Source organism: Natrix helvetica, assembly GCF_964273705.1.
Source record: "Natrix helvetica genome assembly, chromosome: 13".
Lineage (NCBI taxonomy): Eukaryota > Metazoa > Chordata > Lepidosauria > Squamata > Natricidae > Natrix > Natrix helvetica.
The window spans coordinates 4,359,924-4,431,028 of NC_138557.1; the positions used below are offsets into that span (position 1 = coordinate 4,359,924).

At 46.3% G+C, this 71,105-nt stretch overlaps 1 protein-coding gene across 1 annotated transcript; it reads left to right on the forward strand.

Annotated features, from left to right (window-relative positions):
• The first annotated feature begins 4,214 nt into the window (after nt 1-4,214).
• On the forward strand, nt 4,215-53,552 carry PDGFA (platelet derived growth factor subunit A). Its single transcript, XM_081965684.1, has 6 exons — nt 4,215-4,998; nt 8,413-8,509; nt 36,151-36,255; nt 39,158-39,345; nt 49,366-49,492; nt 52,564-53,552. Exons 1-6 carry the CDS (start codon nt 4,942-4,944, stop codon nt 52,572-52,574), a joined length of 585 nt encoding a protein of 194 aa, XP_081821810.1. The 5' UTR covers nt 4,215-4,941; the 3' UTR covers nt 52,575-53,552.
• Nucleotides 53,553-71,105: the final 17,553 nt, after the last annotated feature.

A 71,105-nucleotide genomic window follows, 5' to 3' on the forward strand; every position in this document is an offset into this window, starting at 1 on the left:
GGAAGTTTCAACCAGGATTCCATCACTCACCTGTGCAAACTAAAGAGAGGTTAAATTTAAACTTAGCCAATCAATTGCGTTTGTGCAAGGGAAAAACAAAAAAAAGAACGGCATCCTGAAACCAAGATGCCGTGGATATTGGAGAAAGTATCCCAAAATTAATTTTTAACAAGGACCGCGGTAAGTTTTTGGCTCCCTGAGACGGGGAAGGAGAGGCCGAATCAATAGGAGGCGGGATTAATATGTAACCGAAGAATAAGGCAATTGACATTGAATTTTGTTGGCCCACAGCCAATCGCCCCTAAGATAGACCGAAATCCTAGCAGCTCCACTTGACGTCAGATCCAAAATCGAGAGGCTTCAAGTGGGAGAGACACATTTCTCCTTTCCTCTCCTACAAATGGGGTCCATTGCACGGATTTGACTGGTAGACCCCCCCACTGACAACGCTTCGTTTAGTGACAGTTCAAAAGTTACTACGGCCTTAGAAAAAAGGTGACTTAGGACAGTTTCCCCCACTTATGACCATTCCGGCATCCCTGTGGTTCCATGAACAAAATCCAACTGGCTCGCATTTACGACGGCTGCATCATGCACAGGTCACGTGATCCTTTTTGGCGACCTTCTGTTTGCATGGTAAGGAAAACCCGCCCAGTTGCAATGAGAGGGAGCTGAAAAGAGGCCAGGTGACCTTTCCCCTTCAAAGACCTCAAAGGCTGAGAAGCAGTGAAGGTGGCGTTCTCTCCTAGGAGAAAAAGCAGATGAATGCTCCATCACTGGATGTTTTTAAGGAGAAATTGGACAACCATTTGTCTGGAATGGCATAGGGTTTCCTGCCTGAGCAGGGGGTTGGACTAGAAGACCTCCAAGGTCCCTCCCAACTCTGTTCTTCTGTATTCTCCGAGGCTTTAAAATTAAAAGTTAATTGTTGTTAGTTGCAAAGTTTTGTCTGACCCATCGCGACCCCATGGACAACGTTCCTCCAGGCCTTCCTGTCCTCTACCATCCCCCAGAGTTCATTTAAGCTCACGCCGACTGCTTCAGTGACTCCATCCAGACACCTCCTTCTCTGCCGTCCCCTTCTTCTTTTGCCCTCAATCGTTCCCAGCACGAGGCTCTTCTCCAAGGAGTCCTTCCTTCTCATCAGGTGGCCAAAGCCTTTGAGTTTCCTCTTCAGGATCTGGCCTTCTAAAGAACAGTCAGAGTTGATCTCCTTTAGGACTGACCGGTTGGATGGCCTTGCAGTCAAGACGCTCATCTTCTCCAGGGAGTCCTTCTTCCTTCTCATTAAGTGGCCAAAGTCTTAGAGTTTCCTCTTCAAGATCTGGCCTTCTAAAGGGCAGTCAGGGTTGATCTCCTCTAGGACTGACCGGTTGGATGGCCTTGCAGTCCAAGGGACTCAGTGCAGGAGTCTTCTCCAGCCCCAGAGTTCAAAGGCCTCCATTCTTTGGCGCTCAGCCTTCCTTATGGTCCAACCTTCACAGCCGTCCATTGCAACTGGGAAAATCATATATGCACTTTTGGTTGGCAGGGTGATGTCTTTGCTTTTTAGGATGCTGTCTAGATTTATATGAAAAGTTAGTACAGTTTGTTAATTCAAATCCACAAGTTTCTTCCGGTTTCAAATTCCCAATGGAGGCCGAAAGAAATTGGCTGGGTGACCAACTTCTCTTAGGGCCGCCGACTTTCCCCATTTGGATCTCTTTGAAGATGTATGGACTTCAACTCCCAGAATTCCTCAACCAGAATGGCTGGCTGGGAAATTCTGGGAATTGAAGTCCAGGTCAAGACTGGGAATTCCTGTCTTAGGGATAACTGAGGTCCCTTTGCAAAAATACGGGTCAGGCAGTCAGGGTTTTAATTTTAATGTCTGTTTGAATTTTACAGCTTAAAGATCCCCCCACCCACAGAGAAGGGGGGAGGGGGGAAGGAAGGGAGAGAGAGAGAAAGAAAGAAGGTAGGAAAGAAAGAAGGAAGGAAGGAAGGAAGAAGGAAGGAAAGAAAGAAAGAAGGAAGGAAGGAAAGAAAGAAAGAAGGAAGGAAGAAGGAAGGAAGGAAGGAAAGAAAAAGAAAGAAAGAAAAGCCAGTTCAGGCAATCTGTTTTTTTTTTATTTTTGAAAGTCAAACCCTTCCAAGATCTAGAAACGGACCATTCCGACTGCGAAACGGGGGCGTTTCGCTTCGAGATCAAAGCCTGTGCCGATTCTTCATCGCTTCCTTTCTTCTTATTTAAAAAGCGAACAAAACAAACAAGTCCGGGACTGCTGACTCCCCACCCCGCCCCAAGACGGGAGCTGCAGGCTGGGGCACCCTCGCGTGGAGTGAGGGGGGGGGGAAGGCTCCAGAAAGAGGCCGCACACCTGCAGACACCTGCATTTCTCCTCTCCCTCACCTTGCGCCTCCATCGGTCTCTCCCTGAGGCTACGGGGAATTTTTTTAAAAAAGAGAGATAGCAATGGAGGGGGGAACCCAGAGGACATCTCCTCTGTCCTCCCTCCCCCACCCGCATCTTTCCAACGCGGGTGGGGGTGGGGGGCGGAGTGCTCAATCCTGCTTAAAGCTGGCTGGTTTTGCTCCGCAGAATAGCCAGCCCTGCGCGGGATGTGTCCTCCGCCGACCGGGGCGACCCACGGGAGGCTGGAGAGCGCGCGTGGGAAAGCATATCTGTCCCCCCCCCCCGTAAAATAGAGTCCCCCTCCACTCCCCCACCCCCGTGTCTGGCCGCCTCGTAACCATGGCGTTTTCTCCTCCGCCTAGATAAGCAGCAGGTGGGCTCCTTAGGGGGGCAACGGAGAGTGGGATGGGTGGTGGGTGGCTAACCTGCCCAGCCTCCCTTCCTCAAAAGAGAGAGGCTGCTCTCTTTGGCTGCGGAGGAACGCGGGACCGGGGGAGGAGGAGAGGAATGGGTGGGTGGGTCGGCAGAGGCCGCGTCTCCCCGCATCTTGACGCAGGGCACCCCAAAGTAGTTGGGGCACTTTTTGGGGCAAGGGGTCGCGCTTTCCCCTCTTCCCCCCTGCTCTGTCTTCTCTTTTGGGCGGGTGTGTGCCCGCGCGTGTTGGTGCAACGCCCGGGGGCGTGTGTATGTGTGTGTGTGTGTGTGTGTGTGTGTGTGAGCCGAGCAGGGTGGAGCGGGGGGGGGGGAGAGGAAGGAAAGAAGGAGGCGCCTCGCTTGGGACAGAAGGAGGGCGTCGCCCCCCCCCACCCTACGCCTCCCCTCCCCAGGGATCTCTCCAGCGCATCCTCTCCCATCTCCCCTTCTCCCCCCGCCACGAAATCTCCCTCCCACCCCCCGCCAATGCCCTCCGCCTGCCCTCGCGCCCCCAAATTCCCCAGCGGATCCACCCCTTGTTTGCGCGATTCCCCCTACCCCCAAACACCCCACCCACCAAAAAATCAACCAAACCGAGCCAAGCCTTTGCAGCAGCCGCTCTTAAAACGAAAGGCGTGGGGAAGAGGTGGGGGGGGGGGGAGGAGAGAAAGGGAAAGGAGAGAGTGAAAGTGAATCTGAGCCGCTTTCGCTTCCGAAGCCTCCGCGTTCGACCCCCGGCCGCCCTTTGATCTCAAGCCCTGTCGGTTCTGCAAAAAAATAAAAGGCATACATAAAAATAAAAAAATAAAAAAAACGCCGATGCCAAGCGGCGGTCCCTCTCCCCCCCCCCACTCCCAGCCCCGCACCTTCCCTCTCCTCCCGGGGAAGCGAGGCGGCCGCGCTGAGGAGGAGGAGGAGGAGGAGGAGGAGGAGGAGGAGGAGGAGGAGGAGGAGGAGGAGGAGGAGGAGGAGGAGGAGGAAGAGGGGAAAAAAAGGCTCTAGGATCACCTGACGGTCCTTCCTGGAAAAATTCCCTCGCTTTGCCCGGGGAAAAAAGCAAAGCTGCAGTGCGCCCTCTTGGGTTTATATTTTTGCTTTCTCGCTTTCTTCCTTTCCTCCCTTCTTCCTCCCCTCCTTTTTTTGGTGTGTGTGTGTGTGTGTGTGTGATTTGGGGGGGGGGAGGAAAGAAACCCACAAGATTATCCTCTCCCCCCCCTCCCGCTTCTTTTTCCCCTTTCGCTGCTGCGCTTTGCCGCCTGCTGCTTCGGGGTGGGTAGGTGGGTTGGGTATTTGGAAGGGGTGGGGAGAGAGGGAGGGGGCGGGGGTGGGGGAAGCGGGGGAGAGGAGGGGCCGAGAACTCTTCGCCTGTCTGGGAAAAGGGCGAGCGGCTCGCAGACAGGTGATGGACGCCGGGCCGGCTCGCGCCTCCTCCTCCTCTTCTTCTTCTTCCTCCTCCTCCTCCTCTCTGCTCGCCTTTCACTTCGTCGCCACCCCGGCCAAGATGTAGACACCGACTGACCGCTTGCGTTGCTTGTCCAGAAAGCCTGAAGCAGCTGCAGCTGCAACGGCAGCCTCCCCCCACAAGAAGCGGAGCAAGCGCTTGGTTGGCACCTTGGGGAAGGAAGGAAGGAAGGAAGGAAGGAAGGAAGGAAGGAAGGAAGGAAGGAAGGAAGGAAGGAAGGAAGGAAGGAAGGAAGGAAAGGAAAGAGGCCGGGCGTCCGAAGCGCCTTCCTTCCCTTCTCGCCGCCCCCCCCCCTCCTCGATTTTCTGGCTTCGCAAGTGGGGAAGGGCGCCAAGGGACCAGCCTTCCCACCCTCACCCACCCCAGCTCCCTTCCAAGCCGGCTTCTCGCCTCTGCAAGGAGACCCCCGGAGCCAAGCGCCGAGAGAGCTTTTTTTTTTTTTTACATGCCGTAGGGGAATTCAGGAGGAGCCCTCCGCCCGCGCGCCCCCTGCCCAGAGCCCGAGCCGGAGGACAACTGCCCCCCCTCCCCCTCCGCCCAGCGCCGGTGGTGGCTCCCTCGCCCCCCCCTTGAGGGATGGTTGTTATTTTCCCAACCCAAGGAGGCGGGGGGGTGCGCCTCCTGCGCTGCGCCGTTGAGTCGTTTGGCCGGCTACAGTGATGTGCCCGCAATGAGGATCAGCGCAGCATTTTGGTTTATAGGCTTTTGCTACCTCGTGTTGGCAGAGGTAGGTGCACACCTGGGCAAGGAAGGAGGGAGGGACAGCGGGAAAGAGAGAGGGAGAGAGAAAGGGGAGGAAGGAAGGAAAGGTAGAAGACCCCCCTCCCCTTCCCCTTTTAAAATCTCCGATTCCCCCCAATTCTATTTTATTTTTCTGCATCTTTGGTAGTCTTCCTTCATTCCTTCTTTCCTTCACCTCCTCTTTCCTTCCTCGACCTGTCTCTACCTACCTTTCACCTGCGACCCCCCTCCCCCCGCGTGCATGGGTTTGGCTTCCCCTCGGACCCCCTCCCTGGGCGGAGAGAAGAGGGGAACTCCCCTTCCCCAAATTTTTACCCCCAAGACCCAAGTGGTGGCGTGGGAAGGCAGCCCTTCCCCGCGCGGCTATGCTGCCATTTCCCACCCACCCCCTTCCCTCCAAAACAGCGTGGCCTCTCTTCCTCCTCTTCCTCCCTCGTCCCTCCCCTCCCCACACCCCACGGACATAGTAGCCAGCCCGTCCGTTTCACCCTGCCGTGCGTCTCCTCTGGCGCGCGTGCAGACGTGCAAGGAAAGGAGTATTGGTGTGGTGAAAACGCGCCTTGCGAGGCGAGCCAGCTTCTGGCGCGTGTGGTTTTTGCCTGTGTGTGTGTGTGTGTGTGTGTGTGTGTGTGTGTTTGTGTTTGCAAACGCAACGCCAGCCTGGCTGGACAGGTAGGGTGGAAAGTCGAGAAAGAAAAACCACGCGTGGGCTTTTCAATAAGCCAATTTCTTGGGGGGAAACACCACGCAATGGCTAAAATAGGAAGAAGGAAGCAATTACAGTATATATATCGCTGCCTCCTGCGAGATGCAACCGCGTGTTAAACCCACCCCCCTCCGCTCTGAAAATTCACTTTATAAGGTTATCCACAGAGGGACTGGGGTGGAGGGAGGGGAGGGGAAGACCCAATTGTATCTCCCAGCTTGACTTTGGCGCGTTTAGCTTAGAAGTTAGGACTTCGCCTTTCGAAAGGAGCTTGTTTCACGCCCCCCCCCCACTCCAGGGACCACGTTCAGACGACTCTCTGAACCCAGGTGGGTTTCCACAGTCAAAGGGATTCAGAGTTTTCTCCTACAGGAGTAAGGGGTGGGGGGGGGCGCGAAGGAGAATCGCAGCTAGTTTTTCAGGAGCCGGAGGGGGTGGGGAGGAGAGTGGGAATGAGGGGAGGGGGCTGTGCATGGACTGGACTCTCCTATCTGGTTAGCTTGTGGCTCGGTGCGTTGGAAGGTAGAAAGTGGGGGCGTTTTAGGAAGCCGGTTTGGGGATGCGTGTCTGTGAACGTCGCCCTTTAGGGTTGTTGGGTATAATTTCTGTTTTTTGGGGGGTGGGAGAAGCCTGGGAGAAATAGGAACGTAAAAACGGAGCCCAACGGTAGGATTTCCCTCCCCTCTCCTCTTCCTCTTTGCCTCTCCTACTACCCCTTCCCCAAATTGGGGGATTGTTTCTGGTAGACCACGAGCAGCGTGGGAATTCAGTGGCCAAAAGGAAGGGAGGAGATTTTTTTTGAAGCAGGCTGGAGTTTTCTGACTCTTCAGAAGGGTGGTGGGAAAATTGAAAACGAGGTGGGCTTTTGGGGGGGTCTGTGTGCATGTGCTGATTTTCAACCTGTAACATTGGGGGCCTTCTAGAACCTGGCCCACCCACCCACCTACCTCCCCACTCAGGGAAATTTTTGGAGAATAGTGTGAAACCAGAGCCAGGATTTTTATTTTAATTTATTTTAATTTTGTTTTTTTTGCAGGCTGAAACTTTTATTTTCTTGCAAGTTTCCTGCTATGAGGGGAGGGGGAGATGCATGCTTTGGGTTAAAGCTATCCTTAGGCAGGGCAATTAAAAACAACAACAATGGGACAAAGGAAAAAAAAGAAAAGTTCAGGATTGTTTTATCCCATTCAAGTAGAAGGAGCTCCATGAAGTCCTGGGGATTTTTTTTTTTTTCATTTTTAAAGATAAGCTGGAAAAGAAGGTTGCTGCCATTTTTGGGGGGAGGGGGGGAGTGAGAGGAGGAAACAACCTGTGGAATGGTGCAGAGTCTCTCTCTCTGTCTCTTTCCGTCTCTCTCTCTGCCTCTTTCACTCTCTTTCCCTCTGTCTGTCTGTCTGTCTCTATGTGTCTCTTTCACTGTCTCTCTCTCTGTGTGTGTGTGTCTCTGTCTCTCTTTCACTCTCTTTCTCTCTGTCTCTGTCTCTGTCTCTCTCTGTCTTTCTATGTCTCTCTTTCACTGTCTGTCTCTCTTTCTGTTTCTCTCTCTGTCTCCCTCTCTTTCACTCTCTTTCTCTCTGTCTCTTTCTATCTATGTCTCTCTTTCACTGTCTCTGTCTCTCTGCTCTCTCCCCCTCTGTGTGTGTGTGTGTGTGTGTCTCTCTCTCTCTTTCATGCTGTCTCTTTCATACTTCTAGGAAAGCTGATTTCAGATATTTAAATCCCCTGGAAGGCAGGCCTCTCTCTTAGTAAATGGGATGGTTTTGTAATTGTAATGGGACAGTGTGCCCAAACAGGTCTCTCTCCCCCCCCCACAATATTATGGGATGGTCTGAAAGCACTACCTGCTCCATTTTTTAAAAAAAAAATCACCTCCAGCTTTTTCCAAAGGTTTGAGCCACCAAAGGAATGCTAATCCCTCCTTCCAAGATAACTCCCCCCCCACACACACTAAATAAAGAAATGAAAAGGACAGAATTTACCCATATCACAGTGGGGGAAGGAGGAGAAGTAATGTTAATGATGGGTTAGAAGGTTGTTGGGTTTGGACTCTTGAAAAGGAGAATATTTTAAAAACAGCAAAACTGCAGGGCTTCCTTTCTCCATTGTTCCTGAGCACCTGGAGGTGGAAACTGGGAGCAGATCCAAGATCCCACTTCAGAGTGGATACAGATCTGCTCTGGGGATGATCTGGAGAAAGGCTGGCTGGAGATCTGGTGATCTGACTGGCTGGAGATCAAGATGTGGTCGAGAAGTGATGTGGAGAAAAACTCACTCAGAGATCTCGAGATTTGACTGACTGGGGATCTGCTCTGGAGGAGATTTGGAGACAGAATCACTAGAGATCTGCTGATCTGACTGGCTAGAGATCAAGATCTGTCCTGGAGGAGATTTGGAGACAGAGATCTGGTGATTTGATTGGCTAGAGGCCAAGATCTGGCCGAGAAGTGATGTGGAGAAAAACTCACTCAGAGATCTCGAGATTTGACTGACTGGGGATCTGCTCTGGAAGGGATTTGGAGACAGAATCATTAGAGATCTGGTGATTTGATGGCTAGAGGCCAAGATCTGGTCCAGAGATGGTTTGGAAAAAGTCTCACCAGAGATCTGACTGACTCGGGATCTGCTTGGGGAGGTGATCTGGGGGAACACTGACTAACCGAAGGGGCTTGCTCTCTTTCTCCTCTCTTTTCAAAGGAAGCAGAGATCCCTCAAGAGTTGATCGAAAGGCTGGCCCACAGCGAGATCCACAGCATACGGGATTTGCAGCGTCTCCTGGAAATTGATTCCGTAGGTAAATTATTCCCTTGCATTTCTTCCTATATCCCAACCAAGAGGGGTGTGAGTTGGGGGGGGTGGTGGTTACCAAGGAGGGGGGGGTGGAGTCATCTTGGCAAAGGGCCTGCCCAGAGCCCTTTTTAGAAATGCAAAAATCCAGGTGTGCCAGTTGGGGAGGGGAGGGAGAAGAGTCCACAATGGATTGGGGGGGGGACGACCTCATTCTTCCTCCTCTGGGGAAATGGGGGGAGGGGGGAAGAGGTTGAGGAGGAGAGTCTGAGTTTGGCACCCCCCCTTCCCAAGCCACAAGAAAGGGCTTGTTCCCCTCCACCCCAGCGGCTGTCCAGTTGTGTGCAACTTTTCTTTAATTCTCGTTTGAAATCTATTTGTGAAAACCGCACAGCTGCCAAACGGAACTGGAGTATTTTCCTGGTTCCTCCTCCTTCCCTTCTCCCCCTTTTGCCTGGGCCCATTTTTCTTTTGTGGCAGGTTTTTATTTGTGGAAAAATGCAGCCTCCCTCCCTCTCTCTCTCTCTCTCTCCCCCATCGCTGTGCACCTGTCTCCTTTGCTAGCAGGTGAGAATTTGGGGATACACTGCCACTGGCTGTGGAAGCCCCACTGTTCTGAGACAGCTGGGTTATGTACAGCCGACAGCTCTGGTTTGCGGTGACCCCTCGTGGGGAAAAAAGCCCCCCCCCTCTTTTATGAATTGTGTTGTCTCGGTTTTTTTAGGCCTCTGCATTACCTTTCCTCAAAAGTATACATTGTATGACAATTGGGTGTTTGTCTAGGCCATCATTTTCTTTCTAGGGTTTTAAAATATGGGACATATATTTGATTTCCTTCCTTTGGGTTCAGGAGGACATTAGTCCATCCAAGGGAGGCTGTGTGTAGGCTCCCATTTCACAGATAACAGTCTGAGGCAGACTTTTCAGAGAAATCAAAAGGTGCCTTCCAATTTTGTTAGTCTGTTATGATTCTGCTTTCCAGTTCAGTGGGGTTTCTAAGTAAACATGAGTAGAATTGCACTCTTGGGTTGTTTGATGAATGCCAAGTGGAGGTGTGAAATGCCCAACAATCATTGCATTGAAATTGACTTGCCCTGTTGACATTGACTTGCCCTATTGAATTGGCTTGCTCTATTGAAATTGACTTGCCTTGTTGACATTGAGTTGCCCTATTGACATTGAGTTGCCCTCTTGAATTGAGTTGCCCTATTGAATTGATTTGTCCTCTTGAATTGATTTGCCCTATTGAAATTGACTTGCCCTGTTGACATTGAGTTTCACTATTGAATTGATTTGCCCTATTGATTTGTCCTCTTGAATTGACTTGCCCTATTGAAATTGACTTGTCCTGTTGTCATTGAGTTGCTCTATTGAAATTGACTTGCCCTATTGAAATTGACTTGTCCTGTTGTCATTGAGTTGCTCTATTGAAATTGACTTGCCCTGTTGACATTGACTTTCCCTGCGGACATTGAGTTACCCTATTGAATTGAATTGAATTGTCCTGTTGGAATTGATTTGACCTATTGAATTGACTTTCCTCTATTGAAGTTGACTTGCTTTGTTGAAATGGCCCTGTTGACTTTGACTTGCCTTGTTGAAATGGACTTGCTCTATTGAAATTGACTTGTTTTTTTATGCTATGAGAAATCTAATCTACAGCTCTGCAAAGTAGATGTGTCTTAAATTTGCTTTGGTCCTACAGTTTTGGGGGAGAGAGGAAGTCATTCATCACCGATTCCCCAGAATAGGTGACTTTCACACTGTCCTTCATGTTTCTGGGGGTGCCTTCCCTTGCCAACTCTGCTATGGAGACATGGCCTTTAAAACAGTGGTCACCAACTGGTGGTCCATGGACCACTGGTGGTCCACGAGAAAATTTTGGTGGTCCGCAGAAAAATTATTTGCCTTTTTTTATATTGCACTAAATCAGGGGTCCTCAGACTAAGCCCCTGAGATGGATACGTGCAATGAAGGCTTGTGTTGCTGCAGAGAGTCTCTCCCTTGGGGGTCTTTTTGTGCAGGTTGGAGAGGGGCAGAAATTCCGACTTGGGGTCTGCTTCAGCCTCCTGGTGGGGGGCTTTGGGCGAAGGCTGGAGGGAAGAGCCGCTAGTGGCGAAGAGCCGGAGGGGCTCGTTCCAGTGGGACTGCATCATGGCCTGGAACTGGCTGACCATCTCAGCCTGCTGAGCCTCCAGGCACCGGTCCCTGGCCTTGCACTCCCGCAGGTCTTCCCTCTGCTTGGATAGCCTATGCCCCTAGTCCTCAGTGAGGTGCTTCTGCTGAGCCTCCTTCTCGGTCCGATCCAATTTGAACTGAGCTGTTTTGCCAACTCTTTCTCCTGGTGGCTGCTTAGCTCCAGAAACTGCTTCCTGTTGGGGCCCTAAGGAGCCCAGGTGGGCAGGCGAGGAGTGGCTGGGAGGGGATGGGCAAGGCGCCCCTTGATGTGAGTGACATTGAGTTGGCCACGCCCACCCAGTCACATGATCACCTAGCCATGCCTACCCAGCTGATCATTAGGCAGATCATATTAGCAGGATTTAGAGTTATGAATTTAGAGGGTCCCTGAGGTCCCAAAGGTTGGGGACCCCTGCTTTAAAAAGCAGAAGATGACTTTTCTGGTTTGGTGGGGGTCAGAAACCCCCTCCCCAGATTATATCTCCAGCCACAAACATCACCCAGCTCTTTTTCATTTGAAAAACCCTTTTCTGCATGGGGCTGTCCCAGACCCTGTTTAGGAACGAAGAAGTCCTGTCTAAACAAGACGGTGCCTTTTGTTTGTTGCAAAAGGGAAAATAAACAGATTCTTCCTTTCCACTTGGACCAACCCCCCCCGCCTCCCCCCCCCCCCCCGCAGCCAGCTCCCAAACAATCAGCCTGCCCCATCTTAGCTTTTGCTTTTTAATAGCCCAAGGTTATTTTCTGAATCATTAGACTGACGGATGCTTCAAAGGGCAAACGGGCAATTTGCTAACAGAATCATTCTGTTATTAAATGTGATCTCTGCAGATTTGGCCAGAATTGACTCAAAGCGAGGACGTGCAGCCTTGGGGAAGGATGGCTCTGTTGATTTGTTGTTGTTGTTGTTGTTGTTGTTGTTGTTGTTGTTGTTGTTGTTGTTGCAAAAGTAGGAAAGAAATAACAGCGGTTTCCTTCCAACTCTTTTCTCCCCCCTCTGTTTGTTTGTTTGATTGTGTCTTTCTTTTTCTTTCTTTCTTTCTTTCTTTCTTTCTTTCTTTCTTTCTTTCTTTCTTTCTTTCTTTCTTTCTCCCTTCCTTCCTTCCTTCCTTCTCCCTTCCTTCTTCCTTCTTTCCCTTCCTTCCTTCTTCCTTTCTCTTTCTCTCTCTCCCTTCCTTCCTTCCTCTCTCTCTCTCTCTTTCTTTCTCTTCCTTCCTTTCTCTTTCTCTCTCTTTCTTTCTCTTCCTTCCTTCCTCTCTCTCTCTTTCTCTCTCTCTCTCTTCCTTCTTTCTCTCCCTCTTCTTTCTTTCTTTCTTTCCTTCCTTCCTTTTCTTCCTTTCCTTCTGTTTTAAAAAAATAAACCAAAGGGAAGTTTCTACCCATCTCCTATCCTGAGCCAAGAATCTAGCAAGTTGTTGCTTGCGCTGCTTAAAAGCAGAACCATCCCATCAAAACAAAGACGGCACAGTTGTTTTGCTTGTTGTTATTTATTTATTTATTTATTTAATTTCTTTTAAAAAAAGAAGAAGAATTACAAGGAGACTTTGAAAGTTTAAACTCTTGATTACAGCAGGCTCTGCTTTTTTGGGGTGTGTGGGGGTGTGTGGTGGGGAGTGACTTACATTCGGCCTGCCCGGGGCTGAATCCATTTGAAAGATTTTGTGGTGTGCTGTTTTTGTGCAGGTGTGTGTGTGTGTGTGTGTGTCCCGGCTTTTCATTCTGGTGGAATTGCACAAGGTGGAATGGCAAGTAGGCGAAAAAAGGCTTCCAGTTTCTTTCCTTTTCCTTTATCGCAAGAGGGAGGGCACCAGCATGCCGACTCGACCCTGGGAAAAAAAAATATTTATTTCAATTGTTGTTCTCCGAAGGAAAAATGTCATTCGGCCTCTCGCTTTCCTGTCCCGGCTGAAGGGGGAAACAATGGTTATGGATCCACGCGGGCCGTTAATTTATTAATCGAAAGGAAAATCTGATCACATTTGTGAGAGTGGTTAGTTTGGGACTTGTCCCTTTGGGAGGCTGGTGGCCTTGGCAAGCCATTCACAGGCCCAGCGGGGCTAAAGAAAGATGCTCGCTTAATCTTAGTGGACCTTGAAGAGCTAACCAAGGTCAGAGCTGGCTCAGTCTTAGACGGGGGACCCCTGGTTTTACTCCCAAAGAAACTAGAGGTAAATTCCTTTTTCTGCCAAGACAAATGCAGGACCCTGCCCTGGAGTAACTCAAGGGAGGCTTTTATTACAACAGCAGCATGTTATTTTGGTGCTACCTGAGCTTGCTTGTTTTCTTTGAAGACGTTTCATGGCCCAAGCTAGGTAACCCCATCAGTTTGCTATTAGGGAGTGGGGTTTGTAGACAGCAGGACGAGGAGGAGGAGGAGGGGGAGGAAGAGGAGGAGGAGAAGGAATAATAGGAGGATTGTTGGGTCCTTGCTGCTCACTGAGCTTGCTTGTTTTCTTGAAGACGTTTCATGAACCCAACTAGGTAACATCATCAATTTTCTAGTAGGGAGTGGGGTTTGTGAACAGCAGGACGAGGAGGAGGAGGAAGAGGAGGAGGAGAAGGAATACTAGGAGGATTGTTGGGTCCTTGCTGCTCTCTGAGTTTGCTTGTTTTCTTGAAGACATTTCATGGACCCAACTAGGTAACATCATCACCCAGCACTGATGATGTTACCTAGTTGGGTTTATGAAACGTCTCAAGAAAACAGGCAAGCTCAGAGAGCACTGGGGGACCCCTTCATGTCAACCCTGAGCGACAAAGATCCTCCATAGTAGCAGTGTGTTTGCTCTCCTTTCAGAATGCTAGCCTGTTCGGTTGGATTTATTTTGTTCTGTGTGTGTCTTGGCTTGCTTGCTTTCTCCACGCAGCTCACAGTCCTAGATGTTATGCTTTAGCCAGCCTTTTTCAAAGTGGACGTTGTGCTGGTCAGTGTGTGTGTGGGGGTCTTCCCCACTGCTAACCTAGGCTTCCTCCCCAAGGGACAATTTTGGTTTCAACTCCTCCTCACTTTTGCCGAACGGACAGAGAGCTACAACTCTTGCTGGAGGCTCATTCTCCCAGGTGAATTTGGGGCGACCACCATACGGCCCGACCTTCTCTTCATATTGCCAGTAGAATGGGGATCGGGTGGAAACTCATCAAGGAGAGAAGCAACCTAGGACCGAGGAGAAATTTCCTGACGGTTAGAACAATTAATCAGTGGAACAGAAGTTGCCTCCAGAAGTTGTGAATGCCCCAACACTGGAAGTTTTTAAGAAGATGTTGGATAACCCTTTGTCTGAAGTGGTGTAGGGTTTTCTGCCTAAGCAAGGGGGTTGGACTAGAAGACCTCCAAGGTCCCTTCCAACCCTGTTATTCTATTTTATTCTTCTCAGCCATGGGGCTCGATTTGCAGTGGGGTGTGGAGTGAGGATTGCCTCATCTGTTTGTCTGCTCTTCTTCCTTCCAAAGGAAGACTTTGAGATCTTCCATCCAGATGAGCATCGACAGATGTTTGCCTACGGGGAGAATGATAGGTTTAGGTTAGGACTTTAACAGGTGGCATTTCTGGTGTTGGGGACTGGACCAGCCCTGCTGTTGGATAGGTTGAGTCAACAATTATGGAGCTCAGGATGGGGGTGGTGAAAAGTGCTCTGATTGATGTACAGGATGGCTCCAAGCAATGGTGTAATTCAAATTTTTTTTTACTACCGGTTCTGGGGGCGTGTCTTAGTGGACATAGTGTGGCTTGGTGGATGTGTCAGGGGAAGGATACTGCAAAATCTCCATTCTCACCCCTCTCTGGGGCCAGAGGTGGCATTTGCCGGTTCTCCGAACCACTCAAAATTCTAGCTACCAATTCTTCAGAATCTGTTGGATTTCATCCATGGCTCCAAGCCCATTGTCCTCATGGAGTAAAGACCACATGGTATAGAAGAAACTGGTCACAATCTGTATATCCACTAAAGGTGAGCTGGGAGCATCTCACCACCCTACCCTTTCACGTAGTTAGCCAATGATGTTGGCTAAAGCTGGAATGCTGTTGTGCTTATTGGATGATGTTCTGATGTTGCCATACTTTGCACAGTGAATCAGAGGGATGCTTGGGGATGCCATCGGTCCAGGGCCGTGAGCACTGGCAATGAGGAGTTGTTTGTTGAGTGCATCATTTGGGTCATCAAATTGCGCCTGCCAATTTCTGATGCAAGCATCTTTACGTCATTGTGCATAGAGCATCCCTTGCTCTTCCTGTAGACACCCCTGGCTTTGATGGTCCTTTAAGTGTGGTTGTTTTTAGTTGAGCCGCAGTGGTTAAAGTGCAGTACTGCAGGCTACTTCTGCTGATCGCTGGCTGCCAGTTTGAATCTCGCCAGGCTCAAGGTCGACTCAGCCTTCCGTCCTTCCGAGGTGGGTAAAATGAGGACCCAGATTGTTGGGGGCAAATAGGCTGACTCTGTAAACCACTTAGAGAGGGCTGTAAAAGCAGTGTGAAGCGGTATATAAGTCTAAGTGCTAAGTGGGAAGGAAGGAAGGAAGGAAGTCCTAGTAGCACAGTTGTTACAATGTAGTGTTGCAGGCTAACTCTGCCCATTGCCAGGAGTTCGATCCTGACCAGCTCAAGGTTGACTCAGCCTTCCATCCTTCCGAGGTGGGTAAAATGAGGACCCAGGTTATTGGGGGGCAATAGGCTGACTCTGTAAACTGCTTAGAGAGGGCTGTAAAAGCACTGTGAAGCAGTATATAAGTCTAAGTGCTATTGCTATTCACAACTCATGAAATACAAACCTACCCGAGCTGGGGAATACCTCCTGCAGACCTTCATGTGATCTGGAGACCATTTGTCTACGGGGGGAAGGTCACTCTGCTTCAAACCTTCCTCTGTGAAGTCTAACCCCTGCAGAAGTTTGGCCTGACACCTGATCCCAACCCTCTTGGCTGTCTGGTGGTTGACCAGACGCACCCTGGAGGCCCACCAACAAGAGAGCTGATACCTTTGGGGCCAACCCATCACTCATCGTCATTGAAAAGGATCTCTGTGCAGGTTGGAGTTGATGTTGGCTAGGGTTGCGTGTGGTTTCCCCCCCCCTCCTGACTGCAGCGTTTCATCAGCCACGTCAAATTCTTCCCTTCTCTCATCCTTGAGAGGCAGTGAGTGATGACCTCATCTGTGTGGACTAGCTCTCCCAATTGCTTTCTTCTTTTTGGACATGGAGCTAAATAGATGGCTAAGACTGTCCTGGGCAATGGATACATTATCCTGTCTGGCAGGGTTTGAACGTTGGATGTCAGAAAGCTGAAGTGTCTATTGATAGACACGTGCTTGTAATGTATTGGCCGGGTTCCTGTAACAGTCTAAGCCAGAAACTCCAAAGCACAGAAAAGGTAATTCTTGACTTACAACCTTTCATTCAACAATTATCTCTCCTTTTTTCTTTTCTCTATTTCTTTCTTTCTTCTTTCTTTTTCTTCCTTCCTTCCTTCCTGCATTCATTCTTTTTCTTTCCCTTTTCCTTCCTTCCTTCCTTCCTTCCTCTCTTCCTTCCTTCCCTTCCCTTCCCTTCCTTCCTTCCTCCCTCTCTCCCTCCCTCTTTCCTTCCTTCCCACCCTCTTTCCTCCCTCCCTCCCTCCCTCCCTCTTTCCTTCCTTCCCTCCTTCCTTCCTTCCTTCCTTCCTTCCTTTTCTTTCTCTTTTGTTGTGGATCCCAGCTGCTGTTGAGGGTGGAACCTCACCATTTTCAGATCTTCCCCCCCAAAATCTTTTCAGCTGTTGATCTATCCACATTTCTCTTTTGAAGCTCCAGCTTTGTCCATTACTTCCAATAGATGTGGCCCATTCTTGGTGTCTTCCATCTCTGTTAAAATGCCACGTCCGTATGTTGAGATCTTCTATCTTCCTTCCACCTGTCCTCCAGAAGCTCAGGGAGCAGGAGGGACAGGAGACCCTCTCTTTAATTTATCCCACCAAAAAATCCTTTGATTATGGTTGGGTTGAGAAATTATGGCCAACCCTCAGACTCTGTGCTCGTGAGGGGTCCAGTGTTACGCCCCTCACCATTGTATCATACCAACCTTCCAACATGTTGACACCATCAGTGTCTGCTGATCCTTCATCTGCAGTGTTAAATAATTTCATCGCCTCCTCTGTCTTGGTCGGTGTTTTTTCCCCCTCTCCTCCTTGAAAGCCTCATTGTATGAGTGCCCATCAATTGGCTGTTGTGAGAAAGAGGCTGATGGTCACAGCTAACTAAGATACTCATGGTGTTCTTTGGAGCTTCGATTCAATAGCATATGCTAAGCTTGGGAAGAATACCATTCTGCAGAAGCTGCTCCACTTCCATCTTCTCTTTCTGCCGTTTGGCTATTGGCTAGCCTCTGTTTGAGGGACGCGGCAGCTCAGTGGCTAAGATGCTGAGCTTGTCGATCAGAAAGCTCGGCAGTTTGGCAGAGTGAGCTCCCGTAAAAATGTATTAATTTAGATGTATATATATATACTATGACACGGGGACTCTGGGGCTAAGACTCTGAGCTTGTCGATCAGAAAGGTCGGCAGTTCGGCAGTTCGAAACCCTAGCACCACGTAACGGAGTGAGCTCCCGTGACTCGTCCCAGCTTCTGCCAACCTAGCAGTTCGAAAGCAGGTAAAAAATGCAAGTAGAAAAATAGGAGCCACCTTTGGGGCGACGGGAACAGCGTTCCGTGTGCCTTTGGTGTTTAGTCATGCCGGCCACATGACCATGGAGACGTCTTCGGACAGCGCTGGCTCTTTGGCTTTGAAACGGAGATGAGCACCGCCCCCTAGAGTCGGGAAGGACTAGCATATATGTGCGAGGGAAACCTTTACCTTAGCCTCTGTTTCCCTCCTTCTGTGACGTCTTTATAGTCAAGCCAACGGTTTCCAGGAGGCTTTAGTTTATTTTTGCTGAAACTTGGGTTAGGTTGGCATCATCACATGTTAAACCCAGCTAAAAACATGTCCGTGTCTTTGTGTCCATGTCTTTGCGGGAAACAGCCATCGCCTTCACATCCTGTGTGAACCCTGTCTTCCCTTCAAGACTTTGCATGCTTGACTTGAGCAAGATAAGTTGAGGTGAAGAATCGTGGTTGTTCAACCCAGATTTTGGGGGTCGTATGAACCCAGCAGGAGCTGTTGGAGTGGTTCTACCACTAAAAGAGACATCAAGGAGATTGTCGAAGGATCAAACTATTTCAGAGCTCTGGACCATTTAATTACACCCCCCCCCATCCCACCCTCAGAGAGATCTGGAACCCTGGATTCTAGTGTGCAATTTTTTAATAAATGGGAGAATTCGGTCAAAAGGGAGACATTTCTCCCGTGATCCTTTGGCAAACAAGAAGTCAGATCTTCACTGGTGTTTGGTTGATAGTTGTCAACTGTCCAGAATTTCATCCTTTCAGCAATGGGCCAGAATGGAAGTTGTAAATGCATCCTTAACAACGCTGCTTGCTGTTCACAGTACTTTCCTCCTGTAGTTGAAAACAACAATGATTGCCTCCATTCTTGACATGGGATTACTTTTCCACACTTGATCCTGTTTAACATCTTGAAGAAACTCCTTTTCTTCAGAAAGGAAAAGGATGCTGAACATTGCTTCATTTTACCCATACTCCTTATTTTAATTTTATTGTTATTTTAATTGTTTTCATCCTTTGGAGTTTACTGTTTTTGCAGAGATTTGAACCCAGAATTGGGACTTTTTTTTGCAGAGATTTGAACCCAGAATGGGGGGAAAGTAGGATATGAGTCTATGCGTTACTCTTTAAAGCCAGTCCAGAAATGTAAGTCGATGGGAGCAGATTGTGTTTGTCGGAGTCTCGGTGAAGGATCTGTGGGAAAGTTGGATAGGGTTGTTGTTTTAGGTTTGACTGAATTCCTTGAAGATAGAAAAAGTCAGTTGAATTTCTTAACTCGAAAGCTTACACTGGTATAATGCTTCCTAACATTATTTTGAAAATGAATGAATTTAGCATGCCCATGATTCTGACGGACCTGAGAAAGTTCAAACCTCTACAACAGTGAATCTGTTGTGGCCTGCCAGTGGTCAGTGGAGCTGGCAGCAGATTCAGACAGTGAGGAGGTTGGGGAGGAAGATGGGCCAGTCCTGGAGTCTGGGGAAGACTCTGATGAGGGCTCTGTGTCGGAGGCAGAGAGGGGGGCAGAGCCCTATGCCAGCTATCAGCTGCCTTCAGAGTCAGACATCAGTGAGGCAGAAGAACAGCTGGAGCCTGTTCCCAGTGTGCGCATACGCAGAGTTGCCAGACGAAGGGAACAGCTAAAGAACAGGGGTCAACTTGGGAGTAAGGCCATGGGTGGATGATGAATGGCCCCTCCCAGAGGAAATAAAAGAGGAGCGAAAGAGGAGTGGAGTTTGCAGGAGAGAATTAGTTCACTTCATTGGTTCGTGACTCTCCGAGACTCCTTGTTAAATTTTGCAGATATCGGCCTGGCAGTTCTCCAAGCCAGAGAAGGTCTGTGACTGTAAATCCTCCTTTGAAAGACTTTGCTGGATGTGAATGAGCAGAATTCACAGTCAATGAATAAAAGGGGTTTTTGTCGGAACAAGGAGTTTGCTTCAGGCTCTCGGGAATCCTTGGTCAGAGCAGAATCCAGTCTTCTCCCTTGTATTGAAAAGTTTCTCTGGCCTTGGTTTGCTTCCCAAATTTTGCTTGATTTTTCTGAGTCTGCAGTGAAATCTGGATTTTGTAAGCACAACAACGGTGGACGAAAGGTTAGCTAAATATGACAGTTTGAAGGGCATCCTTCAAAGGGTTCTTAAGGATCAACTACCATCAAAGAAGGATCTGTAGGAGAACATCTGTTGAGTTCAACAACTGTGACCTCAAACTCGACCATGAATGAGCAGCGGCTACAAGATCCATGAGTCACTTAGGGTATCAAACAGAAGCGTAGATCCCACCCATCATGAGCTCATGCCGTGAGGATGAAATTATATATAATCTAAGGAAGAAAGCACTTTTTTAAAAAAGGAGAACACAGCCCCTGTGGCAAAGTTGATCAATGACCACCATCTCCAGAAGACAACTTGTGAAGGGTGTGTACAGTGGTTGCGGGGGAAAAAAGACACATCTCACAGTTTACGCTAGGCAGTAGAGCATCAAGAGGGATAACACCACACTCTCACCATGGAATATACAGTGGATTTGAGATCACGACCTCTGGGAGAAAGGGTTCAGCCAAGGTTAGAGAAATGGTGCTTCTAGAGCAATGGTTCTCCACCTTGGCGACTTGGAGATGTGTGGACTTCAACTCACAGAACTCCCTAGTCACCATGTGGGTTTCAGCGGTTGGCTGGGAAATTCTAGGAGACGAAGTCCACAAATCTTACTGCTGCCAAGGTTGAGTTGAGTTGCCAAGGTTGTGTCAAGGTTTGAGAAAGATAGTTCTAGAGAGCTTAAATATCAGCCACCATAAGTTGCTCCTTTCTCTGTGGTACTCATTGCCCTTTCTCCCTGCATACAATGGATGGATGGATGGATGGATGGATGGATGTTCCTAGATCTTAGATCCTATTGGGCTCCTGAAAATCTTCAGTAATACCATCAAAGTTCTCCAGAAGTGGTCGCCAATGTGAAATTATTTTATGGAGCAGGAGAGGAATTATTAAATCCCCCTTTTCATGACTCTAAACTCCTCAAAGCCCGCTGGCCTTGAACCCCACAGAAATGTCATAAAAATGCCTAAATAAATACAATCCTATTAATTCTATGTAGTTGCAATTTAATATCGATGCACGTGAAATCTTGGCTGCTGTTTGTCCTTGGGAATTTTGCAGCTGAAGGAAGTGTATGAAAATTTAAAGGTAGAACACAGAGTAATGTGTTCTAACTTTAAAGACAGTAATAAAACCGATGTCAAAGCCATGGAAGAATGGTTGGCAATTTTTCAATTCTATTTGCATTTTTTACCTGCTTTCGAACTGCTAGATTGGTAGAAGCTGGGACAAGTCACGGGAGCTCACTCCGTTATGCGGCGCCAGGGATTCGAACCGCCGAACTGCCGAACTTTCTGAGTAACAAGCTCAGCGCCTTAGCCCCGGAGTCCCCGTATCCCTAACATAGTATATATACATCTAAATTAATACATTTTTATGGGAGCTCACTCAGTTAGGCAGCACGGGATTCGAACTGCCGAACTGCCAACCTTTCTGAGCCACAAGCTCAGCATCTTAGCCCCTGAGTCGCCGTGTCCCTAACATAGTACATATACATCTAAATAAAAATTTTTTTACGGGAGCTCACTCCGTTAGAGGATACTAGGGATTCGAACCGCCAAATCGCCGACCTTTCTGAGTGACAAGCTCAGTGTCCTAGCCACTGAGCCACCGCGTTCAGACATTAGCTAAGGGTTTAAAAAATTTATCAAAATCCATGACGATTACCATACAAATGCCTGCCAACAGGTAAAAGATCTTCCGGAGAAGAAAGGGTGCCACCAGCATCGTCCGTACTGCAAATGGAAGATGGAGAGATAGGAAAATATTGAGAAAAGTTGGGCCTTTCTTGTTAGCAAGGAGAGAGAAAGAAAAGGAGAAAGGAATTTGCCAGAGTCTTGTGTACTGGGCAAACAAAAGTCGATTGAACAGCTGAAGGATGGGTCATCTACAGCTGTGAGAATTGTGTAGCCATTTCATTGTGTTTGGGTATATTTTAAAGCGGCATTTGTTGCGTGCTGGGGAGAAGAAGGAAAACACACAGAGGGAAACTCACAATATCGTGTAACAGCTTTTGAAAAACGGGCGAGCAAACGAAACCGTGGCTTTTATCGATTTAAAAACCTGGCGTTTACCTCGTTTTAAGCTTCACTTCGTGGGACACGGTGGCTCAGGGGCTAAGACACTGAGCTTGTTGATCAGAAAGGTCGGCAGTTTGGTGGTTTGAATCCCTAGCGCCGCGTAACGGAGTGAACTCCCGTGACTTGTCCCAGCCCAGAAAGAACAATGGAATGAAGAATAGAATAGAATAGAATGGAATGGAACAGAACAGAACAGAACAGAACAGAATAATGGAATATAGAATAGAACAGAACAGAACAATGGAATGAAGAATGGAATGGAGCGGAGCAGAGCAGGGCAGAGCAGAACAGAGTTGGAAGGGACCTTGGAGGTCTTCTAGTCCAACCCCCTGCTCAGATAGGAAACCCTACACCACTTCAGACAAATGACTGTCCAATCTTTGTAGGTATTTAATATTATTATTGGCGCTGCAAGATAATAAGAAAGGGAAACCTCAAGAAATCATTCTAGCTGTGTTGCAAGGAACAAATTGGCTGAGACATTCAGTGCTTTTGTTGAAAATATTGATCATGCCTTAGCGAATAAAAGATTTAAGAGATCCTCTCATTAGCTCCTCCCTGGGAGATTCATAGACATTTCAATTCTCACGCTTCTCTAGGACGGTTAACAGAGGAAGGCATTTCTTCATGATTATCTGGCTTTTTATACTGGATGAATCAATTCAACGGATTGTAGTTTAAATAAATATTTGTGGATAATAAAAATGCTACAGTGGAATTTCTCTTGTTATATTTTGGTGACGGCTGCTAAAGCATCTACAGATGGTTGGAAAGGAAGGCCCTTTGAGTTGTGGTCTCCATCTTAGGCTTTTAAACCAAAAAGATTAATTTAAAAAATGATGAAGTGGCAATTTGGTAGCAGATTGAATTGTTCCCACTAATTGTCTGATTCCAAGCTGCAGGTGAAAAATTAGGAACCAATGCATGTACCAATGATAAGACCAGAGTTGCTTAGATAGTACCAATAGAAGAGGGACGTGATGGCTCAGTGGCTAAGATGCTGAGCTTGTCGATCAGAAAGGTCGGCAGTTCAACGGTTCGAATCCCTAGTGCCGCGTAACGGAGTGAGCTCCTGTGACTCGTCCCAGCTTCTGCCAACCTAGCAGTTCGAAAACACGTAAAAAAAATGCAGGTAGAAAAATAGGAACCACCTTTGGTGGGAAGGGAACAGCGTTCTGTGCGCCTTCGGCGTTTAGTCATGCCGGCCACATGACCATGGAGACGTCTTCGGACAGCGCTGGCTCTTCGGCTTTGAAACGGAGATGAGCACTGCCCCCTAGAGATGGGAACAAGTAGCACATTTGTTCAAAGGGAACCTTTACCTTTACCTTAACACGAGAAGAAAATATTTTAGCTCAGGGTTGAACTGTGGGGTCCTTGGTGCCCTCTGAACTTGGATGTTTTCTTGCAGACATTTCACGACCCAGCAAGGTAACTGCACAAGACTTGCCTGTGGGGTATATAAACAACAATACTCAGGAGCAGTGATGATGTTTCCTAGTTGGGTCATGAATTGTCTCAAGAAAACTAACAAGCTCAGAGAGCATCAGGGATTCCACAATTTGCTTTCTCCTTCTCCTCTTTGCAAATCTCACTTCCTTCTAGCACTGATGATATTACCTAGTTGGATAATGAGAAGTTCAGAGAGCGCCAAGAATTCCATAGTGAGATGGGTGACATATAACTTTAATAAAACAATACAACAATTGTGTCCTTCCTTCCTTCCTTCCTTCCTTCCTTCCTTCCTTCCTTCCTTCCTTCCTTCCTTCCTTCCCTAGTCTCTCCCTCCCCTTGGTGTTCTCTGAGCTTGCAGATGTTTCATAACTCAATTAGCTAATATCATCCATCCTTCCTTCCTTCCTTCCTTCCATCCATCCATCCATCCATCCCTCCATCCATCCTTCCTTCCCTCCCTACCTATCTACCTTCCTTCCTTCCTTCCTTCCTTCCTTCCTTCCTTCCTTCCATCATCCATCCACCCATCCATCCATCCATCCTTCCTTCCTTCCTTCCTTCCTTCCTTCCTTCCTTCCTTCCTTCCTTCCCTACCTACCTATCTACCTTCCTTCCTTCCTTCCATCATCCATCCATCCATCCATCCATCCATCCACCCACCCTTGGCTGCCTACTTTTCCCCCTGATCTTGCACAGTGCTGTGTAAATCACAACGATGAGTATCATCATATTAGGCTGTTGGAACTCATTAATTTTAGGGGCTGTTTAAGCTTGTGCTAAACAATAGCAGAATTTTATGGCTCTCGGTGTCCCGCCTGGAGCATCCAAATGGAGTTAGATACCAGGAAGACCTGACCAACCAAACCAAACATGGTTTTTTTGTGTCAAATTCTTGAACGGCACAGACGACTCCAAAGAGTGTAGCTTGACATGTCATTCAGTTTTACAGACTCAGCTTCAGAAAGATAGTTTATATGTATATATTTTTATGGTCGTAATCCACGACTGTATAAAATCTTTGGGAGGCTAATCATCTCCACACATCCACAGTTTTCGCCAGGACCATTTCGAAGCCTAAAACTATAATCAAAGAGCGATTGTCATTACAGTGGAATTTGGTCTGACTTCATTGTATATGCCAGACCGCCTTCAAACATCACCATAGCAAAACGGCCATAGGTCAAGGCGGCAACAGTTACAATTACTTGAGTATTTCACCAGTATGACATGCCGACTCAAAAAGTGGGGAGAACTGGGCATTTTCTGCTGAGATCTAGCTGCTTCCCGGCCCCAAATCTTAAGCCACGCTTCTGCAGTCTAATTTATTTCATTCATGCTGGTTGGGGAATTCTGGGAGTTGAAGTCCACACATCTATGAGTGGTCAAGGGTGAGACATATATGGCCCAAAGTTATCAGTAACCTCAGTTCAAATATTTCATGAAGTTGTATAGCGAAGGAGCAACTTCACACCTCTACATTTGGGGCCTTATATGTTGACAGGAGCAGGAGTGTTAATGGCTTGTTTGCTAGCTAGCTGCTGCAGAAGAATAGAATAGCATAACAGAATATCCGAGATGGAAGGGACCTTGGAGGTCTTCTAGTCCAACCCGCTGCTTAGGCAGGAAACTGTATCATCTTGAGGGTAGAAGTTGAAATAGTTTATGTCCAGGATGTGAGGGGTCTGTAGATATTGTCACGGCCCTCTTCCTGGCTCATGCAATATACAAGTCCTCAATGGAAGGCAGGCATTGGAAAATGAAGGTCATATCTTGGTTTGGGTCCAATGAGTTGCCCATATCTCACACCACCTGCAGCGCCACTACGCATGTCTCCAGAAGCTTGGCAACTGTGAGTCAACAGCCAAGCATCCAAATTTTGATCCCACGACCATGTGGACGCTGTCATAAAGGTGAAAAACGGCCATAATCATGTCTCCCCTTCTTTTCTAGTTTAATGAAAAGAAGGACATGGGGAGACAGGATAGCAGTCTTCCAATATCTCAGGGGCTGCCCCAAAGAAGAGGGAGTCAAGCTATTCTCCAAAGCACCTGAGGGCAGGACAAGAAGCAATGGGTGGAAACTAATCAAGGAGAGAAGCGACTTAGAGCTAAGGAGAAATTTCAGAACAATTCATCAGTGGAACTACCTGCCTCCAGAAGTTGTGAATGCCCCAACACTGGAAGTCTTTAAGAAGATGTTGGATAGCCATTTGTCTGAAGTGGTGTAGGGTTTACTGCCTAGGCAGGGGGTTGGACTAGAAGACCTCCAAGGTCCCTTCCAACTCTGCTATTGTACTTGTATTTGTATAAGTTGCTTTCCCCCCCCAGTGTCGTCGCCACCTTGAATGGTCACTCAATGAACTCTTGTAAGTCAAGGACAACCTGGAGCCCTATTAGAGTCGAGTGAATGCTTTCATTGCTGCCATAGCATCTCAGAGCATCTCGGAAAATGTTCCAAAGTTCCTACTCCTTGAGAGGTGTGGTCCCACCGTGACCTCTGGATGGAATGATAAAATTGCTTGCTCCTTCCGGAGGTTGTTTTGATCGGCTCGGCAAAGGCTCGTCCACTTTTGGCCCGAGGCCCTCTTGAAAGTCCAAAGTTCATGGCTGATACTATAAAATACTGAACCAGCGTAACTGCTGTAATTGGCGAGATAATGCCTGCGTAGAAGGTGACTTTTCCTTCTGACCCAGAATGGGGGAGGGGGCATTCATTAAATGGACTCGTGACCTCTTCCTGGGGTTCGCCCTCACGGCCCTAGGAAGAACTTCCAAGTTCTAAGAACTGTTCAGGTGAGAAAAGGGGCATTTCTCTATGGATGTGATTGAATGGTGATGCAACCAAAGTAGAATTGCATAGCACAATCCAGAGGTAGAAGATAGCATTTGAGAATATAGGGTGGGATTACTTTTTCTTGATGAAAAACTTTCTTAAAGCAGTTTTTTTATTGCTTTTTCCCTCTATAACATCTTACAATCATCACATTACCATTGTTATGTCATAATACCTGTACATATCAATCTTATATCGCTTCTATATTCATATACATTCATCGACAGTTCTATGCATTTCTCTATTGTTTCTTGGCTGAATTAACTTTATTCCTGTTATGCAACCATTTATACCAGTTACCCCAAATTTCATAGTATTCAGACTCTTCTTTGTCCTTTAATCTTAATGTTAGCTTGTCCATTTCTGCACAATCTAAAATTTTCTGAATCACTAATTCATCTGGGGGAATATTACTTTGTTTCCAGCAATGGGCAAGTGTTATTCTAGCTGTAGTCAATAGGTGTATTAGTATGTATTTAATTTTCTTTCTATATTTCCCCTTGGTTATTCCCAGCAGAAAGAGTTGAAAAACTTTCATTTACAATACAATACAATATAATAGCGGAGTTGGAAGGGACCTAGAAGGTCTTCTAGTCCAACCCCCTGCCTAGGCAGGAAACCTTATACCATTTCAGACAGATGGCTATCCAACATCTTCTTAAAGACTTCCAGTGTTGGGGCATTCACAACTTCTGGAGGCAACTTCTGTTCCACTGATTAATTGTTCTCACTGTCAGGAAATTTCTCCTCAGTTCTAAGTTGCTTCTCTCCTTGATTAGTTTCCACCCATTGCTTCTTTTTTTACAATCATGCTTGTCAACCATGCAAGGCAGAGGTGGCATTCACTTACCTTCCCTACCGGTTCGCGAAACTGAGCCACCTTTGTGCATGCCCATGGCTGTCCGTGCATTTTAGGCGAAAAAAATGGCCTAAATGGGATGCCGTAGAGCCAAGGTGGGTGGGTGGGGCTACTCACGATTTCCACTACCACAGGGGTGTCCAAACTTGGCTGGCTGGGGAATTCTGGGAGTTGAAGTCCACAAGTCTTAAAGTTCCCAAGTTTGGACACCCCTGCACTACCGGTTCAGGTGAACTGGTCCGAACTGGTAGAATACCACCTCGGATGCAAGGTAATCCAGATAGGAAACACACCTGGATTCTTTATCATAAGGTTGACATAGGAGAAGTAGTGGCAAAACCTGTAGGGGGTGTCAAAAGAGGGACGAGCCTAGAATCTGTAGGTAGCCACAAACAATTGAAATCCAACTCATTTTGAATTCTGTGGATCCTTATCTAACTCCTAGCAGGGGCTAACCATTAGCGGATGCCTCACACTTATGTTAACAAAAGCTTGCAAATTTATTTTTATTTATTTCTTAGATTTTTAGACCGCCCCCTCTCCCAAAAAGGGACTCTGGAAGTCTTTCTTCCCTCCTTTCCTTTTTATTTTTTGGCAACTGGAGAGGGTCCTTTCTGGAATGTTTCCCACGCCCTCCCTCTCCTTCCTTTGACCAAGCTATCATTTACATGCCAGTTGTCCAGTGTGTGGCTCATCCTCCTGTCTCCGAAGATGATTCTTACATACCATTGCATGCTGGAATACATTTGGCTCCTTGGGAAACAACCAGCCCGAGTGTCCTATTTGCACGGCTGAAATCTCTCCTGCAAGCTAAGAAGCATCCTCCCTGGTCCTGAGGCTAGTCTGTAGTCGGAGGATGACAATGAATAAGACTTCATTGTCACTCTCAGACCACATACTGTATCCAAAATGTGCCTGCAGTTGGGTGTGATACAATAGGATACAGATTCCTGCACCGGGCAAGAGTTAAATTACACCCCCTGTCATTCTGGGCTTCTAGAGAGCCAGTATGGTCTTAAGGCACCATGCTAGAAAGTGGGGGAGTGGGAGTTCTTATGGTCCAACTTTCACAGCCATCCATTGCAACTGGGAAAACCATCGCCTTGACTTAGACACACTTGTGTTGGCAGGGGGATGTCTCTGCTTTTTAGGATGCTGTCTAGATTTGCCATCGCTTTCCTCCCCAGGAGCAAGCGTCTTTTGATTTCTTGGCTGCAGTGATATACGTATGTCTTATGTTCTATATTATCCCTCTGAACATTTCCAGGAAAAAGAAATTGCTGATACAGTAATAATGTCTATCTCCTCCTGTTCTAGAAAGGTCACTTAGTAATTGAAAGCCGAGCTGGTTTCTCTTCCATCTTTTTCTTCCCCATTCCCTACTTTTCCCCGTGAAATATTGGTTTCTACTGATGCGGAACCAAAATTGGCATTGTGGTTTTTGTTCATTTGCCAAAAATGGCTTGGCCAAAATAGCCAAAATTTCCAGCGGCTTTGAGGATTTCTTCTTGGATAACTCTTGATGGTGGTGTTGAGATACGTATAAGTATAAACATGGACATGGACAAAAGAAATGGGGACAAATAAATGGGGACAGTGGGACAGGGATGGTAGGCACGCTGGTGCGCTTATGCACACACACCCTTTACGGACCTCTTAGGAATGGGGTGAGGTCCACGGTAGACAGTTTGAGGTTGAAGCTGTGGGGGTTTGAGGATGTAACAACGGAGTCAGGTAGAGCATTCCAGGCATTGACCACTCTGTTGCTGAAGTTATATTTTCTGCAATCGAGTTTAGAGCGGTTTACCTTGAGTTTGCATCTATTGTTTACCCGTGTGTTATTGCAGTTGAAGCTGAAGTAATTGACAGGTAGGACATTGTAGCAGATAATTTTGTGTACTATACTTAGGTCAGACCGTAGGTGAATTAGTTCTAGGTTGTCCAAGCCCAAAGTTTCGACCCTGGTGGCATAAGGGATTCTGCTGTGAGCAGAGGAGTGGAGGACTCTTCTCGCGAGATACCTCTGGACTGACTCGATCGTATCAATGTCCGATATAAAGTGTGGATTCCAGGCAGACGAGGTGTATTCGAGAATTGGTCTGGCAAAGGTTTTGTATGCCCTCGTTTGCAGTACAGTGTTACCGGAGAAGAAGCTTTGCAAAATTAAGTTAATTACTGGGGAGTGATGTGGTTCTCAGCCTTTCCATCTCTCTGGAGCTTGCCTGGTTGCATGGATCATGTCTTTTGAGCAGCTCCGCTAGAAGAAAAAAATCTTCTTGATCTGTTCTTTTGAAGATGCAGGTATTCCTTGACTTACAACTACAATTGGGACCAGAATGTCCATTCCTCAACGAGATCATCGTTAAGCAGTTTGCAACCGATCTTTTTCAACACAGTTGTGAAAGGAATTGTTGCGACTATTAAGCGGATCTGGATTGCTCTGTTGGCTAAGCTTTTGCCGGACTCCATCGGAGAAGGTTGCAAATGGTGATCAACCTGGAACACCGCAAGGGTTGTAAATAAATACAGGTCAACTTTTGATCATGTGACCACGGGGATGCTGAACCCGGTTATAAGTGCAAGGAGTAAGTGTAAGTCACTTTTTTTAGGGCCCAATTTTGAATGGTTGCTAAATAAATGGCTTGAAGTCCAAACACTGAGCTTGTCGATCAGAAAAGTTGGCACTTTGGTGGTTCGAATCCCTAGCACCGCCTCAAGGAGTGAGCGCCTGTAAAAATGCTTTACTTTGGATGTATATGTACTATGTTAGGGGCACGGTGACTCAGGGGCTAAGACACTGAGTTTGTCACTCAGAAAGGTTGGCAGTTTGGCAGTTCAAATCCCTAGCGCTGCGTAACGGAGTGAGCTCCCAGCTTCTGCCAACTTAGCAGTTTGAAAGCATGTAAAAAATGCAAGTAGAAAAATAGGGACCACCTTTGGTGGGAAGGTAACAGCGTTCCGTGCGCCTTCGGCATTAAGACATGCCGGCCACATGACCACGGAGACGTCTTCAGACAGCACTGGCACTTTGGCTTTGAAACGGAGATGAACACTGCCCCCTAGAGTGGGGAATGACTAGCAATATATGTGCAAGGGAAACCTTTACCTTAAGTCCAGGATTACCTTTAACTGGGCTGCAGGTCATAAAAACTACAGTGACAAAGTATAAGATATTGTCGCACTTACCTGTCTGTCCAGGTGGACATCTTTGGGATCGCCTTACCATTTGGGAATCAAGCCCAAATCATATCGGGGAAGGACAACTTTGTTGTCCTTCTGTGATATGATATGTGTGCCTAGTTTTCTATCTTGTTCTCGTGGTTCTTTGATCGATGTGGCTTTTTTCTCAGGTGCCGTTCTTTGAAAGCTCACTGTACTTTGGGAGGTGTTTGTTCTGCAACCGTGTGGCAGCCGAGGCAGCTCCAACAGGTTGTGGCGTGTTCTGATTTTGTTCCCAGCTTTTGAAAAAAAAGAAAGAAAGAAAGAAAGAAAGAAAAATTATGAATAGAGGCGGCATTGTCAGGGTGCTGATGGAAAGGTGCAATCATCGTGCACATTTTTTAAGTCTTTCAAGAAGATAGCATGTATTAAATGGCGGTAATTAAACATCATAAGTCTAGGGCTAGGCCTTCAGGCTGTGGATCTCCACATTTTGGAGGGGAGATTTCACTGGCTTTGAAAGACCGTTTTCTTATTTATTTCTTCTGCCGTCCATGGTGCATTTCTTCCAAGACGCTGTTTGTGGCTTGTTGCTGGAATTGGGTCTGTCTAGTGTGATGGAAAGAAGGACTAGGGGCAACATGATGGCGTTCTTCCAATATATGGTTAGGCTGTCACAAAGAAGAGGAGGTCAACCTATTCTCCAAAGCACCTGAGGGTAAGACAAGAAGCAATGAATGGAAACTAATCAAGGAGAGAAGCAACTTAGAACTGAGGAGAAATTCCCTGACAGTGAGAACAATTAATCAGTGGAACAGAAGTTGCCTCCAGAAGTTGTGAATGCTCCAACACGGGACGTTTTAAAGAAGATGTTGGATAGCCATTTGCCTGAAGTGGTGTAGGGTTTCCTGCCTAAGGAGGGGGCTGGACTAGAAGACCTCCGAGGTCCCTTCCAACTCTGTTGTTCTGACTTCATGCAAGTCTTTTTTTACACCAGGAGAGAATCAGCTGTAGGTTCACCAAGGCACATAGTATCACTTGTGTCCTGAGGGTAAACATCAACTGTGCTCTATCTGTCACCACCACAGAACTGGTGGTTTTGCTTCAGGTTACGCAGAGCTTGTGGCTCGTTCCTTGGCTGAAACCCTTTGCTTCACCTCACTGTCTGACTCCTTCTACCACCCTAGAAGCTCAACCCTTCAGGCTCAGCCAAACAACCAGATCAATGCAGATGAAAACCATCCCACGTTTGTCTTCACCTGCTTTTGAGGAATCCAGAGTAGACGTTGTGGTAATTGGGAGTGTGCAACCAGCCTCACCTGCCTCATAAAGTCTTCTGAAAAGAACATGAAAGGCAGGAATTCTGCCAACTATTACCATATCATAAAAGTTAACAACTTGCGGTTGCGTTCTGCAACAGTCACGTCCCTTCTAAGCAGACGAGATGTCCAGAGTTATTTGAGGACACGTTTTCTTCTGTCACGTCTCGTGGAGATTCTCTTTGAAAGCCTGTAATTGGCCCAGACCAAGGACACGACCATGGGACATGGTGACTCTTGTCGATCAGAAATGTCGGCAGTTCGATGGTTCAAATCCCTAGCGCCGCGTAACGGAGTGAGCTTCCGTGACTTGCCCCAGCTTCTGCCAACCTAGCAGTTTGAAAGCAGGTAAAAAATGCAAGTAGAAAAATTCCGTGTGCCTTCGGTGTTGAGTCATGCCAGCCACATGACCACGGAGACGTCTTCGGACAACGCTGGCTCTTCGGCTTTGAAACGGAGATGAGCACTGCCCTCTAGAGCTGGGAACAAATAGCATATATGTGCGAGGGGCATCTTTACCTTAAGGAAATGGTCAAGTTTAGAGAGAGTAAAGAAATTTATCCTCCTCTGTCCCACAAACCCACTTCTTTCCAACACTGATCATGTTCTCTAGTCGGGCAATGAAACGTCTGAAAGGAAACAACCAAGCTCCGAGAGCACCATGGACTCTGTGGTGAACATGTAACTAGTAAAATGTGAGCTTTTTGTTGAGAAACTGTGGGTCGGACCAAAAAAGCTCTTTGCAATTCTTTCTTTTAAAATTATCCTTTGAGGGTGGAGGGTTTTGAATGTGAGCTGTCCAAGGTTAACCTCCAATTGAAGAAAACTTGAACCTGTGATGGTTTCTGTTCTGTAGGGAGAACGAGGCAGGCAGGAACTGAGGCAAGGCAGGTTGAAGCTAACACAACCTTTATTAACAGTTTAACACGCCAAAATGTAAGGCAAACCTCGAACCGGCAAACAGCAGCATTTGACAGCTGACAGCCCTTTTTATACCAGAGCTGTCAGGCGCTGAACCAATAGAATGGCTGCATTCTCCCGCCAGCTGGCGGCTTGCGTCTCAACCAATCAGGGGCCGGCAATGATAATCAATGGTGTCGTAGCCTCGATGACTTAACACCCCTCTCCTCCCAGTTAGCGCAAGCGTAGTCAGCCAAATACGCCGGCCGATGTCGGCTTCGCCCAGATCACCTTAGTTCAGGGGCGGTGGCCAAAGGAGGAGCCGCTGGTGGAGAGTCCTGTGGAACATCAGGAGACTGTGCAGCTGAGTTGGCGGGAAACTTGACCGCCGCGGGACTGACCCGATTCTCAGGTAAGCCTGGCGACAAGAACGCATCGGTGGGAGGTGTTGCGTGCGGCTCTGTCTGCGCTGGAGCAGCCTCTGTTGATATTAGTTCCCCGGGGCAGGATTAGGCCTGCACAGGGTGTTGGTCTGCTGCGCTGGTGGCTCGCCGTCTGAGCTGGTTGATGTGTCAGCGCCACATTTGCCCGTCACTGAGCTGGACCTTATAAGAGTAGGGTCCAGTTAGTTGCATGATTTGTCCGGGAAGCCACCTTGGTTTGGCCCCATAGTTTTGGGTGTAGACCGGGTCTACCACATTAAAGGCCCGTGTGGAGTTGCCTGCAAGGGGGCTTTTCTCTGCCCGCATAACTGGGGTGTAGCCAGTCCAGGGTTGTCTGGAGCCGACGATCCATAAGCCGTTCTGCGGGACTTTGCTTGGTGATTGGGCACGGGGTTGTATGCTGTGCCAGGAGGTATTGGGACAGTTTGTTGTGCCATTTCCCTGGCCCCAGGTGGCCCAATGCCTCCTGGCACAGCATACAACCCCGTGCCCAATCACCAAGCAAAGTCCCGCAGAATGGCTTATGGGTTGTCTTCTCTGGTCAACCCTGGACTGGTTACACCCTGGTTATGCAGCAGAGAAAAGCCCCCTCGCAAGCAACTAGTAGGCCTCCCTGCAGCCTCCTGGGAGCAAAAACAGCCACACCCCCGTATCCCGTTTTGGGCTAAGTAGACCTCCTGCAGCCTCCTGGGAGCAAAAACAGCCACATCCCCGTGTCCTATTTTGGGCTTAGTAGACCTCCTGCAGTCTCCTGGGAGCAAAAACAGCCACACTCCCGTGTCCTGTTTTGGGCTTAGTAGGCCTCCCTGTAGCCTCCTGGGACTAAAAATGGCTTCAGGGGGGCACCGCACCCCCCACGCTCCCCCTGCCCCTGAACATTCATGTGTATCTCCCACATGCACCCCGTCCCTCCCGCATGCTCAACAGAGACCCCAAAAATCAGCTGGACAGTGGGAGGCGTGCGTGCTTGTGCGGTGGAGCTGAGCTGGGGTGATGGCGTGCACGGAGAGAAGGTTTTGCATGTCCCCTGTGGCACGGGTGCCAAAGGTTCGCCATCACGACCCTATCCCATGGTACAGACAGAAACTCTGCCTCTTTATTAAATCCAATATCGTCTTCCCATTGTATGTGCGTGTGTGAGTGTGAGCGTGTGACGGGGATCAAGATCCTAATCTAAGTAACGTATATTTTGCCCCAAAGCCAAAAAGGGGGAGCAAAAATCTGACGTCGCCGATAAAACACACAAACGGCACTAAAAGCGCTTGCAATGGTTTCATGCAGTGCCACCAACTTCAGCTCTACGGAGACGTGAGTGCAAATACTTTTGTTGAAAATACTTGTCTAAACAAGTCTGATTGTTACTTGACTCCCAAACATTTTCAGACTGGTTTGTCTTGGGAGGCAGCTTCAAAGTCCTCCCTTGCAGATAGGACTTGGGTGCGAGATAAATCTGTAAGCCACGATTTGCACAAGACCCCCACCTCCTCAGTAGTCTTCCAAACGTTTTTGCCAAATGGTTTTAACAACATCGGGGAAATGTGGTGGACTGTTGAATTGCAGAGTTATAACTGTGGAAACTCAATGGCATTCAGCTCCAAAGCTTTTCCATAGCTTCGGTTGGTGTATCTTCTGATAGAAGGGAAAATCTTGTGTCCGCAGCAGGCTGGAAGAACTTACAAACAAGAAGGGCAAAATTTGTGGCCATATAAGAGGGAAAGTCAGGGACTCTGTGGCTCAGTGGCTAAGGCGTTGAGCTTGTCAATCAGAAAGGTCGGCAGTTGGGCGGTTTGAATCCTTGGCGCCGCATGACGGAGTGAGCTCCCGTGACTTGTCCCAGCTTCTGCCAACCTAGCAGTTGGAAAGCATGTAAAAAATGCAAATAGAAAAATAGGGACCACCTTTAGTGGGAAGGTAACAGCGTTCCATGCGCCTTTGGCATTGCATCATGCCGGCCACATGACCACGGAGACGTCTTCGGACAGCGCTGGCTCTTTGGCTTTGAAATGGAAATGAGCACCGCCCCCTAGAGTCGGGAACGACTAGCACATATGTGTGAGGGGAACCTTTACCTTTATCCTTAAGATAAAGTCTTGTATTCACGGCAGGCGGGAAGACCTACATAGGAGCAAGAGGGGTGCAAAGTTTGTGATCAAAGAAAGGAAGAGAAGGTTTTCTCATCGCCTGGTTGATATTGTGCATGGTCCTTAGGTCTTAGATAAGGCCTTCTTCTTGGAGAGGTGAGGAATTGGACATGACAGAGAGGACAATTCATGATGTGGGACTGACTATTTTTCCCCCCAGTAGGGATATGAGATGGTGGGTGGGACACCGTGTTGGGCTGGTCTGGTCTGGTCTGAAGTACAGCCTTGGTTGGACCCATGCTAGAAATAGATGGAGATGTCTCCTGGCTACAGTTCTCCCTGTTTCTCATATTCTCAATGTCCTTTTCTTCTCTCCCAATTTTCCTCTTTTGGATAGATTGCAGGAAGGGGAAAAGTCATATTTGCAAGGGTCACAGAAGATCTGCCGTTTTGGAAGCTCACCGAGTGTCAGGCCTGCAGTCATATTCTTTTTAGGATCTTTGGCCTGTCACACACTCTCTCATTTTACTATGCTGTTTCATTAAGGGGGTAACTGGGAGGGGGAATAGTAAGGAGTAGAATCGTAGAATGTGTTGTTGTCAAAATAAAACATTCCTTTCTAGAAGCCCAAGGTCATTCTTTGTCTCTGCACCTCTGCACTTGACCGGAACTAGATGGGTGGAAATGCCAGTATGGAAGTGGAAGATTAGACCATTTGATGGACTTGTGGGTGTGGGGGGCAAGATCATGAACTTTCAACTGGGTGGAAAACCCAGGAAGCTTTCAGATTCGGGTTTCCCACAGATGTGCCAATATGTCTTTCTTATTAAATTGGAACTTTGATGAAAGCTATGTCTTGGATTCCGATGTAGCAGAGGCATTTCCAAGAGCCTGCAGAAGAGACCATCTTAGCCTTGCTTGAAAAATGTTGCGGCTTTTAGTGTTGCTACGAAACATTTGGCATTGTAAACAATAATATGAGATTTTTGAATGGCCCATCTGAATAATTTACGGAATAATAATCTATATACGTATAAATGGCTGTGTGTGTATGTTCCAGCATAACTCTGGAACGCCTCGAGCAATTTCAACCAAACTTGGTACACAGAGATGACTTACTCTCTGGAGACAAATACGGTTGGGGTAAGACACCCCTAAAGCCCCTCGGGGTGCGTGTTCTGTTAAGATACAGCCTGTTGTGCCTTAAAATGAATTCTACTGTACAGCACAGTGGAGTTGCCATGGTAACGGCTTCACAGTGCTCCACAAGGGGGCTCCCTCTGGTAAGGGGGAAAATCCAACATTAGAAATTACGTTTGGCCCAGACATTTTCCCCACTATAAATAAATACTTGGGCAACTCCGGGTTATGGGCTAGTTATTACTAAAAAAAGTATTCGTAATGCTGGATTTCAACCACCATTCATGGTCCTGGAAGAAAAAAAACCAGGAAGTCAAAATGTTGATTCCCTGTGGCTAAAGAATTGAATGTTGGTTAAACGTCACTTTTTTTTTGAATACCCCAAGAAAGTAATCCTCCTTCTGAAATCCTGAAAATTTGACGTCTGTTTTTGTGTATGTGTGTTTGTTTGTGTGTGTGTGTGTGTGTTTTAGGTTATGACGATGCAGCAGAAACGAATCTAATCTCCCGTCCCATCCACTCAGCCAAGCTGTTGCAAGAAAACCACCCTAGAACTATTCGCAGAAAAAGAAGCGTTGGTAAGAATTTTATTTTATTTTATAATGCACCAAGGTGCAGGGAATGATCTTTGGAAGGACTTTGGGGCTGGTGTAGAACTTAAATTTTTTAAAAAAGCAAAAAAAAAAAAAAAAGAAAAGCGTAAGAGGGGAAAATAGTTTGCAAACGAATAGAAAAGAGAGTGCGCGCTCTTGTTTTTATTTATTTACTTTTTCCTTCGGTAGCTCGGTCAATCTTCCAGAGTTATAATATGCTGAAAAAATGCCTGACATTCAATTTTCATGTTCCTGCATGCTCCTGGTGAAATCTGAGCAAGGGAATGTGGGGCTGGTAGTTCTTTGAGTTCACTGCTTTGCAACTGACGGGGGTTCTTTAAAAACTGAATGAAATAACAAGACTTCCCTCTTTCAAAAGAGGCTGTTTGCTGACCCTTTGTGTGACTCATGGTGTTCTGAGCCAGGCTTCCCCAAACAGCATGAAGCAAATTCCTGGTTTAACTATTATTAACTAGTGGGATGGCTTTCCTCCAGAAACCTCCATCACTGGAGGTTTTGAAGAAGAGATTGGAGAACCGTTGGCCTGAAATGGCATAGGGCCGTGATTGCGAACCTATGGCATGCGCGCGCTGGCCAGCAGATTTTCGGCCTTGATTTTCAGCTGTTTTTCACCCTCCGGAGGCTTCCCTGAAGCCTCCTGAAGACTCCGGAGGGCGAAAAACGGCTCAACAGGCAACCCGGAAGTCCATTCCTGAACTTCTGGTTTGCGTGTTGAGCTGTTTTTCGCCCTCCCCAGGCTCCTAAGAAAGCCTCTGGAGCCTGGGGAGGGTGAAAAACGGATCTACTGAGCCCACCGGAGGTCAGAAAATGGGCTGTTTCCAGCCTCTGGGGGTGCAGGGAGGATGTTTTTGCCCTCCCCAAGTTCCAAGAAAGCCATGCACGCATGCACGGGGCAGCGAGGGGGGGGTTCATGCATGAATGCACAGGGAGCATGGTGCGGAGGTGGATTAAATTACTGGGGTGGGCATGCAGGCACCCACAATAGTGGGAGCGTGCATGCTTTTGGCACCGGAGGCAAAAAAGGTTCACCGTCACTGGCATAGGGTTTCCTGCCTGAGCATCGGGTTGGACTAGAAGATCTCCATGTTCCTTTCTGTTAATCTGTTAGATGATTAAGAAGAGGAAGAGGAGGAAAATGAACAGCCCTTTTATACCTCCTTCCTTGTGCAAAACTCCAAGGCATCCCTTTGATTGTCCTCTAGGTGTATCTTCAAACGAATCCTGTGGGATGAATTGGGCTGAGAAAGAGCATCTTTGGTGATCAAGTGGAAACTTGAATTTGGTTCTTTCCAGGCCAAGACCAACATCTTCCACGATTCTTTCCCATTTTAGGAACTGATTCAGCCACCTGTTTACGTCAAATACATTCACTGCCAAAATATACAGGGATAACTATGGAGGAGGATCCCATCTCAAGGAATGCATTGCCACCAGAGTTGGAAAAAATAGTAGTAACAGAGAAGTAACAGAGTAGTACAGTCAAATATAGTTGGCTGCAATAAGAAGGGAAATTGCTATAAATATATATATATTTCCAGACCTTTCCCTGCTGCTCTTACAAGTTTGAATAGTGTCCTTACCCTACTTTGAGAAGCAGCCTAAAACTACGAAGGGATGGAACAGGACAGAAGTTTCCTGAATCAAATGTAAGAGAAGAACAAAAAGAGTTAGAGGGTGGAGTGAAAGGAGTCATCAGATTAGAATCTTTATGTTGCCACAAAGGATTCAATTCCAACTCCTTCTGAATTCAGTTGGCTTTTAGCTGGTGCCAATTTAGCGTTGAACTGTAGTTGGCCAGATTCTTGTCTAGAGGCCTGAGCAAAAAAATATTGTGGGGTGCTTAATATGGGATCCTGATTTTTTGCACCTGACTTAAATTGATAAAATAGGAATATGGGCACCTGGGACCAAAGAATTATCCTCTAATTCCTCTGAATTTTCCCAGCCTTTCCTCAAGAACTCTGGCCAGTTTTTGGCAAAGGAACAGAATTGAACCCAGGGCGTTCTGTATGCAAAGCAAGAGTTCTATTATGAACTGGGATGGCACAGTGGTTAGAATGCAGTACTGCAATTTGTTCTCCCACCATTTGTTCTAACCATGATTGAATCATTTTCCAATATTTTTTTTGCCTCATTGCACGTCCACCACATATGATAGAAAGTGCCTGGTTTAAACAAATTATGTTCAAACCAGAAACCTTTCTCCTAGGCATAATACCAGAGGGGTTTAAGAAAGATACACTCTATCTAATCATACATATACTAACTGCAGCGCGCATAACCTATGCACAGCATTGGAAAAAAGAAAATACACCATCAGAGCTAGATATAATCAGAAAAGTGTTGGCCTGTGCAGAAGCAGATAGGCTCACTTTAGAACTTCAAAATAAAGGGGAATCAGAATATTTTGAAGTATGGAATAGATTTTATGATTGGTATAAGTTAAGATGACAAGACTGGAACAAATGTATATATTGTGATCAAACAGAAGGACAGACAATGTATTAAGTAGATTAACTGTTAATGGTTGAAACTATCTGTACATAATGTGAATATATGACCACTCCGACTCTGCGGCATTGCATTGTTTTAAATGTAAAAATTATATATATATATAAAGAATGCAGTACTGCAAGCTGCCAGCAGTTCGGCAGTTCAATTCCCACAGGCTCCAGGTTTACTCAGCCTTCCATCCTTCCGAGGTAGGTAAAACGAGGACCCAGGTTGTTGGGGGCAAATAGGCTGTCTCTGTAAACTGCTTAGAGAGGGCTGTAAAAGCACTGTGAAGCGGTATATATGTCCAAGGGCTATTGCTATTCTTGAGTCCCTGACTCTACATCACGCTTCTCATTTCCCCTTTCTACAGAGGAAGCCATTCCTGCAGTCTGCAAGACGCGGACGGTGATCTACGAGATCCCTCGGAGTCAAATTGATCCGACTTCTGCCAACTTTCTGATATGGCCTCCCTGCGTGGAAGTGAAGCGGTGCACCGGATGCTGCAACACCAGCAGTGTGAAGTGCCAACCCTCGCGGATACACCACAGAAATGTCAAGGTGAGGGGTAAGACAGAATGCTGTCTTGTCGGGGCTGGGTATCCCATGTCGGTCCTTGCTCTCCTTTGAAATAATATCCAGAGTAGCAACCGTTGACATTTTTCAACTGTTGGGAAATTCCCAGATAGGTAAGAAGGAGGATTCAAACAGGGAACCAGCTTTGAATCCTTGCACAGCTGCAAGAAGGCATAAACCTGAACATCCCCTCCAAGTTCCACAAAACCTTATCTTGTGGTTCCCAGAGAAGGCAAGGGTCATGGGCGGCATGCAAGACAATCAATCAATCAATCAGTCAATCATTTAATTAATTAATTAAATGGGTTCCCCAAAACTCCATGGGGCAAATTAGGAAACAAAAAGTCACTCCTTTGAATCCCAGGGAAACAGCAGGATTTTAATTCACAAAAGCAATGGTTCCATCTAACGTGGTCTATACATATCAAAGCGAAATACCACTCATGCGTCATCACAAAATCTCCAGAACTGTAAAACCTACAAACTTGAAACTTGGCACGTATCTACCTCTTGGCTTCTAGGTGCTCGCTAAGAAAGGATTTTTCGAAATGACCATCAGATCATCCGTATTCCTTATACAGTATTATATGACGTCGATGCTAAGGAGTTAGACGTTCTACTCCCCCTCCCCACCTGAAAGGAACTCTGTTCCAACTGCCAGTAGCTTTATATGGGCGTGACTCATCCGTCCTGTTGGCTAGCCTGATCACATGGTTTTGTAACGAAGCATGGGTATCCAGCTAGTGTGTGTGTGTGTGTGTATGTGTGTGGCAACTTTTGCCTGGGGCGTGGAACGTACCCCCATCTTTTGGGGGTCCCGACCCCAGCCCAGATTTCTGGGTGTCACGGCTTCATAATCCATTTCAACCTTTTCTGCACTAGCCCTTTCCAATGTGCGAATGCAAACAGAAGGGCTAAACAGGAAACACCTTAAACACACAACCTGGGAGCCAGATAAGGTAGCTATTGTGTGCTCAAGTGGCCAAGTCCTGACTTCCTTGAGGTCAACTGCATTTCAAATTCTTTTCGAGCATTTTTGCTTTCCTTTCTTGGCGGTTCCTTTTTGCAGAGGGAATCAGCTGCCGCCGTCATTTTCCTGGGTGGAATTCAAATAAAAGTGTTCGGATGGAAGAACATTCAACCGCTTCTGATGGTGGTTTTTGGGATAGGTGAAGAATGGGTTGTGGAGATTAATTGTGGACGCATGCGTGTGCATGTGACGTGTTTGAGGTGGCGTTTTGCACCTCCTGGAGTTAGTTATAACCCTGGATGCGTAGGAAAGTTAAACAGCAGGAGGAGAACACCTGATTAAGTCCTTCTTACAGACTCCCAGAGCCTTGCTGTGAAACGATAGCATGACCCAGGAGAGATTTTGAATGTTTTAAAAAATAAAATCCCTGCTCAACCAGCTTTCCTTAATTAAATATTATCTAGGCTAAATTGATGGGATGCCATGGCTCAGTGGCTCAGGCACTGAAATTTGTCGATCAGAAAGCTCGGCAGTTTGGCAGTTCGAATCCCCACTGCTGCGTAATGGAATGAGCTCCCGTGACTTGTCCCAGCTTCTGCCAACCTAGCAGTTTGAAAGCATGTAAAAACGCAAGTAGAAAAATAGGAGCTGCCTTTGGTGGGAAGGGAACAGCGTTCCATGCGCCATTGCCGTTGAGTCATGCCGGCCACATGACCACGGAGACGTCTTCGGACAGCGCTGGCTCTTCGGCTTTGAAACGGAGATGAGCACCGCCCTCTAGAGTCGGGAACGAGTAGCACAGATGTGCGAGGGGAACCTTTACCTTTTATTGTTCATAGCTATACACAATAATCTAGGGTGCTAGATAAGAGTTATCAGAATTCAAGAGGAGTTGGCTTTAGAGACAGCTTGTGGCAACCTAAGGAGTTCAGGTTGATACCTTGCTTGACTCCACCCTGGGCTCTGCCTGAACTTCTCCTACACTCAGGTAGCAGAAAGCTACCACATGAATAAATTGATTGGCAGCTGTCTCGGTCTGTCCAAGCATTCCCAGACACTTCTGGCTTCAAAGAAGATAGTTATAAACGGAAAGGATGGTTTTTAACCAAGCTGTTCAAAGACCTTGAGAACATCCAATGGAATTTAGATGTTTTTCTCCCCCCCCCACTTTGAACAGCAGACTTCTTTGATGCTGTAGCAATGGTGGGACATTTTTGGAGACCTTTAGCTCTACAGTTGCAAATAGCTCTTTAGAAAATAGCTGTGGAGTGGTGGTGGAGTGCATGTTTTGCAGGCAAAGGATTCCATAGTCCATCCTAAGGTCTTCAGGCGGGGCTGGGAGATGTGTCTGGAACCCTCAAGAATGTCTACTATTCATGGTTGATCATGCTGGACCAGATAAACCTATAGTTAGCTTGCTATAAAGCAAGAGTCACCAAACATTTGGACCTCAGGGAGCACTAAATTCATCATTTTAAATCCCGTAGGCCACTAATATGAATTAGTGATGGAATGGATTCCTTCAGGCACTTAGCTTGGCCACCTGTTAGTGCAGAGAAGCACCTGGGATCCACCCTAGGTTTGCTGTCCATTGCAGCTAGGAATCTCAAATACAGCTAAGAATGAATGTTTGTCTTGTAGCCAGCCTGGGTGCTAGATTTCCCCCCCTGCAAACTCTGTCTTTCGGGGAGCCCAGCTAAAGTTTCACGCACTGCTCACAGAAGCACCGGGATTCCCAGGGAGGGAGGGAGGGAGGGAGGGAAGGGCTGGAGCTACTAAACAGGCAGCCAAGTTAAATGCCTGAAGGACCCCATCAACAAGCGGGAGTAATTGCTTCGGCGGGCCATATCCGGCCCAGGGGCCGTAGTTTGAGGATCCCTGATTTAGTGCATTATTTAAAAAATGCAAAAATGCAAAGATTTTTCTGCGGATCACCCACATTTTCTCACTGACCCTCAGTGATCCACGGGCCACCAGTTGCTGAACGCTGCTCTAAAGCATCTTCTCGTGTTCTTTGCTTGTCTGTGTCTCACCTGGTGGTCCGTGGATCCGGATTTCTGTTCATAATAAGAGGGGAAACGGGTATTTTCTAAGAAAAGATTCTTTGGATGTTCTCCTTGGTGCGATGTTTTTGGAAGCAAACTTCTGAGAATGGATCCCCGGGTTTACTCGAAGTCACGCCTGGAACAAAAATAACAATAGCCCGCTGCAAAGGTCTTGAGAAGGATCCTCCCTTGGCTTAATGTTAATTAAAAAAAAAACCCGAGAAGTTAAATGAGAGAGGTCTGTTCTTTGTCAGAATGGTGACCTTTCTGTCACACCAGTGGCTTCCAAAAGAAAGTCCATGTTTCTTTCTTTGGTGACTTCAACACTCTTTCGCTCTCCCTGTCTCCTTGTCTTTGATATAATTAATTGTTTCACATGCTCTTCGGAATTCTGGGGTTTGGGGGAGGATGAATGGGGCTTGTGTCCCACAATCCTGAAGATTCTCTTTTGCGGAAAGTGGTCAAGATGTCTGTTTCGCTTCTTCCCAGAAGAGAGTGAAAAGCTCGCCTTGTTCTAGTTTCCCTGTGTCAAGTTTTATGTTTTAAACCCTTCTACTTATTTTATTTTATAACCGGAAGTGGAAGGCCCTCTGTTTCTTAGTTTGGTTTTATTCAAAAGATGGGGATGACAATTGGTCGGTCCTCGGTGGAATTTCCAGTGAGTTAGGACGCCTTTCAGTGGAGAAGAAAAGCTGCGAGGCCAAAGGAAGAGATGGAGGCCTTCAGGATTGACAACCAAAATGAAGTATATTGCATCTTTAATCCATCAAATGATGGAGGAGGAGGAGGAGAAAAAGAAGAAGGAAGAGGGAAAGGGGGAGGGAGAGGGAGAGAAGAAAGAGGAGGAGAAGGAGAAGAGGGAGAAGAAGGAGAAAGAGAAGGGGAAGGAGAAGAGAAGGAGGAGAAGAAGAAGGGGAAGAGAAGGGGGAAGAGAAGGGGAAGATAAGGAGGAGGAGAAGGAGAAGGAGAAGGAAGAAAAAGGAAGGAGGAGGAGAAGAGAAGGAGGAGGAGAAAAAGAAGAAGGAAGGAGGAGGAGCAGGAGAAGAAGGCGAAGGGGCAGAGGAGGAGGAAGAGGAAGAAGAGGAATAGGAAGGGAAAGAGGAAGAACATTCTTTTCCCCCCTTCTTCTTTCTCTCTGGGATCAGGAGAATGATGAGTAAGGGACGGTTGTGAAATACAGATTTAGGCAAGATTGGGAACGGGGTAATGTGTGAAAAAACCCATCTAGAGTGAAAAATACAATTCATGCCATTCTCCCAACATGGACTGATACGCACAGCCAACTCTTGTCTAAATCAATGCCGCCTTTTTATTTTATTTTGGATGACTTGGGACCAGTCGAATGGAAATGCTTTTATTCTCCTAAGATTTTAAGTGGGCAATTTGTGGTTGTGGCTTTTGGTGTTATTTTTAGGAGCTGTTTTTCTTCGGTTTTGTTGCTTGGCCTTTGAGCCTCTCCCCTGCTTTCCTCCGGAACGTCTGAATAAATGCTAGACGAAGTGATTCATCTTAAGAATTCTCCTTAAGTTCTCTTCACCTTTCTAGGGACACGAGATGGTTTACATTTTAGCCTTCCCTGGAATAAAGACAACTTGTAGCTTTTGACGGTTGTCCAACTAATGACGTCAAACAGCATTAATTCAAGAGTAGGGGACATGAACGGGATATCACATCGCAAATCCAAGGGTTAGCTATGATGGAGAATGGTGGCAACCAAGTTTGATGGAATCATAGAATCATGGTGGTGAAGGGGACCTTCTAGTCCAAGACCCTATCCAAGGCAGGAGTCTTTAACTTTTCTTGAAAACCTTCGGTGATAGAGCATTCATAACTCCAGGAGGGAAGTTATTGCATTGAGTAATCATTCTCCCTGGTAGGAAATTCCTTCTTGTTTCTATGTTGGATCGCTGTCTGATGAGTTTCCACCCATTGCTTCTAGTCCTGTCCTCGGGTGCTATGGAGGATAAATCATGCCCTCTTCCTTGTGACAGCCAGCTAGTGGAGTAGTCTTCGTCTTCTTCTTCTTCTTCTTCTTCTTCTTCTTCTTCTTCTTCTTCTTCTTCTTCTTCTTCTTCTTCTTCTTCTTCTTCTTCTTCTTCTTCTTCTTCTTCTTCTTCTTCTCCTCCTCCTCCTCCTCCTCCTCCTCCTCCTCCTCCTCCTCCTCCTTTTTCTTCTTCCCCCTCATCCTCTCCTCCCCCTTCTTCCTCTTCCTCCTCCTACTCTTCTTCTTCTTCTTCTTCTTCTTCCTCCTCCTCTTCTTCCTCCTCCATCTGATGTAGATCCAGGTCTTCTAGTTCTACATTAAACAGGTCTTGGCAATGAAGATCTTAGTAGCTAAATTAACGACTACTCTCCATTTATCCAATTGTCTTTGAGTAACAAGATCCCTCTACAATTTTCCCCATCCAGCCTATGATTCCAATACTCTCTTTGTTCCTGCTTTTTTGAGAGGACAGACGAATGCTGTAAATCCCCCTGCTTCTCCAAACATCTCATCAGTTAATTCCTTTCTCCCCAAAATGTAATCTAACCGTCCTTGCTCGAGACGCATTAGGCAAACAAGCCGGGCTGCTCAGCTGTTTCCTTTTGTGCATCTCTGGCTTTGCGATGTCTATTTAAACCCCAACAGAATGTCAAAACTTTGGCCCTCTGACCCTTGCCAACCTTTCGGAATGGCTGAGTTCATTTGACTATCCTTCCCATCGTTGCTGTGGTTTAATCTGCTCTAGTCTTCCAGTAAGACAATACCTTTGTAAAGAAGGGCAGGTCAGTTCTAAAAGGTCCTTCGCTTAGTAAGTAGGGGGAGATCTAGTTTCTTGGGAAGAAGGCAATGTTTCGGCATCCAAAGACCCTTCAATTATGTGAACTCTCAGGAATGGTTGCAGAGCCCAGAAAAAGGAAACCATAAGGCTCAGCTCTCTGAGATTGGGTGCTTTTTTACCGATGGTTCACGACCCAACTGGGTAACATCATCAGTTATAGAATGAAATAGCATTTGCAGGGGGAGAGGGGGTGATGATGAAGACGATGAGGAGGAGGAGGCTGTGGGGTCCTCAGTGATCTCTGAGCTTGGTGGTTTTCTTGCAGACATTTCATTACCCAACTAGATAACATCATCAGTGCTAGAAGGGAGGTGGAGGGGAAATAGGAGGAGGAGGAGATGAAGTAGTAGAAAGAGGACTATGTGGTCCTTGGTGCTCTTCTTGGCACAAAATTTTTGCACGCACCGAACTGGAAGTAATGCCGGGAGCAACCCACCCCTGCTCCGGAGGTATTTCACGAGAAGAGTCCTCCACTCCTCTGCTCGCAATAGAATCCCTTACGCCACCAGGCTCGACATTTTTGGCTTGGAAAACCTAGAACAACGCTGCCTATGGTCTGACCTAAGCGTAGTACACAAAATTATCTGCTACCATGTCCTACCTGTCAATTACTTCAGCTTCAACTGCAATAATACACGGGCAAACAATAGATGCAAACTCAAGGTAAACCGCTCCAAACTCGATTGCAGAAAATACGACTTCAGCCACAGAGTGGTCAACACCTGGAATGCTCTACCTGACTCCATTATTACATCCTCAAACCCCCCACAGCTTCAACCTCAAACTGTCTAGCATGGAACTCACCCCATTCCTAAGAAGTCCGTAAAGGGGGCGTGCATAAGGGCACCAGCGTGCCTACCGTTCCTGTCCTACTGTCCCCATTTAATTGTACCCATTTCCTGTGTTCTTATCCATGTTTATACTTATACCTCTTATCTCGTGCATGTTTGACAAAAATAAATAGGATATAAAATAAAAATAAGATGTACTCGCAGACTAAATACATATACATGTCTTTGCATGCTTGTGCTTTCTGGACCGTCGTTCAGGGACGTTTTCCTATAAGGCATTTAGAATACTGTTACAGTCAATGGCTTTCCATGAGTGTTGGTCCATCCTGTGAGAAAAACAAAATGCGGGCACCACAACCTCATTGAATCGTGATTTATTTCGAGTGTTGCAACCTTCCGCATGGATTGACGGCATCACGGAAGATGCGATGATAGACTGAACGTGTTACATTTTGCATTCGACTATCTTGTCTGGTGCAAAAGTATTTTATTATCTCTGGGGCTTCTGTCTGGATCTTTGTTGGCCACGCTCTTCATCTGTGTTTTGTTGTAAATGAGACAACTTAGTCATCCTTTGATGTTGGATGACTCAGAGCGGCACTGGATTCCTTTCCTTCTCTATTTTCATGTTGTCAGGCTCTTGACAGAGAAAGTAGGTGATATGGGCGTCACAGCTTGACTGACAGGTCAGTCATTCTAACCAAATCGGTCTACCCAAAAATTACCAATTTGGAAATGAGTGCAAATAGCAATGGCCCTTAGACTTATATACTGCTTTGCAGTCCTTTACAACCCTCTCTGAGTGGTTTACAGAATCAGCATATCACCCCCAACAATCTAGGCCCTCATTTCACCGGGTTCAAAAGGACGTTGAGTCAACCTTCACCCGGTCAGGATCGAACTGCTGGCAGTTGTCAGAATTCGCCTGCAATCCTGCATTCTAACCACTCCGCCACCGTGGGGCTTTGTGTCTCCTGGGGATCAAAAGGGCAAACCCTGATGCCCTTAGAGAAGTTGGTTTCTCAACAGTCGCAAAACATCTGGATGAACTTCCAGTTTGAGTTCTAGGGAAGCTGCTTCTTTTTCAGACGGCTGGAGTTGGTGACTTTTAATTACTTCTCCAATCTGTCTTTTGAGGCGACGGTTTTGTTAATCATCTCGAGCTTCTGTCTGCCAGGCCAATTATGAGGAAAAATATTGCCTCAACAGAGTGGGAGTCATCCTGGCCTTTGGTATTGTGTAATTCTATCAGGATTTGTAAACATGGAAAGGAATAGAATGGTGTCTTGGATTGGCCTTGAGAGGAGGAAGAACGACAGACAGGACAATAATTAGATAAGAGGTTGCTGAGGCCACAGAAGGAATCAGGGACAGGACAGAAGGAACCCTCTCTAATTTCTTGGACTGCAAAGGTGGGGTGGCGAAGAGACTTCATATTTGCTTTCTTTCAGATTTGCAAGATTGATGTAAGCTCTTCAAAATAGCCTGGAATACTAGCTCTGTCTTTATCGTAAGGCACTCACGATTTAAATCACTAGCAAAAAGGCTTGATTTAAATCAACTCGATTTAAATCATAATTTTTAAAGAGCAGCTGTCATCTCTGCTGTGAAATTGTGTGAATGCATCAATGCAATGCATATTATCTCGGCTCGCAGCTCTTGGATTCATTGCAGAGTTTACGTAAATATTGTGCAAAATACCGCTTCGTGCTACATAACTAAGCTTCATTTCATGCTGAATAAACTCATTTATTAATGTATCTTAAATAGAAAACTATCTTTCGACAGGTTCTTTTTTAATTCCAAAAGCATTTTATTAAAATAAATTTGATTTTTAAAAAATCTGATTTAAATTAAAAAGATCTGATTTAAATTTAGAAAAAAACCAATTTAAATTTTTAAAAAGCCAATTTTGTTTTTAAAAATCCTCTTTTTCTCTCTGCCCTGAACCTTAAGACCTAAAGCAGTTGGCTGAAAGTGTCTTAAAGTGTATTTTGCAACATCAAACGTGACTTTGGATCAATTCAAGGATGTCGGGTGGAGGAAACGTCTTAAGGAGAAAACGAATCTTACAGTTTGCCTCCAAAAAGAAAAAAAAAAAAGATTGCAAATGACTTGTGCAATAGTTAATGGGTTATGAATTCTTTGATTTTTCAAAATACATCCTCCAAATGCTGGTAAACCATCTGTCACACAAGGCCACATTTCAGGATAGTAAATGTTGGTCCCTTTGCCATTTCTTTTTAAGAAAAACCTTTTTTCAAGCATATTCAAGTGTATCCTCGCCTGCCAAAAGGCTCCAGCTGCAAAGAACACTTTTAAAAACAACTTCACTTGAACCAGGAAAGTTGTGCTGAGCTACAAAGTCAGACCTGAGCAACCATTGGCCCAATGCCACCACACTTCATAAATGCCCGCCAAGTTATCTTGGACAATATCCGGCTGATGAATGATCCCTTCCTTTTCCAGAACATTATGCCAACAAGCTCTTTGTAACAGAAGGGTGAGGGAGAGTTGGGGGGTGGGTGCGTTTAAAACAGAGGCTTTACAAGATCCCAAGTCCAAGTTAGAAAAATTCCACTCAAAACCTAAGAAGCATTTTTTTTTATTGGTGGTGACACAACAGCTGTGTGAAGCCAGGGTTATTTTCCCCCTTGCTTTGAATCTTAAATCTCACTCGCATCTCTTTTCGGGAGCAGTTTCCCCACTGGCAGATTATTTTATCACTGATTTGGAAAGGAAAAGTGTTTTGGAGTTCAACAGTTTCGCACCAAATAATGAGAGTTAATTGCCGTATTTTTCAGAGTATAAGACGCACCTTTTCCCCTCAAAAGAGGCTGAAAATCTGGGTGCGTCTTATACACTGAATACAGCATTTTTTCCCTCCCGAAACCCCGCCCCTTCACCATAGTTTTTTGCTCATTTTGCCCCCCCCCAGTCCCCAGGAGCACTCTGCAAGGCTCCTAAAGGCTATTCATGCCCCCCCCTTTTTACCAAAAACGGCCCATTTTTTGCTCATTTTTGCCCTCCCTCCAGGAGCACTCTACAAGCCTCCTAAAGGTTATTCATGCCCCCCCTTTTTTAAAAAAGGCCCATTTTCGCAAAAAACGGGCCGTTTTTGGGAGGTCTGCAGAGTGCAAAACCTTTTTTATTTGCCTCTTCAAAACCTTGGTGCGTCTTACACTCCGAAAAATACAGTATTTTGTTTGCTTCCCAGTGAGTTTAGGGACACACCCTACAAATCATGAACAACACACACACACACACTAAAGCACAAAGTTCTTCTCCAAACGAGTGCTCCAACTCTTGTTCTTGGCTGCTGTTTGGCTAACAGGTTCCTGAATCTTATTATTATTGTTGTTTTTGTCAACCCGTAGGTGGCCAAAGTGGAATATGTTAGAAGAAAACCCAAATTAAAGGAAGTTCTGGTGAAGTTAGAAGAGCATATGGAATGCACTTGTACAATATCAAATTCCAATCCAGATTTTCGAGAAGAAGAAACAGGTATGTTGGAGTAGATTAAAAGACTGAAGTGGATGGTGTTGGATGTGCCAGTGTTTTCTGACATTCCCCAAGTCTCTCGAGCATTAAACATCTGGAAATGAGAAACATGCTTGTGATAACCACAAAACAATGGAAGATAGTTCATATTGCTTAAAGTTTTGCCAAGAGCATTGAGCCGACTCCTCGTCCCGATAAAACCCCTTTTATTTAGGTTAAGGAGAATTCCTCTTCAGCAAAGTCCTGGCCAACAGTCTTTCATGAGATTTCACAACTACAGACCTTTATCAGGCTTGGAGAGCTGCCAGGCCGATATCTTCCGAACGCCACACTGTAGCAGCAATTCCTTGGCAAGAAGTCGGGAACAGATCTTCACCCTAATGAATTGAACTAATTGTGTCCTGCAAACTCCCCTCCCTTTTTGCTCCTCTTTATTCCCTATGGGAGGGGGCATTCACCATCCACCTGTGAGTCGATCCTTGTTCCTTAGCTGCTCCCTTCTCCTGACAGCTCTGCACATGCGCACACTGGGAACAAGCTCCAGCTGTTCTGCTCCACTGATCTCCAACTCCTAAGGCGGCTGATAAATGTCGGATGGCCCTGGCCCCATCTCTGCCTCCAATGCAGAGCAGGCATCAGAGCCTTCCTCAGACTCCAGGACTGGCCCATGTTTCTCCCCAACCTCCCCACTGTCTGAGTCTGCTACCTGCTCTGCTGGCAGGCCACAATAGGCTAATAAGTCTTGTGCTCAATTCTGGGCCTTTTGAGAAGGATTTAGATAAACTAAAATGGACACCAAAAAGACGGATAAGGATGGGAAAATTAAACTTTTCAAGGAAAGATGAAGGAATTGGGGCACAAGAATGTGGAATTTGGGTTTGGTGTTCTCTTAATGGTTACCCATAGATTTGAGGGATGGGGAGCAACTGGTATTTGATTATTTTTTATATATTGATTGATATCAAAAACAGTGGAGGGTGGGTTGGTGTTTTGCCTTCTCTTTCTCCTGCACTTTCTTTTTATTGTTCTGTTACGATTACTAGTATTATTATATCTCATGGGCCTTATAAACTTTATTACAAAGTTTCTGATGAAGCATTAAAATTGACTCCCGATCTTTGGTTTTCACAGTCAAACCCAACTGAAATATATCAGATGAAATAACTTTAAATTCCTTTATTTGCATGTCAGGGGGATTAAAATTAACCCCTGGGATTATCTGATATTAGCTGCAGATAGCCACAAGTGTTTATTTCATCCCACCCATGTTTAGGATTACACACCATGAATCTGAGCATGGCGGATATGTCTTCCCTAAAGCTTGTAAGTCTTGTGATCAATTCTGGATCCTTTGAGAAGAATTTAGACAAAATTGAATGGGCACGGAAAAGGTGGATGGGGATGGGGAAATTAAACTTTTTCAAGGAAAGATGAAGGAAATGGCATGAGAGGATAGGGTTTGGATTTGACGTCCCCTCTGGTGTCCCATAGAATAGGAGTCTGCAATCTTGGCAAATTTAAGCCTGGAGGACTTCAACTCCCAGAATTCTCCAGCCAGCTGGCTGGGGAATTCTGGGAGTTGAAGTCCTCCAGGCTTAAAGTTGCCAAGGTTGGAGACCACTGTCATAGAAAACCATGATTTGCTTGATGGGGTCCTTGAAGGAGAACATGGAATGCTGACACTAAGAATCCTCCAACTTCCATCTGGAGGTTAGGAGAATCCTAATAGCAAAAACAGACCAACAGTTACCTCCATAGAGAGGTAGCATCCTGTCCTTCATACATTAATACATTAATTTGATTTTCTACGCAAATAGCTAAGGACTTCATTAGCCCCTTTTAACTCCATGATTTTGGTCAGTGTGTTATTCTGTAAAAATCTTCAATTTGATGCAACGGTTCTTCTTTGAGAACAGTTTCTTTTGCTCCCTTGATTCCATAAATGCATGCCCTTTGTGGCTTATTTGTTAAATATACCAATGCTGCCATTATGTCAACAGGCAGACGTAGGAAAAAAGGTAAAAAACGACGGAAATGGTTAAAACCCTCCTTAAAATGGAGCCCATGACCAGGTACGAGCCATATATGGAAACTGCCTTTAAGATCACAACCAATAGGGAAAAAAATTGGGGTTATTATTCTTCACATATTTGATCATTATTTCAGATTTTGGGCCGTTGGCTGTTGCCGGGAGCGATCCAGCAATCAAATGTGATTGGCTAAGCTCAATCTTTTCTCTTCAAAGCTACCTCTGCAAATGCTCCATTCGGAGGTTGCTATCCTTTGGTGCTTTAAAAATGATTGATTTGGAGGCTAATCAATGCTGATGCGTAATTATTGTTGATTTCAAAAGATCAGGTTGTTCTTGAGAATTCTACGGATGGATGTCAATTTTTATTTGGCTGGTGTTCTGACTGAGGCTTCCCAAGAGCATGAAGCAAACTCCTGGTCCCGATAAAAAACCCTTTTATTAATTGGCTGTGAATTCTGCTCATTCACATCCAGCAAAGTCTTTTGAAGGAGGATTTACAGTCACAGATCTTATCTGGCTTGGAGAGCTGCCAGGCTGATATCTGCAGAACTAATTGTCTCCTGCAAACTCCATTCCCCTTTTGCTCCTCTTTTATTTCCTCTGGGAGGGGCCATTCATCATCCACCTGTGGCCTTACTCCCAAGTCGACCCCTGTTCTTTAGCTGTTCCCTTCGTCTGGACACTCTGTGCATGCACACACTGGGAACAGGCTCCAGTTGTTCTTCTGCCCCACTGATGTCTGACTTTCGTGAAAAACAGGATGGTTTTTGCTCGTTTTTGCCCCCCCTGGAGGACTCTGCAAACCCCCTAAGGGCTATTCATGCCTTTTTTGGGGGGGAAATGGGCCCATTTTCACGAAAAACAGCCCGTTTTTGGGAGGTTTGCAGAGTGCAAATTTTTATTTATTTATTTGCCTCTTCAAAACCTTGGTGCGTCTTATACTCCGGTGCGTCTTATTCTCCGAAAATACAGTAATGATCGGATCCAATGATTCTTTAATTACAGACGTCTTTTTCTTTCTTTCTTTCTTTTTCTTTTACAGATGTCAGGTGAAAAATAAGCTAGAAAAGATTTCTTTCCAGGCCTCGAATGTACAGGATCTGTTACATTCCTGAACCTACGCTGTATGGTGCTTTCTGGATAAATACTTCACTCATCTTCCTATCCGGGGGGGAAAAACTGGTTTAAAAAGAGAGAGAGAAAGAGAGGGGGAGAGAGAAGAGGGGGGGGAGGGAGAGAGAAACACACAACCCCACACACAGACACACACACACAGTCATGCACACACACCAGAACACAAGGGACAAATGTATAGTTGTTTAAATATGACATCGCAGGAAGTATTGTAGCGGTCTGCAAAAGAATGCGACGTTTCCCTATCCATGAAATAGAGAAACGGTGACGTGAATGGAAGGAGGAGGAGAAGATGAGGAGGAACAACCAACAATATGCGGACAGCAGACTTCCTAAAAAAACTGTCAATGGGGCTTTTCTTTTATTCCCCTCTTGTCCATTTTATTTTTCTTGAGAAATGTGCCTGAGGCCAAGATGGTGACGGACGGATTCAAGATGGCGTTCGGAGGCCCAAACAGACACACAGACACACAAGACAATGGCACAAACGACAACGACAACCATCAAGAGCAGGAATGTATCAAATGCCAGGACAGAATCTAGAGTGGGTTGTTTTATTTTATTTTTTTGGCTTGGCGGTGATTTAAAAGTCTATTAAAAAAAATCCATCTGGGGCGCCTTAAGTGTTTGTTTTTATTTTGGGTTGGTTTTTTTTTTACACCATCAAGTTATTGAGCTTATCTTTTTATTCTTTTGCCTAGCATTTTATTATCTCTCTCTTTTCTTTTTCTTTTTTTTGGGGGGGACTACATTTACCAATAATCCGATATAAGAGACTGGTGTAGCGGCAATGAAATGGGATCATGGAAGACTATGGCGTTTTTATTTCTCCTAGTGGGGAGGGGGGGTGCAGACTAATGAAATGTATTAAAATAAAAATGGTATACCTATGCATAATTTTATAATGTTTCTTGGTTTGTCTACCCTTTTTCCTTTCTCCCCGGCCTCTTCCTTTTCCACAATATATTATTTAAAGCAGATGTTTAGGTTTTCCCCTCCTTCAAAGAGTTACTGAAGAATTAGCAACATGCTGGACAGGCTTCATTGGATGGTCTTATGGCCGCCATCTTTTCTCGGAGAGTATACTTGGTGGCTCAGTGGCCAAGACACTGAGCTTGTCGATCAGAAAAGTCGGCAGTTCAGCAGTTCAAATCCCTAGTGCCGCGTAATGGAGTGAGCTCCCGTGACTTGTCCCAGCTTCTGCCAACCTAGCAGTTCGAAAGCACGTAAATAACGCAAGTAGGAAAATAGGGACCACCTTTGGTGGGAAGGGAACAGCGTTCCGTGTGCCTTCGGCGTTAAGTCATGCCGGCCACATGACCACGGAGACGTCTTCGGACAGCGCTGGCTCTTTGGCTTTCAAACAGAGATCAGCACTGCCCCCTAGAGTTGGGAATGACTAGCACATACATGTGAGGGGAACCTTTACCTTTACCTTATAGTCAAGGAAGATGGACAAACAATTAAGTTAGGACAATTAATCGGTGGAGCAGCTTGTCTTCAGAAGTTGTGAGAGCTCCAACACTGGTGTTTTTTTAAAAAAAGAAGAGATTGAAATGGTATTGGGTTTCCTGCTTGGGCAGGGGGCTGGACTAGATGACCTCCAAGGTCTGCTATTCTGTTATATTCTGTTAACTGGAAGGGACTGTTTGGGGATCACGTACTGTAGGTCGCATTTACTTAAATTTCATAGCTCAAGAGCAAGGCCCAATCATGTGAGGAAGATTATTGGACGAATAATGCTAATTCTTACTCTCTGGAGAACACAAAGATGTATCTTCAAATGACATGGAGTGCAGAGGTTCCATAACTCCCTTGGTTTTCTTGAAGATACAGAATCATTTTTAAGAATGTTGACAAAAGGCTTGGTGTGGGTACGCAAGCTTTAGGTCAGGGGTGTCCAAACTTGGGAACTTTAAGACTTGTGGACTTCGATTCCCAGAATTCCTCAGCCAGCCATGCTGGCTGGGGAATTCTGGGAGTTGAAGTCCACAAGTCTTAAAGTTCCCAAGTTTGGACACCCCTGCTTTAGGTTATATGCAAGTCAAACCAAACCAAACCACGTATTTGAGTCCTCCACAAATACGATTGTGGAAAGCCAACTCATGTTGCCGATTTCATCTGTTTCAGTGGTGTGAGATGTATACAATTCTTCTTGTTACTCATACTGTATTGATATCGCTGTGGCCTGGAACAACCTTGCTGGAAAACATAAAATTCTTTATTTTTTGGTATTAAACAAAGAGAAAAAAAAATGCTTTACGTGTATTCAAAAAAAAATCTAGTGTTTTCTTTTTTGGGGTGTGTGTGTGTGTGTGGAAAGGTGATATTTGTATTTTTTTTAATCTAAAAGCAACGGTTTTCTATACCCAAGAAATCCTGTATGGTTTTTTTCTTGAGCCAGAATATTAAAAAACAAAAGTGAACGAGATTGGGATATGCATTTTATGGACCTATTTTCTTAGCAGTGATAGCTGATCTCATTTAAAGTAGATTTATTTTCACTAGGACAAGGAGAAAGATGTAAGCATGGTGTCTTGTATTTCTAAAGGAGAAAAGAGTTGGTTGCCCTTGAGATGGTGATGGCACTTCCTTGGCATGCTTTCCACCATCGCTGGTAGAGATCCTTCCATCAAAGGACAGAAATGGGATCAAGTCTTAGTTCAGCTCAATGGGCCTTGGAGTTCCTTTCTCACTGATTTTTTGGCTCAGAGAGCTCAACTTTCCTCTGCAAATGTAGGACTCAACAGTAATATAGTTTTACGAGAGCCCAGCTTTCCAGCTTCTTTTCACTTTGCTGGATGACCTTCCTTGACTTGGGTTATTGTGTACGGCACTGTAGAGAGGAAACCTCTATGGGGAGGTGGGTTCTTTTGGTAGACCCATTTAGCTTAAAATAGTTTCAGAGTTTGACCAGGTTGGGCGAAAGGTTTGCTGATGAATGTTGCAGTGATGGAGAGGGAAGGAGAAAAAGATAGATTTTTTTAAACCTGGAATTCATGACAGAACAAGACCTTCTGCAAAGAATCTTCCTCCTGGTGGTGACCGTCAGGATTGGGCAGGTGACAGGAGTCGCCCATGGTCCATGAGAGCATGATTCTAGGGGTTAAACCATGGGGGACTTTGCACCATTCCAGGATGCAGGAATAATAAAGATCTTTAATTGCAGACTTCCTGTGGAATAGGAACTATGTTCTACAGTCGTCCTATCTCTGGGATGGCAAACCTACAGCACCCATGCCATAGGGGGCATGCAGAGCCATTTCTGAGGTCCTGCGAGGTGTTGCCCTGTCAGCTCCAGTGTGCATATGCTCGCTAGCCAGCTGATTTTTGGCCTTGATCTTTGGCTGAGGTTTTCCTGTTCGATAACAGACTTCCGGTTTGTGCGTTGGGCTGTTTTTCACCCTCTGGAGACTTCAGGGAAGCCTCCTGAAGCCTTCAGAAGGAAAAAATGGCCCAACGGGCCCTCCAGAAGTTGGAAAACGGGCCATTTTCGCCCTCTCCAGGCTCCAAAAAAGCCATGCGCGCGGAGTGGTGGTACTGTCACATGCGCATGCGCAGGGGGCAGCTACACGGAAACCTGGAAGATAAACAGGCAAGGCCGTGCGTGCCAGGCAACATGGCTGTGCGTGCCACTTTGGGCCTTAGTCCATTATTGATGACATCTGGACGGCATGCAATGTTATCTTGGCAAAGTCTTAAAAAAGACCTTGGTGAAGGACACAGTGGTGTCCTTAGCTACATTTTTTCTTCTTCTGTCAAGCCCGGAAAAACCCGGAGCTCCAGGCAGTTCAAATTAATATAAAGGTTTATTGCAAGCTTAAGCTCTCAACTTGGCCTTGAGAATTTGGAACGAAGTCCACCCCCAAGCATGAAGCTCACAGCCTGGTTACGAGTCCCCATTTTTCTTTTTCTCTCTCTCAATCCAGTCTACCACAAAATGCTGTATTCTCCAGAACCTGTCAAAACCTGCTGGATTTCACCCCTGCGAAGAACCCAACTCAAAACACTGAATGGAATGAAACCCATGCCCTCTTTAACTCATGGACAATTTCCTTGATAAAATAAACCGGAGTCTTTTTGTTATCGGTCCTTTCGCCCAATTAGCCAGGAGACCAATCTTGCCTATTGCTTTGTTTGGTTTTTCTGGCTGGAACGAAGATCTATCCTTGTACATCTGGCATGGTTTGTGTGAAATAAGAATTCAGTTCCCAGGAGCACGACTGGGGCCAGGCCCGGAGGTCTCATATTACGAGGCATTCTACAAATTTTGGCCAGCTCCGCACTTCTTGATAATTTCACGCAATGCTCGGGGGATTGAAGGGATTCGTGCGTTTCGGCGATAGAGAGATTCTCACAGTGAGGATCGTTGCCTGGGAGCCTTTACTCCTTCTCTTGCCCTCTTGCACACAACCCCCCCCCCCCAAAAAAAAATTGGGATGGGCAGCATTTGGCTTTGTCATTGCGATGCTGCTGGGAAGAAAGGACGTGTTTGAAAATCTGTTTGTTGATTTTTTTAATTGGCTTTTGTGGGTGCCCAAGAAATATGCAACTTGTCCATGGTTATGGACACCTAAGGCAAAGCCAGAGATGGTCTGTGTCCAGATGTCATAAGACTTGGGGGTACCACAGGGGTGAAATGCTACTGGTTCTGATCCATTCGAATTATAATCTCTGATAACTGAGACTTCACATCCTCAGCTGAGTTATTTTCTTCCAGTTCCTCACCCAGGGCAGTTTTTAGAAAGTTGAATGAACTTTCCAAATGATTAAGCTGGCTGCCAGTAAAAGAAAGTACATTCTTTTGCAAATATGGACAGCGGGAGATGGAATGGGGGAAAAAATAGACATGCTTTATCAGAACTTGCAGCTGTCTTCAGGTAATTAGAATTTCATGGTCTCGGCATTGAATATATTCCATTGGGATTCTACGGTTTTGTTCTCTGGGGTCTGTGAAAACAGGCTTTGTATACAAGTACATGTCTTTCCACATATGGATGGATGGTCTGTCTGTCTGTCTGTCTATCCATCCATCCATCCATCCATCCATCCATCCATCCATCCATCTATCCATCCATCCTATGTAATCTATCTATCCTATTATCTATCTATCTCGTCTGTCCGTCCATCCGACCATTCTATCCTATCCTATGCATTCCATTCCATTCCATTCCATCCCATCCATTCCATCCATCCATCCATCCATCCATCCATCCATCCATCTTGTGATACTGCAATGTGATCCCATTTCTGACCTTACCAGCTGCTTCCCACAAGCCAAGTCAATGGAAAAATCCAGATTCACTGAACGACCGCCTGATCCACTTAAATGCTGTGAATCACTTAACAACCTTGGCCAAAAAGATTGTGAAATCAGGTGCAGCTCATTTAAGCATGTCTTGATTAGCAATGTAGTAGGGATTGGGTGTAGAGACGTGGTGGCTCAGTGGCTAAGATGCTGAGCTTGTCAATCAGAAAGGTCGGCTGTTTGGCGGTTCGAATCCCTAGTGCCGCATAATGGAGTGAGCTCCTGTTACTTGTCCCAGCTTCTGCTAACCTAGCAGTTCGAAAGCATGTAAAAAATGCAAGAGAAAAAATAGAGACCACCTTTGGTGGGAAGGGAACAGCGTTCTGTGTCCCTTCGGCGTTGAGTCATGTCAGCCACATGACCACGGAGACGTCTTTGGACAGCGCTGGCTCTTTGGCTTTGAAACAAAGATGAGCACCGCCCCCTAGAATCGGGGAAGACTAGCACATATGTGCGAGCGCAACCTTTACTTTTACCTGATTAGCAATGGAAATTTTGATCCCATCCCATTATTAGTGATAAGTCAAGTACTGTATCATGTTTTTCAGCCGCAAAGCAAATCTAACTTTCAAGTTTACAGTCAAGATTGGGCTTCCTTGTTATATCTCTGAAATAGTTTCTGCAAGCATCTGTTTTATCCCCCTCCCATCTGTTCCATCTTGCAGCTTACTCATTGGAGTAAACCGTTGGGAAGTGGTGGTTTCCATGACTGTCAAGCACCCATATTTTGGGGGGTGCTGCTGTTAACAGCAGGATTTCAGCGTGTCGAAAGGAAAATATTGCAAACGTTCCGGGGCGAGAAATATTTGGGGTAGAGCCATGATATTGCAGCATGCAGAAAAAAAGACAACAACAGAGCACAAAACCTGAAGACTTTAATTTTTTTTAAAAAAATAATTTTTAAAAGTATCCTGGCAGCGAGAGGCTCCCCCTTTTCTTTAAATCCCCAAGCAAAATTTCCTCTCCTGGAGTTGCAAAGGGTTTCCCACGCCTGCCATTAATTTTGGGCAGCGAGGAATAGTAGCCTATTATTAGAACCCTCGCTCTTATTGAAAGGGTGGCGTTAAATTTGGACGGTGGCTGCATTTACGGAAAGTTCCATCTGAGGTTGTAGCAAAACGGTAGTTTTCATGGAGACACCCAGCTAACTCGGAGGAAGCGTAAACTGGAACCTTTACAAGACTTTAACATGATGGGACAGAGAACATGAGGATGGAAGCTGCTGAAGATATCATTCACCTATTAGAAATACATCATTCAAAGTCATTGTTGGCTTCACAAGTTCTATTTTTCTCTCCCTTGAAATAAAGGAACACCACTGGATGACCAAATGAAAGCTCTTCCATACTCAAGACACTGTGTTGTTTTTATTAGTTGTGAAGTCATGTCCGACCCATCGCAACCCCATGGACAACGTTCCTCCAGGCCTTCCTGTCCTCTACCATCCCCCAGAGTTCATTTAAGCTCACGTCGACTGCTTCAGTGACTCCACCCAGCCACCTCCTTCTCTGCCGTCCCCTTCTTCTTTTGCCCTCAATCGTTCCCAGCATGAGGCTCTTCTCCAAGGAGTCCTTCCTTCTCATTTGGGGGCCAAAGTCTTTTGAGTTTCCTCTTCAGGATCTGGCCTTCTAAAGAGCAGCCAGGGTGGATCTCCTCTAGGACTGACCGGTTGGATGGCCTTGCAGTCCAAGGGACTCAATGCAGGAGTCTTCTCCTCCAGCACCAGAGTTCAAAGGCTTCCATTCTTTGGCGCTCAGCCTTCCTTATGGTCCAACTTTCACAGCCGTCCATTGCAACTGGGAAAACAATAGCCTTGACTATACACACTTGTGTTGGCAGGGTGGCTCAAATACGAATAATTAAACTGACAAATAGAGGTAGTCCTCGATTTATGACCACCACAACTGAGCCTAAACTTTCTGTGGCTAACCAAAACGTTTTGTAAGTGAGTTTGTGTGAAGTAGCACAGGGTTGCGCAGGAGGTTGGACTAGAAGACCTCCAAGGTCCCTTCCAGCACTGACATTCTGTCATCCTTTGCCTCTTCCCCAGCTGGCAGTGAGACAATAAATCTGCAGAGACGGAAAAGCAAGGACCTCTTTGTAGAGTCATGGGGCTCTTTCCCATTTGTTTGTTTTGCTCCAGCGGGTCAGCCTTGGCAAGGCGCTGCAGCGAGGATGTAAATGGAAGAGTCTTCCTGGTTCCTTAGCAACAGGTTGCCAGTCTTTGCACAACTTGTTTAAATACACAGAGGGCCAGTCCCCTTTCAAGTATCGGTGGCAGCAATTTTTTCATCTAGGTTGGCTTTCCATGTTCTCCCTCTTCCTGGCTCCTTTCTTAGGGGACTGGAGGCTAAAACATACAAAGAACGGTTGCAGGAACTGGGTATGTCCAGTTTAATGAAAAGAAGGACCAGGGGTGACATGATAGCAGTCTTCCGAAATCTCAGGGGCTGCCCCAAAGAAGAGGGAGTCAAGCTATTCTCCAAAGCAGCAGAAGGCAAGAGAAGGGGGGAAGCTAATCTGGAATTAAGGAGAAATATCCTAACAGTGAGGACAATTAACCCGTGGCTTTGCCTCCAGAAGTTGTGGGTACTCCAACATTGGAGATTTTAAATCCCATTTGTCTGGAATTCGGCAGGGTCTCCTGCTTGAGCATTAGGTTGGACTAGAAGACATTGGAGGTCTTCTAATGCAACACCTTGCTCAGGCAGGAGACCCTAAACCCATGACGGAGAACTTATGGCACGCTTGCCATAGGCAGCATGCAGAGCCCTCTCTGCGGGCACGCCAACCGTCACGCCAGCCCACCGGGTACATGCACACGCCTGTTGCCAGCCAGCTGGTTTTTGGGTCTATGCTGCGCATGCATGGATGGTGGGGCGCATGCACAGGGGTGGGCACTCTCATTGTATTTTGGAGCCTCATACAGTGCCCCAGCATCCCATTTTGGCTTCCAGGTTGTGGCAGGAGGCCTTCCAGGCTCAAAATGGTGTCTGTGTGTGTGTGTGTGTGTGTGAGAGAGAGAGAGAGAGAGAGAGAGAGAGAGAGAGAATTTGCGTGTGTATGGCATGGGGGTGGGCACCGGTGCCCACTGTCGTGCATGATGACAAAAGGTTAGCCATCATTGCCCTAAACCATTCTGGACAAACGCCTATCTCATCTCTTCTTAAAACTCTCCAATGTCAGGGTTCCAAATAGCATCCAAAATTAAATCAGAGTCCGAGGCAAAGCATTGCTCAAAGTTCCAATTGATGAAGAGAGACATGTTGGCACATCTGGGAAAACCCGAATCTGAAAGCTTCCCAATTTTCCCCACCCAGTTGAAAGTTCAAGATCTTGCCCCCCTCCCACACCCACAAAGTCCATCCCATGGTCCAATCTCCCCACTACCACGAAGATAGATTTCACCCATCCAGTTCCGTTCAGGTGCAGTGACAAAGGATGACCTTGACTTTCTAAGAAGAATGTTATTATGGCTACATATCATCTAACTCCGTACGATCCCCCCTCCCATTTTCCCACAATAGAAACGACATAGTAGAATAATAGAAAGTGTGGCAAGCCAAAGGTCCAAAAGGAATATGGCTGCAGGCCTGACATCCAGTGATGGAGTACCTACACCTTCTGGAGGCAATGAGTTCCGCTGGTTATGACTGTTTGGGCAGGTTGTTTCTCTGTAGACCTCCTTGAACATAGCACATTCAATGTGTGTGTGTGTGTGTGTGTGTGTGTGTGTGTGTGTGTTATCCTTGGAAAGTCAAGGGAAGCCATGGACTTACTTCCAAGCAAGTTCTCTGCCTCCAGGATCTAGCAAAACCATCTCCTCCAGGGTGGAAGAGAAAACAAAAGGCATTCCACTCGGTGCAGACAAGCTGTTATTTCCGATAATCTATCTCACCATGGTTGCCTGGAGGCAAGGATTTTTGCAGTGTTTATGTTTTGTTTTGGAAAATAAAAAGAGTTTTATGATCCTCACCCAGCTCATAATGCTGTCCTTATTACTCCGCAGCCCTTGATGATAATTTGCAGCTCACACACCCATCCCATGCTTATCTCCCTGCCGATGTCAGCATTTCATTCCATCAGGTCCTCCACGCCCTGTCCATCCCTGGCCCTTCTCGGCATATTTCTGCCAGACCTGGAGATAGAGGGGTTTTCTTCCCCCTTCCTTTAAATTATATCAGCACAACTAAACATTCCCATGGCAACGTGTTTTTGTTTTTCTAATGGATTTTGGCATATTGGGGGATTATGATTTGGAAGGAAGGGAGGGAGGGAGGAAGAAAGGGAGAGAGAGAGAGAGAGAGAGAGAGAGAGAGAGAGAGAGAGAGAGAGAGGAAAGTAGGAAAGAAAAGAGGAAGGAGATGAAAATGAGAGAGAAAGGAAGGAAAGAAGGGAGAAAGGAAGTAAAGAAGGAAGGAAGGAGACAAGTGGAGAGAAATGGGAGGGGATAGAAGAAGGAAGGAAGGAAAGGAGGGAGGGAGGGAGGAAAGTAGGAAAGAAAAGAGGAAGAAGATGGAAATTAGAGAGAAAGGAAAGAAGGGAGAAAGCAAGTAAAGAAAGAAGGAAGGAGAATGAAGAGAAATGGAAGGGGATAGAAGAAGGAAGGAAGGCAAGGAGGGATGGAGGGAGAGAGAGAGGAAAATCGGAAAGAAAAGAGGAAGGAGATGGAAATGAGAAAGGAAAGAAGGGAGAAAGCAAGTAAAGAAAGAAAGAGGAAATCAATGGAGAGAAATGGAAGAGGTTAGAAGAAGGGAGGTAGGGAGGAAATGAGTTGAAAGGAGGGAGGGAAAGAAGGAAAGAAAGGAGATGAAATGAGAGCGGGAAGAAAGGAAGGAAAGAAAAAAAGAAAAGAAAGAAGGAAACGTAGCAATACAGTTAATCCAACCATCATCCTAGCCGCTGGAAATAAATCCGCCCAAATAAATCTACCCATTGATTGCACAGACACACGGCCGTTGTCCCCTTGTGCCCACATCCCCAAATTGTGTTTGTCGTGTGCTTGATTAGCAGCCAAGCCACTTGAGTGAAGAGGCACATTGTTTACCAAAGAGCCACTATTGAGTTTCACACAATCTGCTCCCTTGGATGTTGGGGTCCTTCACATCAGCCGTCGGCTGTCGGCCTCCTGAAAGCCACTTGGCTGCTCGGGTACCTTGTCTTGAGTGCTGCTGTCACGTTGAAGGGCCCTGTGACTTCCGAGCGTCCGTGCGTGTGTGTCTGCGTCTGCATGCAAGAGAGAGAATTTGGAGGAAAGCAACCAAGCTCCAGGCGACTCACCTGTTTTTGAGGGTATCAAAACCACTCGGTGCTTCGGTACCACGAAGAATATGCTGAACTTCATGTTCTCTGGAGAATATTATATTATACTAGCTGAATACCTGTGCTCTGCTATGAAACTATGCGGTCGGGCTTGATAAATCAACACTTACCGCTTGAAAATAAATGAGTAGTTGCAATCGGCCTCTCCTCTCCCCTTCTCTCCCTCAGGCTTGCCCCACAAACCCCTCTCCCATCTTAGCCCCTTCTCTCCCTCAGGCTGGTCCCATTGAACCTCTCCTCTCCCCATCTCTCCCTCAGGCTTGCCCCACAGACGCCTCTCCTATCTTATCTCCTTCTCTCCCTCAGGCTGGCCGCACAGAGGCCTCTCCTCTCCCCTTCTCTCCCTCAGGCTTACCCCACAGAAGCCTCTCCTCTCCCCTTCTCTCCCTCAGGCTTGCCCCACAGATGCCTCTCCTATCTTATCTCCTTCTCTCCCTCAGGCTGGCCGCACAGAGGCCTCTCCTCTCCCCTTCTCTCCCTCAGGCTTGCCCCACAGAGGCCTCTCCTATATTATCCCGTCTCTCCCTCAGGCTGGCCCCATTGATCCTCTCCTCTCCCCTTCTCTCCCTCAGGCTTACCCCACAGAAGCCTCTCCTCTCCCCTTCTCTCCCTCAGTCTGGCCCCACATAGGCCTCTCCTATATTATCCCCTTCTCTCCCTCAGGCTGGCCCCATTGATCCTCTCCTCTCCCCTTCTCTCCCTCAGGCTTACCCCACAGAAGCCTCTCCTCTCCCATTCTCTCCCTCAGTCTGGCCCCATTGATCCTCTCCTGTCCCCTTCTGTCCCTCAGGCTTACCCCACAGAGGCCTCTCCTATCTTATCCCCTTCCCTCCCTCAGGCTAACTCCTTAGCATCATAGCATTTTTCAGGTGGGGGGGGGGAGTAAAATGTCTAAACTTCCAGCCTGCAGGCTGGATGAGTCACTCGCTGGCCACACCCACCCAAGTAGCAGTTGGAACAGAGTTCTTTTCAGTTGGGAAGGGGGAGTAGAACATCTAACTTCTTAGCATCAGAGCGTCTAAATAATACTATAAGAAATACTAATGATCTGATGGTCATTTCAAAAAATGCTTTCTTAGCAAGCACCTAGAAGCCAAGAGGAACATACGTGCCAATTTTCAAGTTTATAGGCTTTACGGTTATGGAGATTTTGTGATGATGCATGAGTGGTATTTTGCTTTTATATATATACATTACAACACAATCTTAGAGGTACTAAGATAACCAGCCTAGACATAAGGAGAAATAATCAACTGATGGAACAGTTTGTCTTCAGGAGCTTCACCACTGGAAGCTTTCAGGAAGAGACTGGAATAACAGAACAGAGAATAGAATAGAATGGACCCTTGGAGGTCTTCTAGCCCAACCCCCATCTAGGCAGGATACCCTACACCACTTCAGACAAGTGGTTATCCAACATCATCTTTAAAGCTTCCAGTGTTGGAGCATTCACAACTTCTGGAAGCAAGCTGTTCCACTGATTAATTGTTCTCACTGTCAGGAAATTTCTCCTTTGTTCTAAATTGCTTCTCTCCTTGATTAGTTTCCACCCATTGTTTCTTGTCCTGCCCTCGGGTGCTTTGGAGAATAGCTTGACTCTCTCTTCTTTGTGGCAGCCCCTGAGATATTGGAAGACTGCTATCATGTCTCCCCTAGTCCTTCTTTTCATTAAAAGGATGCATTATTCCAGGTGTGGTCTTACTAAAGTAGTCTCTAAATTCTAAAGTACTCACATCAAAAGGAATACTACGCAGTTTGCAGTCACTGGCTAAGAACACACAGCTACCCTTTTTTTCTCCAAATTAGTGCATGCAAATATGACTTTTCCCCTCCAGGATGGACAAATTAAAATAATCAAAATCCCAGACTCAACTTTTTTTTTAAAGAAAAGGTTACTGTAGGGAATTTACAGATTTCTCCAAAATGCCAAAGCAAACATTGCAATATCAAAGGTTGAGGGAAGAGGGAAAGGGAGATTTCTCTGAGGACCAGCTCATGGCATATTTCATATTTGTTATTGCTGTTTGAGGGAGGGCTGAAGACGGCAGATTTTTTTTAAAATCAAAAACTGTCTAAGGATTGCTTTGGGCTGGGCCTGGTTTGGCCTGTGTGGTTTGGTGTTGTGTTGTGGCCCGCCAATGGCCAATGGAGCTGGCAGCAGATTCGGACAGTGAGGAGGTTCGGGAGGAAGATGGGCCAGCCCTGGAGTCTGGGGAAGGCTCTGATGAGGGCTCTGTGTCGGAGGCAGAGAGGGGGCCAGGGCCGTATGCCAGTTATCAGCTGCCTTCAGAGTCAGAGATCAGTGAGGCAGAAGAACAGCTGAAGCCTGTTCCCAGTGTGTGCATGCGCAGAGTTGCCAGACGAAGGGAACAGCTAAAGAACAGGGGTCGACTTGGGAGTAAGGCCACAGGTGGACGATGAATGGCCCCTTCCAGAGGAAATAAAAGAGGAGTGAAAGGGGAGTGGAGTTTGCAGGAGACAATAGTTCACTTCATTGGTTCTTGACTCTCCGAGACTCCTTGCCAAGTTTCGCAGAGATTGGCCTGTCAGCTCCCCAAGCCAGAGAAGGTCTGTGGCTGTAAATCCTCCCTGGAAAGACTTTGCTGGATGTGAACTTCGAAGGGCTGTGGAATGAATGCTTGTAGGCCAAGGACTGTCTGTGTTTTGCAATGTTACCTCCTTATACTCTTCTTGGTCTTATTTGAACAGAACAGAATAACGGAGTTGGAAGAGGCCCTGTAGGTTATCTGGTCCAACCCCCCGCCCAAGCAGGAGACCCTTTCTGACAGATGGCAGTCCAGTCTCCTCTTGAAAGCTTCCAGAGATGAAGCTCCCACAACTTCCGAAGGCAACTTCTGTTCCATGGGTTGATTGTTCTCACTGTCAGAAAATTCCTCCTTATTTCCAAGTTGAATCTCTCCTTGATCAGTTTCCATCCATTGTTCCTTGTCTGGCCTTGGAAAATAGCTTGAGCCCTTCCTCTCTGTGGCAGCCCCTCAAGTATTGGAAGACTGCTACGATGTCTCCCCCTTTTTAAAAGAGGCTTCTGGCTAATTTGGGGATCTGAACGAGGCATGCTTGAAAACCTATCCCAAAAGGGAGCCATTACAGCCCTCTCGAGCCAAGGAAGGTTTTAAAAGAAGACAGATAGCTTGGAAACTGGCTGCGAATGGACAGGAACTGCGCAGGACACCGGTGCTCTTGACGTGGTGTGGATTTATTTCCACCCAGGTCTTGCCGAGAGAGCTGGGGGGGGGAAGAACACTCAGCGGGGAAGAATCTCAAGCCTGTAGACCCTTCCTCTTTCCAAAACTCATTTCTCATGAAGCGAAAAGCAAGTGACATTTGAAAAGGGTAACCGGCCGGTGAAGTCTGGCCTCATTGGAGACGACAGCATTGTCATTCCACATCAACTCTGATGAATTTTTGGCTCTTCAGAGAAAAGGTCAGTGGCTTCCATTGGTAAACAAGCTTGATTTGAAAAGCAGGAGAAAGCTCTCCAGATACCTGCTGAGAAGCATCACACCACGCCTTGCCTCTTGCTGTCAGGCCTTCTGTTTTGCCAGGATTGTGATTAGGCACCACCTTTCTGGGTTCCCCCACCCCAGAATTGACAATAGCATCATTGGGAGGAATGAATGAGCTGGGTGTTGCCATTTTAAGCTTCCACTGGGGAATCCTGGCCGGCAAGTCTAAAAAGATCCCATTGATTAGATTGTTAATCTAATCAATGGGATCTTTTTAGACTTGCCGGCCAGGATTCCCCAGTGGAAGCTGAGTTGGAAGAGATCTTGTAGGTCATCTAGTCCAACCCTCCCGCCCCAGCAGGAGACCTAACATCGTTTCTGACAGAGGGCAGTCCAGTCTCTTCTCGAAAGCTTCCAGTGATGAAGCTCCCACAACTTCTGAAGGCAACTTCTCTTCCATTGATTGACTGCTCTCACTGTCCTTATTTCTAGGTTGAATCTCTCCTTGATCAATTTCTATTCATTATTCCTTGTCTGGCCTTCGAGTGCAGAGGTGGTATTCAGCAGGTTCTGACCGGTTCTGGAGAACCAGTAGCGGAAATGTTGAGTAGTTCGGAGAACCGGCAAATACCACCTCTGGCTGGGCCCGCCCCCATCTATTCTCTGCCTCCCAAGTCCCAGCTGATCGGGAGGGAATGGGGATTTTGCAGTATCCTTTTCCTGCCACACCCACAAAGCCACATCACTCCCACAAAGCCACGCCACCAGAACCGGTAGTGAAAATTTTTGAATCTCATCACTGGTAGAAACCATGAAGTTATGTAGATCTAGAGGTAAGTGCTTGCATTATGACCACAACCGAGCCCAAAAATCTCCATTTGTGAGCAAGACAGTCGTTAAGCGAGCTTTGTCCCATTTTACAATTTTTCTTGTCACAGCTGTCCAGCGAATAACTTCAAACGGTCACTAAACCAACGGTTGTAAATTGAGGAGTATCAACACAAAATCTAAGACCAATGATATTCCAACTTTAAGACGTGTGGACTTCAACTCCCAGAATTCCCCAGCCAGCTGGCTGGGGAATTCTGGGAGTTGAAGTCCACACGTCTTAAAGTTGCCAAGGTTGGACATCCTTGTCTTAAAATGCTTTCTGGAATCAAGCAACTCCTCTTTTTTCCCTCCAGAATTCCATTCCATCTCCACTATTTTCCTTCACTAGCAAACATGCCAGTTTCCCCTCCAACCCTGGAAGAAAATAAAAGCGAGATAAAAATAACTTCCCATTTTTCAACCACATTACCATATAAGGCCCTTTAAGGGTTTTAAAGATTTCTTTTGGGTTTTTTCACCCCCCCCCCAGTTCAAATGAGATGACTTAAGGAGCCACATCCTCCCACATTGATAAATAGACGATGGTGGTCAGTTCGTCTGTGTGAACATAAATAATAAGCCTGGTTATTATTGATGCACATGTTATCCTTAAAAAACTTCAGCTGGAAGAGAGCAAAGGACATTGCAGATATTTGAATAACCGTAAAAGGATAGTCAAAAGATAAGAAGCCATTGTAGACTTTCTACCCTTAATTACAATGACAGATTGTTAACCGAGGGCTTAGAAGTTTAATTTTGCAGTTGATTAACCTGATATAGGTTTGGGGAAGGCTCTGAGGAGGGCTCTGTGTCGGAGGCAGAGAGGGGGCCAGAGCCATAGGCCGGTTATCAGCTGCCTTCGGAGTCAGACATCAGTGGGGCAGAAGAACAGCTGGAGCCTGTTCCCAGTGTGCGCATGTGCAGAGTTGCCAGACGAAGGGAACAGCTAAAAAACAGAGGTCGACTTGGGAGTAAGGCCACAGGTGGACGATGAATGGCCCCTCCCAGAGGAAATAAAAGAGGAGCGGAAGGGGAGTGGAGTTTGCAGGAGACCATTAGTTCGCTTCATTGGTTCCTGACTCTCAGAGACTCCTTGCCAATTTTTGCAGGCATCGGCCTGGCAGCTCTCCAAGCCAGAGAAGGTCTGTGACTGTAAATCCTCCCTTGAAAGACTTTGCTGGATGTGAATGAGCAGCATTCACAGTCAATTACTAAAAGGGTTTTTTTGTCGGGACAAGGAGTTTGCTTCATGTTCTTGGGAAGTCTTGGTCAGAGCAACAACAGGGGTGTCAAACTCCATGCCCGGGGGCCAGATCTGGCCCACAGGGTGCTTTACTACCTAGTAGTAAAGCAATTTAAATCAAGACGACTGACTTTTAACTGCAAGACTCCAGAGAGGCTAACTAGGACTTTTCCCCCCCCCCCTGCTATCGTAGTTATAACAGGTGCTGCCTCCTTCCTGTCCCCCCCTTTTTTTTTTCTGGAGGACAAAATGAGATGTCCATCACCATGAAATTGCTACCTGCAGATATAATTTTGTTGGTTTTTTTTTTTTTTTGCACCGCAGCAGAAAATAACAGACAGATGCAATCCATTTTCACACCGTTCAATGTTAGCGCACATTGCTTGTGGCTGGGCAAACTTTGAGGATCCTAATGCAGTTTTTGGGGGGGGGGGGGAAACCAGGCAGCTTAAAAAAAATATCCATTTTCCGTGGGCTTCGAGCCGAGCCCATTCACGTACGCGGCCTGGATTAAGGCACAACTATCCCCTGCCTGCGAGAAAATGTAGCCGAAGAAAAAGCTATTAAGTAAAATGTCAACCTCGGAGCAGAAGAAAGTTATTTTTCTCGTTCTTTCCATTCCATCCCCCTTCCTTTTTTTGGGGGGGGGGAATTTAATCTGAAAGAAAATATACATAATTATCAATTTCAGGCTTTAGCAGCATGGGATTTTAGCAGCATTTCCCAATTATAACATAGTCCAAAATCCTTGGCTAAATTTTGGGATCGCGGCGTTGATCACTTGAAGTCCATCAGAACGTTTATTTAGCTATTTAGGTAAAGGTAAAGTTTCCCTTTGCACATATGTGCTAGTCGTTCCCGGCTCTAGGGGGCGGTGCTCATCTCCGTTTCAAAGCCAAAAGCCAGTGCTGTCCGAAGACGTCTCCGTGGTCATGTGGTCGGCCGGATTCAACGCCGAAGGCGCACAGAATGCTGTTACTTTCCCACCAAAGGTGGTTCTTATTTTTCTACTTGCATTTTTTACCTGCTTTCGAACTGCTAGGTTGGCAGAAGCTGGGACAAGTCACGGGAGCTCACCCCATTACGCGGTGCTAGGGATTCGAACCGCCGAACTGCCGACCTTTCTGATCAACAAGCTCAGCGTCTTAGCCACTGAGCCACTGTGTCCCTCTGTAGTTAGTTACATCCTGCCTTTCTTACTTTTACAAATAACTCAAGGTGATGAACATATCCAGTACACATAAAAGTACTCCTCCTCCTCTTCTTCCTCTTCCCCTTCTCCTTCCTCCTCCTCCCCTCCTCCTCCTCCTCCTTTTTTTCTCTCCTCCTGTCTCTCTCTTCCTGTAAATAATTCCTCAGCAAACAGCCTTTGTGTTTTTCTTTCTTGTTTTTCAAACTCTTCGCTGGATTAGAGCTTCTACTCACACTGTTTTTGTCGCTGGAGCAGAAAGAATGCTGCCTGCCCAGAGAGATGCTTCTCCTCCCTCTGCTCAAAACTGCCTTGCTCCAAAAAAAAGAAAAAAAATGAAATGAAATGGAGGCCTCTTCGGCTCTTTCTTCTCTCTAAATTGCCTTTCCTGCCCTCACTTTAGCCCCACAAAACAAACATTAGTTCCTATCGCCTAGTCAGGATGAGAACGCTGAAGGAGAAGGAACTTAAACACTCATTTCTCTTGCTAAACCAACAGCGTAAAAAAAACAAAACCCTTTAATCTTTTCTGTTGATGACAGGAAAGTACCAGGTTTCTCCCCTGCCCCTTTTCCCCTCCCTTGCCAATGTTAAGTAGCAGGTTGCTTGGATGGCTCCCATCAGCCTTTCCCAGCTCCGGCTCCTTCAAACATCACTTCGCCATTAGTCCTGCGTTCGTAGTAAACATTTCCTTTATTTTTCCTGGCAGATCAGAAAAGCCCACCCAGGTTTAGCTTTAGAGTCGGAGCTGGTTCTCGCGGTAGCGTCTTCTGATTGTGCAGAGGAAAACCGAGGCAGAGTTTAGGATGAAGCTAGCTTTTGCTGATCTTCTGGTTTTTTTAAAAAAACAACAACAACAACAATAACAACAATGGCAAGTACTAAAACACCCCGACTGAGACCAACCGTTTGTCATACATAACTTATGCTATCAGGCTTGATGTTTTGAGCTTGGACAAGGTAGAACTATGCCGGTCTGTCCTAAGCATAGTACACAAAATTGTCTACTACAACCTCCTGCCTGCCAACAACTACTTCAGCTTCAACCGCA

Bases quoted from the DNA above. Each gene is read 5' to 3' on its own strand.
- PDGFA (XM_081965684.1), top strand. From the start codon at position 4,942: ATGAGGATCAGCGCAGCATTTTGGTTTATAGGCTTTTGCTACCTCGTG. The intron at 8,510-36,150 runs GTAAATTATTCC...TGTGTGTTTTAG, and splicing joins CCTGGAAATTGATTCCGTAG to GTTATGACGATGCAGCAGAA. The intron at 39,346-49,365 runs GTGAGGGGTAAG...GTCAACCCGTAG, and splicing joins TACACCACAGAAATGTCAAG to GTGGCCAAAGTGGAATATGT.